At 44.5% G+C, this 71,526-nt stretch overlaps 3 non-coding genes and 6 pseudogenes across 3 annotated transcripts; all 9 read left to right on the top strand.

Moving 5' to 3' along the window:
* The first annotated feature begins 882 nt into the window (after positions 1–882).
* On the top strand, positions 883–2,693 carry LOC149573807 (18S ribosomal RNA; annotated as a pseudogene).
* Positions 2,694–3,400: 707 nt separating this feature from the next.
* Positions 3,401–3,554, top strand: LOC149573806 (5.8S ribosomal RNA). Its single transcript, XR_016361314.1, has one exon. It is a non-coding gene; the product is annotated as a 5.8S ribosomal RNA (ribosomal RNA).
* Positions 3,555–3,775: 221 nt separating this feature from the next.
* LOC149573805 (25S ribosomal RNA) lies at positions 3,776–6,827 on the top strand (annotated as a pseudogene).
* Positions 6,828–14,862: 8,035 nt separating this feature from the next.
* LOC149573804 (18S ribosomal RNA) lies at positions 14,863–16,101 on the top strand (annotated as a pseudogene).
* A 706-nt stretch (positions 16,102–16,807) lies between these two features.
* Positions 16,808–16,960, top strand: LOC149573803 (5.8S ribosomal RNA; annotated as a pseudogene).
* A 104-nt stretch (positions 16,961–17,064) lies between these two features.
* LOC149573802 (25S ribosomal RNA) lies at positions 17,065–18,887 on the top strand (annotated as a pseudogene).
* A 29,680-nt stretch (positions 18,888–48,567) lies between these two features.
* Positions 48,568–50,374, top strand: LOC149573801 (18S ribosomal RNA; annotated as a pseudogene).
* A 705-nt stretch (positions 50,375–51,079) lies between these two features.
* LOC149573800 (5.8S ribosomal RNA) lies at positions 51,080–51,233 on the top strand. Its single transcript, XR_016361284.1, has one exon. It is a non-coding gene; the product is annotated as a 5.8S ribosomal RNA (ribosomal RNA).
* Positions 51,234–51,456: 223 nt separating this feature from the next.
* Positions 51,457–54,863, top strand: LOC149573799 (25S ribosomal RNA). Its single transcript, XR_016361051.1, has one exon. It is a non-coding gene; the product is annotated as a 25S ribosomal RNA (ribosomal RNA).
* The last annotated feature ends 16,663 nt before the right edge of the window (positions 54,864–71,526 follow it).

Below are 71,526 nucleotides of genomic sequence, written 5' to 3'. Positions count from 1 at the left end.
TCATTCCAATGTGTCATTGGGATGTCTTCGAAAGTGGTCTTTCAAGGGTAGTTCTTTAGTATGTGCATGTGCATGATATTGAAGCTTGTTCGACAATGCTAGTGTGAGTGTTCACCCATAGGAACTTTTCTATACCTCTGCTGGCAGATCACATGTCATGGGAAATGGTTAGCGAGGTTGTGTTGGGAAAGGAGATATTTACCAGAGGTTAGACATGTCTGTGTATGCGGGTGGGCTCTCATCACCTATTAATGTGCATAGGGGGTGTTATACATGATGCCCTTGAGCGGCCTTATAATTGAGGTGGTCATGTGTATAGTGATACCCCTTCCAATCGTATAACTAGTCATGTTTTCGACTTGTACAGCCCTTTACCCTTCAACATGGTGGTCTCCATTGGCACTTCGATAACTAGCTCTTCGTCATGGGAAAGTGTTTATTGCAATCAAGAAGGATTTTGTCTATTTGGGTGCATCTCAACAGGCGTGTAGGAGGCATATTCCTAGGAAATGGATGTCTTTGAGTGTCCTTACAATTGAGGTGGCTATATGTGCGGTGCATCTCATAGAGACTTGAGGCTTCTTTTCAAGTAGTGGCGATAGCGAGTTTGAGGGTAAAGGGTTCCGTACAGGATGTTCTTCCCAGGTGCCTATGAACAGAGGCTCTGTATTCAGCCCTCTCTAGTCGACAATGGGACACTTTCCTCTTGTGTGAAATCTTTGAGCGTTGCGAGTCTTGAATGTGCTATGAACATCATTCTTGTTGTTTGTGTGGTAGATTATGTTTGGATGCATGACGGAGTGAATGCAAATTTTAGTTTCCCATCATGGAAGGCAACCCTTGGTTGTAGTAGGTCTTGGGGGTCCCCTCATTGTTAGAAGCTACCTGGTCAATCCTGCCAGTAGTCATATGCTTGTCTCAAAGATTAAGCCATGCATGTCTAAGTATGAACTATTTCAGACTGTGAAACTACTGATTGCTCATTAAATTAGTTATAGTTTCTTTGATGGTACTTTGCTAATCAGATAACCGTAGTAATTCTAGAGCTAATATGAGCACCAAATCTTGACTCTTGGAAGGAATGCATTTATTAGATAAAAGGTCGGCACGGGCTCGCCCGCTATTCTGGTGATTCATGATAAATCAATGGATCACATGGCCTTTGTGCTAGCGATGCTTCATTCAAATTTTTTCCCTATCAACTTTTGATGGTAGGATAGAGGCCTACCATGGTCATGATGGGTGACGAAGAATTAGGGTTTGATTTTAGAGAGGGAGCTTGAGAAATAGCTACCACATCCAAGGAAGGCAGTAGGCATGCAAATTACCCAATCCTGACATGGGGAGGTAGTGACAATAAATAACAATACTAGGCTCATCGAGTCTGGTAATTAGAATGAGTAAAATATAAATCCCTTAATGAGGATCCATTGGAGGGAAAGTATGGTGCTAGTAGCAGTGGTAATTCTAGCTCCAATAGCATATATTTAAGTTGTCACAGTTAAAAAGCTCGTAGTTGGACCTTGGGTCATCATGGTCGGTCTGCCTTCTGGGTGTGCACTGGCCCTCATGTCCCTTCTATCTGTGGCATGTTCCTAGCCTTAATTGGCTGGGTCACGGTTCTAGCACCGTTACTTTGAAAAAATTAGAGTGCTCAAAGAAAGCCTACACTCTGAATACATTAGCATGGAATAATGCGATAGGAGTCTGGTCTTGTTCCGTTGGCCTTCAGGACCGAACTAATGATTAATAGGGACTGTCAAGGGCATTCGTATTTCATTGTCAGAGGTGAAATTCTTGGATTTATGGAAGATGAACCACTGCAAAAGCATTTTCCAAGGATGTATTCATTAATGAAGAATGAAAGTTGGGGGCTCAAAGATGATTAGATACTGTCCTAGTCTCAACCATAAATGATGCCGACTAGGGATCAGCGGATGTTGCTTTAAGGACTTCGCCAACACCTTCTAAGAAATCAGAGTGTTTGGGTTCTAGGGGGAGTATGGTCACAAGGATAAAACTTAAAGGAATTGATGGAAGGGCACCACCAGGAGTGGAGCCTAGGGCTTAATTTGACTCAACAGGGGAAACTTACCAGGTCCAGACATAGTAAGGATTGATAGATTGAGAGCTCTTTATTGATTCTATGGGTGGTGGTGGATGGCCATTCTTAGTTGGTGGAGCAAATTTGTCTAGTTAATTCTATTAACGAATGAGACCTCATCTTGCTAACTAGCTATGTGGAGGTTCCCCTTTGCGGCCAGCTTCTTAGAGGGACTATGGCCTCCTAGGCCATGGAAGTTTGAGGTAATAATAGGTCTATAATGCCCTTAGATGTTATGGGCCGCACACATGCTACACTGATGCAACCAACGAGTTTCTCTCCCTGGCCCAAAAGGTTTGGGAAATCTTACCAAATTGCATCATGATGGGGATATACCATTGCAATTATTGATCTTCAACAAGGAATTCCTAGTAAGCACGAGTCATCAGCTCGCATTGACTATGTCCCTACCCTTTGTACACACCGCTCGTCACTCCTACCGATTGAATGATCCAGTGAAGTGTTCGGATCGTAGCGACGATGGCGGTTCCTATAAGTAATGTCATGAGAAGTTCATTATACCTTATCATTTGGAGGAAGAAGAAGTCATAACAAGGTTACCATAGGTGAACCTGCGGTAGGATCATTGTTGGTTTGAGACCCTAAATCATGTAGGGGATGGAGCTGGCCTCCTCCCCGCCCCAAAATCTCAATGACGTGTAGACACTTGGGCCCTACAGTGATGTGCTGGATGGCCAAGCTATGGGTCCAGTGCCCTTGAGGTTGAGGGTCACATCGAATGTTGTGATCAAAAGTGTGGATTCCCCGTGGGGTGAAGAAGAGACTCGAATGCAATCCAGATTAGGATCGGTGCCTTCGAACAACGTCTGCATCAGAGCAAGAGGTCTCTGCTTGATTTTAGTTAAGAGGGGGTCCAAGCCTCATCCCCTGTTGAGATTTTATTGTTTGATCATGTGTGCAGCATTGTGCCAAGGATCCGTCATTTTGACGGTGGCAAGTCGGGACTGCTGCAACCTCCTGTTGGCTTGCCCAGGTGTATTGACTCATCGCTTGGAGCATTCTGTGTTTAGGATGGGTGCACTAGCATGATTTTTAGGGTAGGGGCCCCATTCATTGACACTACTCTCCTATGCATCAACTCCCACCTTTGTGAGGTGATGGGGCAGGGACACACCACAATGTTCCTCGTCGCACCCATTGGGTGCTCAGGGTTTAGGATGTGTCAACACCCAACACACGGGTGCATCGCGCACCTTAGAAATCCAAAGAATGAAGCGTGCGATCTAGTGCCTTGCATGCTTGGGTCACTAAAAGACAAAAACATAACAAAATTATGACTCTTGGCAACGGGTTTCTCAGCTCTCGCCATGATGAAGAATGTAGCAAAATGTGATACTTAGTGTGAATTGCAGAATCCCGTGCATCATCAAGTCTTTGAACGCAAGTTGTGCCTAAGGCCTTGGCCAAGGGCACATCTACTTGGGCATCACACTACAAAATTTTGCCCTCCCCCGTGAGGAGTGGAGATGGCCATCTATGTCCGCAAGTGGCGCAGTTGGCTGAAATGAGTACAAGGTCCGTCGATCCGTCGCGACGAGTGGTGGATAACAAAGGCTGGCATTGGCTTGTGTTGATCGAACAATTCCTTGTGTGGAACTTTATTTTGGGCTCAGCGGCCAACCATAGTGTGAGCATGCTGCATCTCTACTGCGTCCCCAAGTCAGGTGTGAATACCCGCTGAGTTTAAGCATATCAATAAGTGAAGGAAAAGAAACTTACTAGGATTCCCCTAGTAACGACGAGTGAACCAAGAAGAGCCTAGCATGAAAATTGATGGCCATGGCTATTAAATTGTAGTTTGTAGAAGGATCCTCAGCAATGGACTAGGCCCAAGTCCCCTGGAAGGGTGCACCGAAGAGGGTGAGAGCCCTATCAGGCTCAGACCCTATCGCACTAGAAGGCACTATCGGTGAGTTGGGTTGTTTGGGAATGCAGCCCTAATTGGGTGGTGAATTCCGTCCAAGGCTAAATACGGGTGAGAGACCGATAGCGAACAAGTACCATGAGGGAAAGATGAAAAGTACTTTGAAAAGAGAGTTAAAGAGTGCTTGAAATTTCCAGGAGGGAAGTGGATGGAGGCCGGCGATGTGCCCCGGTTAGATGCAGAACAGTATGAGCCAATTTGCTGCTCAGTTTGGGGGACGTTCTAGTGTGGGCTATCACGGTAACATAAGCATGACCTTCTAGTCACACAAATACTTTCGTTGCGGCGGTCGAGGAGCAAAGCACGCACCTTTACGGCAGGCTCTCGGGCACCTGTGCACTCATGGAACTGGCCAACGAGCTTTCCATCTGACCTATCTTGAAACAGAAACTAAGGAGTCTAACATGTGTGTGGGTTGGTGAGTTGGGAAAACTTGTGAGGTGCAAGGAAGCTGACTGGTGAGATCCCCTCTCAGGGGGTGCATAACTAACCGACCTTGATCTTCTGTGAAGGGTTCGAGTGTGAGCACACCTGTTGGGACTCAAAAGATGGTGAACTATGCCTGAGTAGGGAAAAGCCAGAGAAAACTCTGGTGGAGGCCCACAATGATACTAATGTGCAAATCATTCATCTGACTTGGGTATAGGGGCAAAAGACTAATCAAACCGTCTAGTAGCTGGTTTCCTCCGAAGTTTCCCTCAAGATAGCTCAAGCTCACATGCGAGTTTTATCAAGTAAAGAAAATGATTAGAGGCATCGGGGGTGTAACATCCTTGACCTATTCTCAAACTTTAAATAGGTAAGTCGGTGCAGCTGCTTTGTTGAGCCGTGCCACAGAATCGTGAGTTCCAAGTGGGCCATTTTTGGTAAGCAGAACTGGTGATGCGGGATGAACCAAAAGTTGAGTTATAGTGCCAAATTACACGCTAACCCAGATCCCAAAAAGGGTTTTGGTTGATTAAGAAAGCAAGATGGTGGTCATGGAAGTTGAAATCCACTAAGGAGTGTGTAACAACTCACCTTCCAAATCAACTAGCCCCAAAAGTGGATGGCACTGAAGCGCACAACCTATACTCGGCCATCAGGGCAAGTGCTAGGCTCCGATGGGTAGGAGGATGTGGGGGTTATTGTGAAACCTTGGGCATGAGCCTGGGTGTCTGGTGCACCTTTGGCAACCCTTGAAAATCTAGAGGACTGTGTACCATTTATGCTCGATCGTACTCATAACCGCATCAAGTCTCCAAGGTGAATAGCCTCTAGTCAATAAAACAATATAGGTAAGGGAAGTTGGAAAAATGGATCCATAACTACAAGAAAAGGATTGGCTCTAAGGGTTGGGCCTAAGGGTCTATGCCCTAAACTCATGGGCTATTGGCAGCCTGCCCAAGCTACTCCCGTGGCGAGGGTGGGCTGTCGCATGCTGATCGGGCGATGGATGCAAGATGCCCCCTTTGGAGGGCTTTCCCTAGGCAGAAAATAATCGACTCAAAATTGGTATGGACAAGGGGAATCTGACTGTTTAATTAAAAAAAAGCATTGCAATGGTCCCTACGAATGCTGACGTAATGTGATTTCTACCCAGTGCTCTAAATGTCAAAGTGAAGAAATTCAACCAAGCGCGGGTAAACGGCAGGAGTAACTATGACTCTCTTATGGTAGCCAAATGTCTTGTCATCTAATTAGTGACATGCATGAATGGATTAACAAGATTCTCATTGTCCCTGTATACTATCTAGTGAAACCACAGCCAAGGGAATGGGCTTGGCAAAATCAGCAAGGAAAGAAGACCCTGTTGAGCTTGACTCTAGTTCGACTTTGTGAAATGACTTGAGAGGTGTAGAATAAGTGGGAGATTTTGGGTGCAAGTGAAATACCACTACTTTTAATGTTATTTTACTTATTCAGTGAGGCAAAGATAGGGCAATGCCCCTATTTTTGGCCTTAAGGTGCGTCTAGGCATGTCAATCTGAGTGGAAGACATTGTTAGGTGGGGAGTTTGGCTGGGATGGCACATCTGTTAAAAGATAACGCAGGTGTCCTAAGATAAGCTCAACGAGAACAGAAATCTCGTGTGGAACAAAAGGGTAAAAGCTCATTTGATTTTGATTTTGAGTATGAATACAAATCGTGAAAGCATGGCCTATCAATCCTTTAGACTTTCAAAATTTGAAGCTAGAGGTGTCAGAAAAGTTACCACAAGGATAACTGGCTTGTGGTAGCCAAGCGTTCATAGAAATGTTGCTTTTTCATCCTTTGATGTCGGCTCTTTCTATCATTGTGAAGCAGAATTCACCAAGTGTTGGATTGTTCACCCACCAATAGGGAACGTGAGCTCGGTTTAGACCATTGTGAGACAGGTTAGTTTTACCCTACTGATGATCTGTGCCACGATAGTAATTCAACTTAGTATAAGATGAACCATTGATTCACACATTTGGTCATTGCACTTGGTTGAAAAGCTAGTGGCGCAAAGCTACTGTGTGTCAAATTATGACTGAATGCCTCTAATTTAGAATCCACACTAGATGCGGTGCATATCTCTCTCCAGCTGCATCATGACCCGTAGTAGGGGTGCTCTTGAACTCCCAGGGGCCCATGTCATTGGCCATCTCTAATCGGCACATTAGCCCGTTGGAGCAAGCTTGGATATTAATTTCAAGTGGTTAGCGAGAAGAATCTTTTGCAGATGACTTAAATAAGCGAGGGGGTATTGTAAGTGGCAGAGTGGCCTTGTTTCCACGATCCACTGAGATTCAACTCTCTGTCGCCTCAATTCATAAAACCTTTTTTGAATCTGTGATAGGTTGGGTTTGTAATTTGCGCAATGGAGAGAAAATCTTCCAAGTGCCAAATTTCAGGTGGGTGGGGTTTGCAAATTTATTTATTTTTTGCGAGGTCGTAACAAATCATCTCTCAGGTGCCAAATTCTTGGTGAGTGGGGTTTTTAATTTGTGCAAGTGCGGGAAAATCTTCCAAGTGCCAAATTTCGGGTGGGTCGGGTTTGCAATTTTCATGAGGGCAAGAAACTCTCCCAAGTGCCAAATTCTCAGTGGGGGTTTGTAATTTCCACTAGGGTAGAAAAATCTCCCAAGAGCCAAATTTTGACCGCGTGGGGTTTTGTGAAAATTTTTGCGAGGGCAAAGAAATCTCCCAAGTGCTAAATTCTCGACAGGTGGGGTTTTGTAAAAATTTCTGCGAGGGCAACAAAATCTCCCAAGTGCGAAATTCCCAGTGGGTGGGCTTTGTAATTTGTGCGAGGGCGAGAAAATCTTCTAGGTGCCAAATTCTGAGTGGGTGGGGTTTGTAAATTTTTGTGAGGGCAGAAAAATCTTCCGACTGCAAATTCTAGGCAGGTCCCCAGGTTTTGTAATTTTCACAAGGGCAGATGACTCATGTACGTGATCCAAAATTGGTCAACTTATTTTTTAGGTTAACACCCAAAGTTTTGAACTCAAATCGAGTTGGCTACCCTAACTCGAATTGCCTTGAGCCTAATCGCCTCCAAATTTTTTGCACAACCCATGTTACCATGCTCGACTTGATTCTAAGTACCCTGAGTCATGTACGTGGTCTAAAAGAGGTCAACTTTTTTTTTTGGTTAATGCCCAAAGTTTTCAACTCGAACTGTGTCGGCAACCCCGACATGAATCACCCCAGCTACCCCAACCTTGACTCGAATCGTGTCAAGCCTTAACTACCTCCAATTTTTTTGCATGACTCATGTCACCATGCTTGACAAGATTCTAAGTGCGCTGAGTCATGTGCGTGATCCAAAGGCTGTCAACTTTTTTTTTGGGTTAACACCCAAAGTTTTCAACCCAAATTGTGTCGGCAACCCTGAATCGTATCGCCTGGAGCCTTAATCAACTCCAATTTTTTCGTAGGACTCATGTCACCGTACCCGACTTAGTGCCCCGAGTCATGTACGTGATCCAAAAGTGGTTAAATTCTTCCTTCTTGGTGCCCTAGAAAGTACTCTCACCAAGTCAACTCTTTTATTCCTTTCATCAAGTCACCCAACCAAGTCGAATCTTTGAGTCCGTTCATCAAGTCACCAGAACAAGTACTCTCACCAAGTCAACTCTTTATGTCCATTAATCGAGTCACCCCACCAGGTCGGCCAACCAAGTACTCCACCCATGTTGACTCTTTAAGTTTGTTCATTAGTTCACCCTGCCAAGTACTCTTACCAAGAGGACTCTTTAAGTATGCTCATCAAGTCAAGCCACCAAGTACTCTCACCAAGTCGACTCTTTGAGTCTGTTCATCAAGTTACACCACCAAGTACTCTAACCAAGTTGATTCTTCAAGTGCATTCATCAAGTCAACCCACCAAGTACTCTAACCAAATTGACTCTTTAAGTTTGTTCATCAAGTCACCCCACCAAGTCAACCCTTCAAGTGCGTTCATCAAGTCACCCGACCAAGTACTCTCACCAAGTCGACTCTTTAAGTTTGTTCATCAAGTCACCCCACCAAGTACTCTCACCAAGTCAACTCTTTAGGTCCGTTCACCAAGTCACCCCGCCAAGTCGACCCATTAAGTTTGTTCATCAAGTCACCCCACCAAGTACTCTCACCAAGTTAACTCTTTAAGTCCTTTCATCAAGTCAACCCACCAAGTCAACTCTTTAAGTCCGTTCATCAAGTCACTAGAATAAGTACTCTCACCAAGTCAATTCTTTAAGTTCGTTCATCAGCTCACCTTGTTAAGTATTGTCACCAAGTTGAATCTTTAGGTCTGTTCATCAAGTCACCTGACCAAGTACTCTCACCAAGTTGACTCTTTAAGTCCTTTCATCAAATCACCCCACCAAGTTGACTCTTTAAGTCCATTCATCAAGTCACCAGAATAGGTACTCTCACCAAGTCAACTCTTTATGTTCATTCGTCAAGTCACGCCACCAGGTTGGCCCACCAAGTACTCCCATCAAGCTGACACTTTAAGTCTGTTCATCAGTTCACTCCGCCAAGTACTCTCACCAAGTTTACTCTTTAATTTTTCTCATCAAGTCGAGCCACCAAGTCAACTCTTTGAGTTTGTTCATCAAGTCACCCCACCAAGTACTCTAACCAAGTCGATTCTTCAAGTGCATTCATCAAGTCACCCCACCAAGTACTCTCACCAAGTTGACTCTTTAACTCTTTTCATCAAGTCACCCCACCAAGTACTCTCACCAAGTCAACTCTTTAGGTACGTTCATAGAGTCACCCCGCCAAGTCAACCCTTCAAGTGTATTCATCAAGTCACCCCACCAAGTCGACTCTTTAAGTTCATTCATCAAGTCACCCTGCCAGGTCAGCCCACAAATTACTCTCACAAAGTCGACTCTTTATGTTCATTCATCAAGTCACCCTGCCAGGTTGGCCCACCAAGGTGACTCTTTAAGTTTGTTCATCAAGTTACTCTACCAAGTTGGCCCACCAAGTCGACTCTTTAAGTTCGTTCATCAAGTCACCTCGCCAAGTCAGCCCACCAAGTACTCTCACCAAGTTGACTCTTTAAGTTTGCTCATCAAGTCACCCCACCAGGTCGACCCACCAAGTACTCTCACCAAGTTGACTCTTTAGGTTTTTTCATCAAGTCACCCCACCAAGTACTCTCACCAAGTTGACTCTTTAAGTTCATTTATCAAGATGCTCTTCTAGGTTTGCCCACCAAGTACTCTCACCAAGTTGACCCTTTAAGTTCAGTCATCAAGTCACCTTGCTAGGTTGGCCCACCAAGTAGTCTCACAAAGTTGACTCTTTAGGTTCATTCATCAATTCACCCTGCCAACTTGGCCCACCATGTCGACTCTTTATGTTCGTTCATCAAGTCACCCCGCCAGTTTCACCCACCAAGTACTCTCACAAAGTCGACTCTCTAAGTTTGTTCATCAAGTCACCCTGCCAGGTCAGTCCACCAAGTACTCTCACCAAGTCACCCCACCAGTTCGACCCACCAAGTTGACTCTTTAAGTTCATTCATCAAGTCACCCCACCAATTTGGCCCACCAAGTACTCTCACCAAGTTGATTCTTTAAGCTTTTTCATCAAGTCACCTTGCCAGGTTGGCCCACAAAGTTGACTCTTTAAGTTTGTTCATCAAGTCACCCTACCAAGTCGGCCCACCAAGTCAACTCTTTAGGTTTTTTCATCAAGTCACCCCACCAATTACTCTCACCAAGTTGACTCTTTAAGTTCATTTATCAAATCACCCTGCTATGTCAGCCCACCAATTACTCTCACCAAGTCGACTCTTTAGGTTCATTCATCAAGTAGCCCTGCCAAGTTAGCCCACCAAGTGGACTCTTTAAGTTCGTTCATCACGTCACCCGGCTAGGTCAGCCCACCAAGTCACCAAGTACTGTTTCCAAGTCAAATCTCTAAGTTCATTCATCAAGTCACCCCACCAAGTCGGCCCACCAAGTTGAATGTTTAAGTTCATTCATCAAGTCACCCTGCTAGGTCGGCCCACCAAGTACCCTCACCAAGTCAACTCTTTATGTTCTTTTAGGCTAGCCAAGTCTACTGGCCAAGTCATCTCACCACCAGGCTAGCTAGCTCTGCTTGCCAAGGAATCTCACCATATGGGATCGCCAAGTTACTCCAGAAAGTCACCTTAACAAGTTGACTCTTTAAGTCTGCTCACCAAGTCAAGTCACCACATTGACTTGCCATGTCACCTTACCAACTTGCCCCACCCGGTCACGTCTCAAATTCTACTCACCATGTTAGATTTCTATCTTGATTCCCAAAGACAGCTTGCCATGGTGGCTCATGAGTCAAAAGTTTAAGTGTGTCCACCAAGTCAAGTCTTTAAGTTTGCTCACCAAGTCCGCTCGCTAGGTCGCCTCACCGAGTCAAGTCATCTGACCCAGTTGACTTGCCATCTTTCCTCACCGTCAATTTACTCCTGTGGCTCATGAAAACATGCCACCTAACCGATGTCAATTTTTGGCTCCGTTGCCAAATTCAGCCAAAACGGGGTCGTGGATGGCTATTCAGTTACATTTTTCAATGAATTGATTTTTTTAAGGCACTTGTCTACGTCAATGCATATTTTTGAATGTAGAGCAAGCCTTGCACTAATATCTTATATAGGAGAGGCAGTGTGCTCGAAATAAAGTTGAGTCATAATTTTCAAATCGGGTAGCCTTGGATATAAAATGGAAGTTGAGCCGTTCCAAGCCATAATTTTCAAATTGGGTTGCCTACGATACAAAATTCAAGCCGAGCCATAATTTTCAAATTTGGGTAACTTGTGATATAAAATGGGTACCTGAGCCATTCTACTTGAGTCATAATTCTCAAATTGGGTAGCTTCCAATATAAAATGGTCATCGAGCCATTCTATTATGTCTCCAAAAATTGAACAATTTACCCCCCTGACTGATGTAATCAAATCGCCTAACCAATGCCAATCTTTGTCTCCGTTGACAACTTCATCAAAAATGGGGTTGTTGATGGCTATTCAGTCACATTTTTCATTGAATTGGGTTTTAAGGTACTTGTCCACTGAATGTACATTTCTGATGTAGAGTAAGCCTTGCACTAATAGCTTATATAGGGGAGGTAGTGTTCTTGAAAAATGGTGGCCAATCCATGGAGGCCAATCCGATCTGGGTGAGCCATGCTGGCCGACCTGATCTAGCTGAGCCATTCTAGCCGAGCCATGCTGGCCGAGCCGATCTAGGCAAGCCATGCTTGCTGACCTAATCTGGGCAAGCCATTCTAGCTGATGTGATCTGGCTAAGCCATTCTGGTTGAGCCATGTTGGCCGACCCGATCTGGGCAAGCTATTCTGGCCGACCCGATCTGGGTGAGTCATGTTGGCTGACCCAATCTAGTTGAGCCATTCTGGCCAAGCCATGCTGGCCAACCTGATCTGGATGAGCCATTCTGGCTAACCCAATCTAGGTGAGCCATTCTGGCTGAGCTCCAAAAATGGTGTCGTGGATGGCTATTTGGTCACATTTTTCATTGAATTGGATTTTTAGGGGATTTTTCCATGCTATTGTAGATTTCAAATGTAGAAGGAGCCTTGCAGTAAAAGCTTATATAGGAGAGGTGGTTGCCATGAGCCTCTCCCATGCCTCTTTCATTGATTCAACATTGGTTTCTAGGTAGATCAGATTGTTGGGTTTTCAAACGATGTATGTTGATGTTAAATCAATGAAAGGGGCATGAAGCAATCTCTAAGTGCTTTTCCTCAGCTCTCCTTTAGATCATGTTTTCTGATGACTCAATTTTGGAAAAGGTGAGGCAGCGGTTACCGATCCATGGCATGTCTTTTTGGTGATTTTAAAACTTGATCTAAATGTGAGCCCTTGTCTAGCACTTTGACATTGCTTGGTATAATGGCAATTTTCTATGGGTGCTTGGCACTCTAGCAATTTGTCATGGTGTACTTATCTAGGCTACATGGGAGCTTTAATTCTGAAAGCTCTTAGCAAAAAATGGTGGCCGAGCCATGCTGGCTGACCCAATCTAGGCGAGCCATGCTGGCCAACCTGATCTGGGTGAGCCATTCTAGCCAACCTGATCTGGATGAGCCATTTTTGTTGACCCGATCTGGCCGAGCTCTAAAAATGATGTCGTGGATGGCTCTTTGGTCACATTTTTCATTGAATTGGATTTTTATGGAATTTTTCTGTGCTATCACAAATTTCTAATGTAGAAGGAGCCTCACACTAATAGCTTATATAGGAGAGGTGGTTGCCGCGAGCCTTTCCCATGCCCCTTTCATTGATTCAACATTGGTGTCTAGGCAGATCAAATTGTTGGATTTTCAAACGATGTATGCTTATGTTGAATCAATGAAAGGGGCATGAAGCAATCTCTGAATGTTTTTCCCTTTAGATCATGTTTTCCGATGACTAAATTTTGGAAAAGTTGAGGCAGTGGTTGCAGATCCATGGCGTGTCTTTTTGGTGATTTTAAAACCTGATCTAAACATGACCCCTTGTCTAGCACTCTGACATTGCTTAGTATAATGGCAATTTGCTATGGGTGCTTGGCACTCTAGAAATTTGTCATGGTGTACTTATCATAGCTACATGGGAGCTTTAATACCGAAAGCTCTTAGAAAAAAATGTTGGCCGAGCCATGCTGGCCAACTCGATCTAGGCGAGCCATTCTGGAAAACCTGATCTGGGCAAGCCATGCTGGCCGACCTGATTTGGTCGAGCCATTTTTGTTGACCCAATCTTGTCAAGCTCCAAAAATGGTGTCATGGATGGCTGTTTGGTCACATTTTCATTTAATTGGATTTTTAAGGGATTTGTCCGTGCTACCACAGATTTTGAATGTAGAAGGAGCCTTGCACAAATAGCTTATATAGGAGAGTTGGTTTCCGTGAGCCTCTCCCATGCCCCTTTCATTGATTCAACATTGGTGTCTATGCGGATCAGATTCTTGGATTTTCAAATGGTGTATCCTAATGTTGAATCAATGAAAGGGGCATGAAGCGATCTTTGAGTGCTTTTACTTGGCTCTCATTTAGATCATGTTTTCTGATGATTCAATTTTGGAAAAGGTGAGGCAACGGTTGCCGATCCATGGCATGTCTTTTTAGTGATTTTAAAACTTGATCTAAATGTGAGCCCTTGTCTAGCACTTCAATGTTGCTTGGTATAATGGCAATTTTCTATGGGTGCTTGGCGCTCTAGCAATTTTTCATGGTGTACTTATCGTGGCTACATGGGAGCTTTAATATTGAAAGCTCTAGGTGAAAAATGGTGGCCAAGCCATGCTGGCTGACCTGATCTAGCTTAGTCATTTTCGTTGACCCGATATGGCTCTTCTTTCTCACTCTATTGGCACAAATTTGAGAGTTGTTCAATAGTGGTTATCATTCCAATGTGTCATTGTGGTGATTTGGAGAGTGATGCTAAGGGTGGGAGCTTGTGTCTAGCATTTGGGATGTTTGTGCAAGCAAGCAAGGGAGCTTCTCTTATCGAAACCTCTCCATGGCCTTTGAAAATATAGACCTAGTCCTGACGATATCAATCGATACAAGCCTTGGATTCTAAATTTGTTCAGCTAACATTGGTTTTTGTGAGAGATGGGTACAAAAGCACATCCTGATTGCTACGCGGGACCTCCCTAAGGTCGCCTCTATGCAAACTTGATCGGCACAGCATTGGGAATGGTTCGATAGTTGTTGTCGTTCCAATGTGTCATCGAGATATCTTGGAAAGTGGCCTTTCAAGGGCGAGCTTGCATCTAGCACTTGGATTGTGCATCATCACAAGTGAATGGGGAGATCTCTCTGTGAATGGCGGCATGGTGATTGCAAGAGAAAATTGACTTAGTTGTCAGAGCATTGGCCTCGAGCCATTGTGGCAACCTTGCAATTTCTCTATAATTGCAACCTATGTTTGCACAATAGCAGAGTTTTCATGTAAGATTGGCCTTTGTTCTTGACAGTTCAAAGAGATGACCTCTAGAACTTTTGGATTGGGCCCCTTTAAGGTGAAATTCATCCAGTTGATCAGATGAGCTTGATGACCATTTCACTCCCTTGGCTCCATGAATTCAAATCCCATCTAGCTGCCATAGACACTCCAAATGCTGAGCCATTGTTACCATGCCATCCTACTCGAACTCCTAGATGATCAAGGTCGACATTGTGTCTGCTCCTCTCAAGTAAACCTCAAAAAAGGCACTGAGGCAGATGGTATTGTCAAGTCATCCTAACCAAGATGTTGCATCCAAGTCAAGTTGTTCTACCCAATCTCCAAAAGTTGGCCATTTCACTACCTTGGCTCCATGAATTCACATCTCCTAAATGATGACAATATTTTACTCCTCTACTGAACTCATAAAAAATGGGGCCGTGGATGGATGTTTGGTCACATTTTTCAATGATTTGGATTGTGTGTCGTGTCACAAGTGAATGGGTTGTCACGATCGGTCTACCTTCTGGGTGTGCACTGGCCCTCACGTCCCTTCTGCTGGTGGCGTGTTCTTGGCCTTAATTGGCTGTGTCATGGTCCTGGTGCCATTACTTTGAAAAAATTAGAGTGCTCAAAGCAAGCCTACACTCTGAATACATTAGCATGGAATAACACAATAGGAGTCTAGTCCTATTCCGTTGGCCTTAAGGACAAGAGTAATGATTAATAGGGACTGTCAGGGGCATTCGTATTTCATTTTCAGAGGTGAAATTCTTGGATTTATGGAAGATGAACCACTACAAAATCATTTTCCAAGGATGTTTTCATTAATCAAGAAAGAAATTTGGGGGCTCGAAGATGATCAGATACCATCCTAGTCTCAACCATAAACGATGCCGACCAAGGATCGGAGAATGTTGCTCTAAGGACTCTGCAAGCACCTTCTGAGAAATTAGAGTGTTTGGGTTCCAGGGGGAGTATGGTTGCAAGGCTGAAACTTAAAGGAATTGATGAAAGGGCACCACTAGGAGTGGAGCTTATGGCTTAATTTGACTCAACATGGGGAAACTTACCAGGTCCAAACATAGTAAGGATTGACAGATTGAGAGCTCTTTCTTGATTCTATGGGTGGTGGTGCATGGCTGTTATTAGTTGGTGAAGTGATTTGTCTAGTTAATTCTGTTAATGAATGAGAACTCAACCTACTAACTAGCTACATGGAGGTTCCCCTTCGTGGCCAGCTTCTTAGAGGGACTATGGCCTCCTAGGCCATGAGAGTTTGAGGCAATAACAGGTCTGTGATGCCCTTAGATGTTCTGGGCCGCACACACACTACACTGATATAGCTAATGAGTTTCTCTCCCTAGCCCAAAAGGTTTGGGAAATCTTGCCAAATTGCATCATGATGGGGATAGACCATTGCAATTATTGATCTTCAATGAGGAATTCCTAGTAAGCATGAGTCATCTGCTCATGTTGACTACATCCCTGCCCTTTATACACACTGCACATCGCTCCTACTGATTGAATGATCCGATGAAGTGTTCAGATTGTGGCGATGATGACAGTTCCTATCAGCATCATCACGATAAGTTCATTGAACCTTATCATTTAGAGGAAGGAGAAGTCATAACAAGGTTACTGTAGGTGAACCTGTAGTAGGATCATTGTCAGTTTGAGACCCTAAATCGTGTAGGGGATGGAGCTAGCCTCCTCCCTGCCCCCAAAATCTTAGCGACGTGCGGACACTTGGGCCTTGCAGCGATGTGCTAGATGGCCAAGCTATGGGTCCAGCACTGTCAAGGTCTAGGGTCACATCGAATGCTATGATCAAAAGCGTGGATTCCCCATGGGGCAAAGAAGAGACTCAGATGCAATCTAGATTAGGATCGGTGCCTTCGAATGATGTCTGTGTCAGAGCGAGAGGTCTTTGCTTGGTTGCAATTTAGAGGGGGTCTGGGCCTCATCCCCTATTGAGATTTTATGGTCTAATTGTGTGTGTGGCATTGTGCCAAGGATCCGTCATTTTGACGGTGACAAGTCAGGACTGACAAAATCCCCTGTTTCCTTGCCTAGGTGTGTTGACTCATCACTTGGAGCATTCTATGTTTAGGATGGGTGCACTCACATGATTTTTGAGGTAGGGCCTAGTCTGCTAACACAACTCTCCCATGCGTCGACTCCCACCTTTGCGAGGTGATGGGGTAGGGACACACCACAACGTTCCTCGTCGCACCCATTAGGTGCTTAGGGTTCGGGATGTGTCAACACCAACACATGATTGCATCAGGCACCTTAGAAATCCAAAGAATGAAGCATGTGATCCAGCGCCTTGCGTGCTTGGGTCGCTGAAAGACAAAAACATAACAAAATCATGACTCTCAGCAATGGATATCTCAGCTCTCACCACGATGAAGAATGTAGCAAAATGTGATACTTAGTGTGAATTGCAGAATCCCGTGAATCATGAAGTCTTTGAAAGATAAAATGAGCACGAGGTCCGTCAATCTGTCATGACAAACAGTGGCTCGCAAAGGTTGGCATTGGTTTGTGCTGATCGAACGATTCCTCACGAGGAACTTTATTCTAGGCTTAGTGGCCTACCGTAGTGCGGGCATACTACATCTCTACCGCATCCCCAAGTTAGGCATGAATACCTGCTAAGCTTAAGTATATCAATAAGTGGATGAAAAGAAGCTTAACAAGATTCCCCTAGTAACGGTGAGCGAACCGAGAAGAGCCCAGCATGAAAATTGATGACTGTGCCTATCAAATTGTAGTTTGTAGAAGTGTCCTCAGTGATGGACCAGGACCAAGTCCCCTGGAAGGGGGCGTCAGAGAGGGTGAGAGCCCCGTCAAGCCTAGACCCTGTCGCACCATGAGGTGCTGTCGACGAGTCAGGTTGTTTGGGAATGCAGCCCTAATCAAGTGGTAAATTCTGTCCAAGGCTAAATATGAGTGAGAGACCGATAGAGAACAAGTACTGTGAGGGAAAGATGAAAAGGACTTTGAAAAGAGAGTTAAAGAGTGCTTGAAATTGCCAGGAGGGAAGCGAATGGAGGCCAGTGATGTGCCCTAGTCGGATGCAAAATGGTGTGAGCTGGTTCGCCGCTCAGTTTGGGGGACATTCCAGCACGGGTTGTCATGGTGGCACAAGCGTGACATTCTGGTCACACAAATACTTCCATCACGGTGGTTGAGGAGTGAAGTGCACACCTTTACTGTGGGCTCTCAGGGACTTGTGTGCTCGTGGCGCTAGCCAGTGAGCTGTCCATTTGACCCATCTTGAAACATGGACCAAGGAGTCTAACATGTGTACGAGTTGGCGGGTTGGGAAAATCCGCGAGGCATAAGGAAGCTGACTGGCAAGATCCCCTCTCAGGGGGTGCACCACCAACCAACCCTGATCTTCTGTGAAGGGTTCGAGTGCGAGCACACTTGTTGGGACCTGAAAGATGGTGAACTATGCCTAAGCAGAGCAAAGCTAGAGGAAACTCTAGTGGAGGCCTGCAGTGATACTAACATGCAAATCATTCATCTGACTTGGGTATAGGGGCGAAAGACTAATTAAATCGTCTAGTAGTTGGTTTCCTCCGAAGTTTCCCTCAGGATAGCTAGAGCTCACGTGCGAGTTTTATTGAGTAAAGAAAATGATTAGAGGCATCAGGGGTGTAACGTCCTCGACCTATTCTCAAAATTTAAATAGGTAAGTTGCTGCAGCTGCTCTATTGAGCTGCACCACAAAATCATGAGCTCTAAGTGGGCCATTTTACGTAAGAAAAACTAGCGATGCAGGATGAACTGAAAGCTAAGTTATGGTGCCAAATTGCATGCTAACCTAGATCCCACAAAGGGTGTTAGTTGATTAAGATAGCAAGACGGTGGTCATGGAAGTCAAAATATGCTAAGGAGTGTGTAACAACTCACCTGCTGAATCAACTAGCCCCAAAAATGGATGGCACTAAAGTGCACAACCTATACTGAGCCATCAGGGAAAGTGCTTGGCTCCGATGAGTAGGAGGATGTGGGGGTTGTTGCGAAACCTTGGGCATGAGCCTGGGTGGACCGGCCCCCGGTGCAGATCTTAGTGGTAGTAACAAATATTCAAATGAGAACTTTGAAGACTGAAGTGGGGAAAGGTTCCATGTGAACAACACTTGGACATGGGTTAGTTGATCCTAAGAGATGGGGAAACCATGCTAGATGGGGTGCATATCTCTCTCTAGCTGCATCGCGACCTGCAGTAGGGGTACTCTTGCACTCCCAGGGGCTTGTGTCATTGGCCATCTCTGATCAGTGCATTAGCCATTTGGAGAAACCTTGGATATTAATTTCAAGAAATTGGCGAGAAGAATCTTTTACAGATGACTTAAATAAGTGATGAGGTATTGTAAGTGGCAGAGTGGCCTTGCTGCCATGATCCACTGAGATTTAGCCCTCTGTCACCTCGATTCGTAAAACCTTTTTTGACTCTGAGGCAGGTGGGGTTTGTAATTTGCGTGAGGGCAAGAAAATCTTCCAAGTGCCAAATTCTGGGTGGGTGGGGTTTGCAATTTTATTTATTTTTTGCAAGGTAGTAACAAATCATCTCTTAGGTGGCAAATTCCCTACGGGTGGGGTTTGTAATTTGTGCGAGTGCGGGAAAATCTTCCAAGTCCCAAATTTTGGGCAGGTGGGATTTGCAATTTTCGCGAGGGCAGGAAACTCTCCCAAGTGCCAAATTCTTGATGGGGGTTTGTAATTTTTGCCAGGGTGCAAAAATCTCCCAAGTGCCAAATTTTGAGCAAGTGGGGTTTTGTGATAATTTTCGCGAGGGCAAAGAAATCTCCCGAGTGCCAAATTCTTGGCGGATGGAGTTTTCTAAAAATTTCCGTGAGAGCAAAAAAATATCCCAAGTGCCAAATTCTTGGTGAGTGGGGTTTGTAATTTGTGTGAGGGTGAGAAAATCTTCCAAGTGCCAAATTTTGAGTGTGTGGGGTTTGCAATTTTGACAAGGGCGAAAAAATCTCCCAAGTACCAAATTCCCAGCGGGTGGGGTTTGTAATTTCTGTCAGGGCAGAAAAATCTCCCATGTGCCACATTTTGGGTAGGTGGGGTTTTGTAAAACTTTTCACGAGGGCAAAAAATCTCCCAAGTGCCAAATTTTGGGCGAGAGGGGTTTGCAATTTCTGTGAGGGCGAAAAAAATCTCCCAAGTGCCAAATTCTCGGCGGGTAGGGTTTGCAATTTTCACGAGGGCATAAAAATCTCCCAGGTGTTAAATTCTTGGTAGGTGGGGGTTGTAATTTCTGCCAGGGTGGAAAAATCTCCCGAGTGCCAAATTTTGGGTGGGAGGGAGGGGTTTTGTAGAAATTTTTGCTAGGGTAGAAAAATCTCTCGAGTGACAAATTTCGGGCAAGTGAGGTTTTGTAAAATTTCCACGAGGGGGAAAAAAATCTCTCGAGTCTGAAATTTCAAGCTGGTGGGGTTTGCGATTTTTGAAAGGGCAAAAAAATCTCCCAAGTCCCAAATTCCCGGTGGGTGGGGTTTTGTGATTTTCGCAAGTGCAAAAAAATCTCTTGAGTGCCAAACTTTCCTTGAGGGTGAAAATGTCTTCAAAGTGCAATTTCCATGTGGGTCGGGTTCGTAATCAGTGCAATTTTGGGCAGGTCGTGTTTGCAATTTTTGTGAGGGTAGAAAAATCTTCCAAGTCCAAATTCTGGGTGGGTGGGGTTTCATAATTTCCAAGTGCCAAATTTCGAGCAGGTGGGGTTTGTAAATTTTTGTGAGGGCAAAAAAATCTTTCGACTGCAAATTCTAGGTGGGTCCTCGGGTTTTGTAATTTTTGCGAGGGTAGACGACTCATGTACGTGATCTGAATTTTTTACACAACCCATGTCATTGTGCTTGACTTGATTCTAAGTTCCCTGAGTCATGTACGTGGTCCAAAAGAGGTCAACTTTTTTTTTGGTTAATGCCCAAAGCTTTCAACTCGAACCGTGTTGACAACCCCAACACGAATCGCCCTAACTACTCGAACCCTGACTCAAATTGTGTCGAGGCTTAACTACCTCCATTTTTTTCACATGACTCATGTCATCGTGCTCGACATGATTCTAAGTGTGCTGAGTCATGTGCATGATCCAAAGGCGGTCAACTTTTTTTTTGGATTAACGCCCAAAGTTTTCCACCCAAATTGTGTCGGCAACCCCGACTCGTATCGCCTCAAGCCTTAACCGCCTCCAATTTTTTTTCAAGACTCATGTCACTGTGCTCGACTTGGTGCCTCGAGTCATGTATGTGATCCAAAAGTGTTAACTTCTTCCTTCTTTGGTTAACACCCAAATATTTCAACCTAAATCGTGTTAGCAACCCCGACTCAAATCGCCTCGAGCTTTAATCACCTGCAATTTTTTCAAACCACTCATGTCACCATGCTTGACTTGATTCTATGTGCCTCTAGTCATGTATGTGATCCAAAAGCAATTAAATCTTTTTTTGGCTAACGGCCAAAGTTTTCAAATTGATTCAGCTACCCTGACTCGAGTTGCCTCTAGCCTTAACCAACTCCATTTTTTTTTCACACGACTCATGTAACTACACTCGCCTTGATTCTGAGTGGCCCGAGTCACTTACATGATCCAAAATTGAGTAACTTTTTCTTTTTTTTTTGTCATGTCCCAAAGTTTTGAACTCTAATAGAGTTAGGTACCCCGACTCTAGTCGTCTCCAATTTTTTTGCACGACTCATGTCACTGTGCTCGACTTGATTCTAAGTGCCTTGAGCCATGTACGTGATCCAAAAGTAGTTAACTTTTTCTTTTTGGTTAACGCCCAAAGTTTTCAACCCAACCTGCCTTGGCAACCTCGACTCAAAGTGCCTCAAGCCTTAATGGCCTCCAATGTTTTTGCACAACTCATGCCACCGTCGACTTTTCCCTCGAATCATGTCACCTAGGGGACCTCAATGCTATGTGACCCGAGCCCTATGCGCGATCCAAAACTGGTTAACATTTTTTTTGAACTCCCAAAATTTAATTCTTTTTTTTCCTTATGGGGCCTACCATGATCTCTTTTTATAAAGAAAATTCTCAAATTAGATTGTTTCGGCTACCCTACCTCAAATCTGGCTAGCTAGGCGTAACACCTCGAGTCGGCTCAACAATATGTGAATTGAAACCTGCGCGTGATCCAAAAGTAGGTAACTTGTTTTTTTTTTTTGTAATTCCCAAAATTTAGCACTTTTCACTATACAGGGCCTCCCATGATTTTTTTTCCCTTGTCGACCCACTGTGGTGACCTAGTCGGGTCAGCTGAGGCTGAGGTGACAAAGATGGGTTGACCCAAGTTGGGTCAACCTAGGCGTGCGATCCTAGTTGGGGATAGCAAGTCGATTCTATAAGTTTGCTTGCCAATTTTTCTAGCTAGGTCAGCTCACCAAGTCATCTGACCATGTGGTCTTTGCCAAATCAAGAATTGACTCTTTAAGTTTTCTCATAGCTCGTCAAGCTAGCTCACCAAGATGACTTATCATCTCGCCTCACCAGGTTGCCCCACCAGGTAGCCTCTTCTTTAAGACCGCTCACCATGTTAGCTCCCCAAGTCAGCTCACCAAGTCAACTATTCAGGTTGCCTCACAAAGTTGACTCATCAAGTTTGCTCACCAAGTTAGCTCCCTAAGTCGGCTCACCAAGTTGACTCACCTAGTCATTTTACCACATTGCCCTAGCAAGTGTGCTCACCAAGTTTCCCCACTGAGTTGCTTCTCTAAGCCCACTCACCATGTTAGCTCACCAAGTCAGTTGTTCAAGTACGTTGCCAAGTCAACTCTTTAAGTTTGCTCACTAGGTCAGCCCACCCAAGTCGGCTCTTTAAGTTCACTCACTAGGTCAGCCTGCCCAAGTTGCATCAGTGAGCTAACTCGTTGAGTCACCTTGTGAAGTTGACTCTTTAAGTGTGCTCACCAAGTCAGCTCACCAAGTTGACTCACCATCTCACCTCAATAAGTTGGCTTGTTGAGTTACCCCACCAAGTCACCTCTTTAAGCTCGCTCACCATGTTAGCTTGTCAGGTCGGCTCACCAATTTGACTAATCAAGTAGGCCCACTAAGCTGCCTCAAGGAGCTAACTCAATGAGTCACCTCACCATGTTGACTCTTTGAGCCTGCTCACCAGGTCCCCTCACCAAGTCGACTCAAGTACATTGCCAAGTTGACTCTTTAAGTTTGCTCGCCAGGTGGACTCACCAAGTTAGCTCACCATGTCATCTCAACAAACCAACTTGTCGAGTCGCCTCACCATGTTGGCTCTCTAATTCCACTCACCAAGTTGTCCCACCAACTCACCATATTAGGCCCACTCACTACGTTGGTTCACTAGGTTGGCTCCCCATGTCAGCTCGCCAAGCCAACAATTCAAGCACGCTCACCAAGTCTACCCCTAGGTCATCTCCCCAGGTCAACTCACAAGGTGTACTTGCAAAGTTTCCTTAATGAGTTTACTATTCAAGTTTTCTCACCAAGTTGACTCCCTAATTTGGCTCGCCAAGTCAGCTCACCAAGTTTTCTTGCCAGGTCACCTCCCCAATTCAGCTCACCATGTCATCTAAATGAACAAACTCACTAAGTCACCTCACCAAGTTGGCTCTTTAATTCCACTCGCCAAGTTGCCCCACCAACTCACCTCGTTAAGCCCACTCGCCATGTTAGCTTGCCAAGTCGATAATTCCAGCGTACTCACCAAGCTGACTCTTGCATTTTTCTCACCAAGTGGGTTTCACCTTGCCAGGTCAACCCCACCAAGTCACCTCAATGAGTTGACTTTCTAAGTCTACTCACCAAGTTAGCTCAAGCATAAGTGTTGAGAAGTTATTGCAGATTTTCGATGGAAAAATATGCTAAAAAACTTCAGGCTGACCATTGGAGGCCTTAGAGTGCCCGAATGAGGTTCAAAAAATTGAGGGAAGGGTTATAGTAGCATTCCTGAGCCTATAGATCAGGAGCTAGCATTTCTGAAAAGTGGTTATAATAGCCAATTAGAGCAACGATTTGTGAGGTATGGCCTTCGGAAGTTGGGCTACCAAAATTTCTAAAATAAATTGTCAAAGATGTATTAGGCAGACTTATGTGTATTGTCAAGGTCTTCCAGCCATAGGTATTTAAGTCCGAGCATCTAGAACCTTCCCGATCGGCATACAATTGCCTATTTAAGAAAGGCTTGAACATTGTCTAAGACAACTCTGGGTGATAGTTGGCATCTTGCCTTGCAGACTATTGCAGTGAAGGTGCCCGTGTGGGTTAGCATTTTGTGTTTATGAATTATGCAATTCCACTTTTGTGGTCCAAATTACAAGACCACATTTTGTTCTCACATTTTCTATTATTTCTATGGTTCTATTATAAGTTTATGGTATTAACGAGACCTTCCTGTATCACCTCACCAAGTCACATCTTAAGCCTTGCTCACAATGTCAGCTTTCCAAGTCAGCTCAACAAGTCGACTGTTCAAGCACGCTCACCAAGTCAACACTTTTAGTTCACTCACAAGGTCTTCTCACATGGTAAGCTCATTGAGTCACCCCACCAAGTTGCCTCAATGACCCAACTCATCTAGTTGCCTCACCAAGTTGACTCTTTAAGTCTGCTCACCAAGTCAGCTCGTCAAGTTGCCTCTCCTAAGGGCTGGCGACCAAGGGTTGGATAGCTTTTCTCACTGGGTTACCTCACCAAGTGGGGTCACCAGGTCACCCCACCAAGTAGTGTCAACAAGTTGACTCTTTCAGTTTTCTCGAAAAGTTGGCTCACCAAGTCGGCCTACCATCTTGCCTCGCCAACTTTCCCAACCAAGTTGCCTTTTTAAGCTCGCTCACCAATTTGACTCACCAGCTCGGCTCCCCAGGTCGGCGCACCAAGTGCTCTCACCAAGAAAAAATCTTTAAGTTCGATCATCAAGTCACCACATGAGGTTGGCGCACAAAGTTGACTCTTTAAGTTCATTCATTAAGCCACCCCACAAGGTCGACACACCAAGTACTCTCACCAAGTCAAATCTTTAAGTTCGTTCATGAAGTCACCCAACCAGGTCCGCCCACCAAGTACTCTCACCAAGTTGACTCTCTAAGTCTATTCATCAAGTTACCCAACCAAGTACTCTCACCAAGTCAACTCTTTAGGTCCATTCATCAAGTCACCCCGCCAAGTCGACCCTTTAAGTTCGTTCATCAAGTCACCCCACCAAGTACTCTCACCAAGTCGACTCTTTAAGTCCTTTCATCAAGTCACCCTACTCAGTTGACTCTTTAAGTCTGTTCATCAAGTCACCAAAACAAGTACTCTTAGTAAGTCAACTCTTTAAGTCCCTTCATCAAGTCACCACACCAGGTCGGCCCACCAAGTCAACTCTTTAAGTTCGTTCATCAATTCACCCCGCCAAGTACTCTCACCAAGTTGACTCTTTAAGTCTGCTCATTAAGTTGAGCCACCAAGTACTCTCACCAAGTTGACTCTTTGAGTCTGTTCATCAAGTCACCCCACCAAGTACTCTGACCAAGTTGATTCTTCAAGTGCATTCATCAAGTCACCCCACCAAGTACTCTCACCAAGTTGACTCTTTAAGTCTGTTCATCAAGTCACCCCACTAAGTACTCTCACCAAGTCAACTCTTTAGGTCCATTCACCAAGTCACCCTACCAAGTCGACCCCTTAAGTCCATTCATCAAGTCACCCCACCAAGTACTCTCTCCAATTTGACTCTTTAAGTCCTTTCGTCAACTCACCACACCAAGTCGACTCTTTAAGTACGTTCATCAAGTCTCCAAAACAAGTAGTCTCACCAAGTTGATTGTTTATGTCCATTCATCAAGTCACTCCACCAGGTCAACCCACAAAGTCAAATCTTTAAGTCCGTTCATCAGTTCACCCTACCAAGTACTCTCACCAAGTCAACTTTTTAGGTCCATTCATCAAGTAACCCCGCCAAGTCGACCCTTTAAGTCTGTTCATCAAGTCGCCCCACCAAGTACTCTCACCAAGTTGACTCTTTAAGTCCTTTCATCAAGTCACCCCAACAAGTTGACTCTTCAAGTCCATTCATCAAGTCACTAGAACAAGTACTCTAACCAAGTTGAATCTTTAACTCTGTTCATCAAGTCACCCCAGTAGGTCAGCCCACCAAGTACTCCCACCAAGCTGACTCTTTAAGTCCATTCATCAGTTCACCCCACCAAGTACTCTCACCAAGTTGACTATTTAAGTCTGCTCATCAAGTCAAGCCACCAAATACTCTAACCAAGTCGACTCTTTGAGTCCGTTCATCAGGTCACTCCACCAAGTACTCTAACCAAGTCAATTCTTCAAGTGTGTTCATAAATTCACCCCACCAAGTACTCTCACCAAGTCGACTCTTTAAGTCTGTTCATCAAGTCACCCCACCAAGTACTCTCACCAAGTCAACTCTTTAGGTCTGTTCAGCAAGTCACCCCCCCAAGTCAACCCTTTAAGTCCATTCATCAAGTCACCCCACCAAGTACTCTCACCAAGTTGACTCTTTAAGTCCTTTAATCAACTCACCCCACCAAGTTGACTCTTTAAGTCCATTCATCAAGTCTCTAGAATAAGTACTCTCACCAAGTCAACTGTTTATGTCCATTCATCAAGTCACCCCATTAGGTTGGCCCACCAAGTCGACTAAGTCAACTCTTTAAGTCCGTTCATCAGTTCACCCTGCCAAGTACTCTCACCAAGTGGACTCTTTAAGTCTGCTCATCAAGTCGAGGCACCAAGTACTCTCACCAAGTTGAATCTTTGAGTTCGTTCATCAAGTCACCCTACCAAGTACTCTAACCAAGTCGATTCTTTAAGTGCATTCATCAAGTTACCCCAACAAGTACTCTCACCAAGTCGACTCTTTAAGTCCATTCATCAAGTCACCCCACCATATCGGCCCACCAAGTACTCCCACAAAGTTGACTCTTTAAGTCCGTTCATCAGTTCAACCCACCAAGTTCTCTCACCAAGTTGACTCTTTAAGTCTTCTCATCAAGTCAAGCCACCGAGTACTCTCACCAAGTTGACTCTTTGAGTCCGTTCATCAAGTCACCCTACCAAGTACTCTAACCAAGTCGATTCTTCAAGTGCGTTCATCAAGTCACCGCACCAAGTACTCTCACCAAGTCAACTCTTTAAGTTTGTTCATCAAGTCACCCAACCAAGTACTCTCACCAAGTCAACTCTTTAGGTCCGTTCACCAAGTCACCCTTCCAAGTCGACCCTTTAAGTCCATTCATCAAGTCACCCCAACAAGTACTCTCACCAATTTGAGACTTTAAGTCCTTTCATCAACTCACCCCACCAAGTCGACTCTTTAAGTCCGTTCATCAAGTCTCCAGAACAAGTACTCTCACCAAGTTGACTCTTTAAGTCTGTTCATCAAGTCACCCCACCAAGTAGTCTCACCAAGTCAACTCTTTAGGTCTTTTTAGAAAGTCACCCCCCCAAGTCAACCCTTTAATTCCATTCATCAAGTCACCCCACCAAGTACTCTCACCAAGTTGACTCTTTAAGTCCTTTAATCAACTCACCCCACCAAGTCGACTCTTTAAGTTTGGTCATTAGTTCACCCTGCCAAGTACTCTCACCAAGTGGACTCTTTGAGTCCTCTCATCAAGTTGAGCCACCAAGTACTCTCACCAAGTTGACTCTTTGGGTTCGTTCATCAAGTCACCCCACCAATTACTCTAACCAAGTCAATTCTTCAAGTCCATTCATCAAGTCACCCCAACAAGTACTCTCACCAAGTCGACTCTTTAAGTCCATTCATCAAGTCACCCCACCAGGTCAGCCCACCAAGTACTCCCACCAAGTCAACTCTTTAAGTCCATTAATTAGTTCACCCCACCAAGTACTCTCACCAAGTTGACTCTTTAAGTCTACTCATCAAGTCAAGCCACCAAGTACTCTCACCAAGTTGACTCTTTGAGTCTGTTCATCAAGTCACCCCACCAAGTACTCTAACCAAGTTGATTCTTCAAGTGCATTCATCAAGTCACCCCACCAAGTACTCTCACCAAGTTGACTCTTTAAGTCTATTCATCAAGTCACCCCACCAAGTACTCTCACTAAGTCAACTCTTTAGGTTCGTTCATCAAGTCAACCCACCAAGTTGACCCTTTAAGTTTGTTCATCAAGTCGCCCCACCAAGTACTCTCACCAAGTTGACTCTTTATGTCCTTTCATCAAGTCACCCCACCAAGTTGACTCTTTAAGTCTATTCATCAAGTCACCAGAACAAGTACTCTAACCAAGTTAACTCTTTATGTCCCTTCATCAAGTCACCCCGCTAGGTCGACCCACCAAGTACTCCCACCAAGTCGACTCTTTAAGTTTGTTCATCAGTTCACCCTGCCAAGTACTCTCACCAAGTTGACTCTTTAAGTCTTCTCATCAAGTCGAGCCACCAAATACTCTCACCAAGTGGACTCTTTGAGTTCGTTCATGAAGTCACCCCACAAAGTACTCTTACCAAGTCGATTCTTCAAGTGCGTTCATCAAGTCAGCCCACCAAGTACTCTCACCAAGTTGACTCTTTAAGTTTGTTCATCATGTCACACCACCAAGTACTCTCACCAAGTCAACTCTTTATGTCCATTCAGCAAGTCACCCCGCCAAGTCGACCCTTTAAGTCTATTCATCAAGTCACCCAACCAAGTACTCTCACCAAGTTGACTCTTTAAGTCCTTTCATCAACTCACCCCACCAAGTTGACTCTTTAAGTCCATTCATAAGTTCACCCTACCAACTACTCTCACCAAGTGGACTCCTTAAGTCTACTCATCAAGTCGAGCCACCAAGTACTCTCACCAAGTCGACTCTTTGATTCCATTCATCAAGTCACCCCACCAAGTACTCTAACCAAGTCGATTCTTCAAGTGCATTCATCAAGTCACCCCAATAAGTACTCTCATCAAGTCGACTCTTTAAGTCTATTCATCAAGTCACCCCACCAGGTCAACTCTTTAGGTTTGTTCAATAAGTCACCCCACCAAGTCGACCCTTCAAGTGCATTCATCAAGTCACCCCACCAAGTACTCTCACCAAGTCAACTCTTTAGGTCCATTCATCATGTCACCCCACCAAGTACTCTCACCAAGTCGACTCTTTAAGTCTGTTTATAAGGTCACCCCACCAAGTCAACTCTTTGGGTACGTTCATCAAGTCACCTTGGCAAGTCGACCCTTTAAGTTTGTTCATCAAGTCACCCTGTAAAGTACTCTCACCAAGTTGACTCTTTAGGTCATTTCATCAAGTCACCCCACCAAGTCGAATCTTTAAGTCCGTTCATCAAGTCACCCCACCAGGTCGGCCCACCAAGTACTCCCACCAAGTTGACTCTTTAAGTCTTTTCATTAGTTCACCCTGCCAAGTACTCTCACCAAGTTGACTATTTAGGTCTGCTCATCAAGTCACACCTCCAAGTACTCTCACCAAGTTGACTCTTTAAGTCTGTTCATCAAGTCACCCCACCAAGTACTCTGACCAAGTCGATGCTTCAAGTGCGTTCATCAAGTCACCCTACCAAGTACTCTCACCAAGTTGACTTTTTAAGTCTATTCATCAAGTCACCCCATAAAGTACTCTCACCAAGTCAACTATTTAGGTCTGTTCATCAAGTCACCCCTCCAAGTCAACCCTTTAATTCCATCCATCAAGTCACCCCACAAAGTACTCTCACCAAGTCAACTCTGTAAGTCCTTTCATTGAGTCACCCCACCAAGTCGACTCTTTAAGTCTGTTCATCAAGTCACAAGAATAAGTACTCTCACCAAGTTGACTATTTATGGCCCTTCATCAAGTCACCCCACTAGGTTGGCCAACCAAGTACTCCCACCAAGTCGACTCTTTAAGTCTGTTTATCAGTTCACCCCACCAAGTACTCTCACCAAGTTGACTCTTTACTTCTGCTCATCAAGTCGAGCCACCAAGCGCTCTCACCAAGTTGACTCTCTAAGTTTGTTCATTAAGTCACCCCACCAAGTACTCTCACCAAGTCAACTCTTTAGGTCCGTTCATCAAGTACCAAGTCGACCCTTCAAGTGCGTTCATCAAGTCACCCCACCAAGTACTCTCACCAAGTTGACTCTTTAAGTTTGTTCATCAAGTCATCCCACCATGTACTCTCACCAAGTCAAACTTTAGGTCTGTTAATCAAGTCACCCCACCAAGTCGACCCTTTAAGTCCATTAATCAAGTCAACCCACCATGTCGACTCTTTAAGTTTGTTCATCAAGTCACCCCACCAAGTAAACTCACAAAGTCAACTCTTTAGGTCCATTCATCAAGTCACCCTGCCAAGTCAACCATTTAAGCCTGTTCATCAAGTCTCCCCACCAAGTAATCTCACCAAGCTGAATCTTTAAGTCCTTTCATCAAGTCACCCCACCAAATTAACTCTTTAAGTTCGTTCATCAAGTCACCAGAACAAGTACTCTCACCAAGTTGACTCTTTATGTCCGTTCGTCAAGTTACCCCACCAGGTCGGCCCACCAAGTACTCCCATCGATTCGACTCTTTAAGTCTGTTCATCAGTTCACCCTACCAATTACTATCACCAAGTTTACTCTTTAATTCTACTCATCAAGTCAAGTCACCAAGTTGACTCTTTGAGTCTATTCATCAAGTCACCCCACCAAGTTGACTCTTTAAGTCTATTCATCAAGTCACCCTACCAAATACTCTAACCAAGTCAACTCTTTAGGACTGTTCATGAAGTCACCCCGCCAAGTCAACCCTTTAAGTCCGTTCATCATGTCACCCTGCCAATTACTCTCATCAAGTCGACTCTTTAAGTGCTTTCATCAAGGCACCCCACCAAGTTGACTCTTTAGGTCCGTTCATCAAGTCACCAGAACAAGTACTCTCACCAAGTCGACTATTTAAGTCCGTTCATCAAGTCACCCCACTAGGTTGGCCCACCAAGTACTCCCACCAAGTCAACTCTTTAAGTTCATTCATCAGTTCACCCCGCCAAGTACTCTCACCAAGTCGACTCTTTATGTCCGCTCATCAAGTCACACCACCAACTACTCTCACCAAGTTGACTCTTTGAGTCCGTTCATCATGTCACCCCACCAAGTACTCTAATCAAGTTGATTCTTCAAGTGCATTCATCATGTCACCCCACCAAGTACTCTCACCAAGTCGACTCTGTAAGTTTGTTTATCAAGTCACCCCACCAAGTACTCTCACCAAGTAAACTCTTTAGGTCTATTCATCAAGTCACCCTGCCAAGTCGACCCTTTAAGTCCATTCATCAAGTCACCCCACAAAGTTGACCCTTTAAGTTTGTTCATCAGGTCACCCCACCAAGTACTCTCACCAAGTCAACTCTTCAAGTGGTTTCATCAAGTCACCCAACCAAGTTGACTCTTTAAGTCCATTCATCAAGTCACTAGAACAAGTACTCTCACCAAGTTGACTCTTTCTGTCTATTCATCAAGTCACCCCACAAGGTCAGCCCACCAATTACTCCCACCAAGTTGACTCTTTAAGTCTATTCATTAGTTCACCTTGCCAAGTACTCTCACCAAGTAGACTCTTTAAGTCTGCTCATCAAGTCGAGCCACCAAGTACTCTCACCAAGTTGACTCTTTTAGTTTTTTCATCAAGTCACCCCATCCAGTGCTCTAACCAACTCGGTTCTTCAAGTGCGTTCATCAAGTCACCCCACCAAGTACTCTCACCAAGTCGACTCTTTAAGTTTGTTCATCAAGTCACCCCACCAAGTACTCTCACCAAGTCAACTTTTTAGGTCCATTCATCAAGTCACCCCACCAAGTCAACCGTTCAAGTGCATTCATCAAGTCACCCCACCAAGTACTCTCACCATGTCGACTCTTTAAGTCTATTCATTAAGACACCCCACAAAGTACTCTCACCAAGTCAACTCTTTAGGTTTTTTCATCAAGTCACCTTGCCAAGTCGACCCTTTAAGTCCATTCATCAAGTCACCCCACCAAGTATTCTCACCAAGTTGGCTCCTTAAGTCCTTTCATCAAGTCACCCCACCAAGTCAACTCTTTAAGTCCATTCATCAAGTCACTAGAACAAGTACTCTCACCAAGTTGTATCTTTAAGTCTGTTCATCAAGTCACCCCACTAGGTCGGCCCACCAAGTACTCTCACCTAGTTGACTTTTTAAGTTCGTTCATCAGTTCACCATGCCAAGTAATCTCACCAAGTTGACTACTTAAGTCTACTCATCAAGTCATGCCACCAAGTAATCTCACCAAGTCAACTCTTTACATCTGTTCATCAAGTCACCAAAACAAGTACTCTCACCAATTTGACTCTTTAAGCCCATTCATCTAGTCACCTAACCAAGTCAGCCCGCCAAGTACTCCCACCAAGTAGACTCTTTAAGTTTGTTCATTAGTTCACCCTGCCAAGTACTCTCACCAAGTTGACTCTTTAAGTCCGCTCATCAAGTCACACCACTAAGTACTCTCACCAAGTTACTAGAACAAGTACTCTCACCAAGTCGACTCTTTATGTCTGTTCATCAAGTCACTAGAACAAGTACTCTCACCAAGTCGACTCTTTATGTCCGTTCATCAAGTCATCCCACTAGGTCAGCCCACCAAGTACTCCAGCCAAGTTGACTCTTTAAGTTCGTTCATTAGTTCACCCTGCCAAGTACTCTCACCAAGTGGACTCTTTAAGTCTACTCATCAAGTTGAGCCACCAAGTACTCTCACCAAGTCAACTCTTTGAGTCCATTCATCAACTCACCCCACCAAGTACTCTCATCAGGTCAACTCTTTATGTTCGTTCACCAAGTCACCCCACCAAGTCAAACCTTTAAGTCTGTTCATCAAGTCACCCCACCAAGTACACTCACCAAGTCAACTCTTTAAGTCCTTTCATCAAGTCACCCAACCAAGTTGACCCTTTGAGTCCGTTCAGTCACCGGAACAAGTACTCTCACCAAGTTGACTCTTTATGTCCGTTCATTGAGTCACCCCACCAGTTCGGCCAACCAAGTACTCGCACCATGTCGACTCTTTAAGTCTATTCATTAGTTCACCCTTCCAAGTACTCTCACCAAGTGGACTCTTTAAGTCTGCTCATCAAGTCGAGCCACCAAGTACTCTCACCAAGTCGACTCTTTAAGTTTTTTCATCAAGTCACCCTGCCAGGTCGGCTCACCAAGTCAAGTCTTTAAGTTCGTTCATCAAGTCACCCTGCTAGGTTGGCCCACCAAGTTGATTCTTTCATTTCATTCATCAAGTCACTCCATCAAGTACTCTCACCAAGTTGACTCTTTAAGTTCATTCATCAAATCACCCCGCTATGTCTACCCACTAAGTACTCTCACCAAGTCGACTCTTTAGGTTCATTCATCAAGTCACCCCGCCAAGTCGGCCCACCAAGTGGACTCTTTAAGTTCATTCATCAAGTCACCTAGCCAGGTCAGCTAACCAAGTCACCAAGTACTCTCACCAAGTCGACTCTCTAAGTTTGTTCATGAAGTCACCCTGCCAAGTCGGCCCACCAAGTCAAATCTTTAAGTTCGTTCATCAAGTCACCCCACCAGGGCGACCCACAAGTACTCTTGCCAAGTTGACTCTTTAAGTTTGTTTAGGCTAGCCAAGTCAGCTGACCAAGTCATCTCACCACTAGGCTAGCCAGATCTGCTCACTAATGTATCTCACCATGTGGGCTCACCAAGTCACTCCAAAAAGTTACCTTAATAAGTTGACTCTTTAAGTTTGCTCACCAAGTCAAGTCACCACATCGACCTACCATGTCACCTTACCAAATTGCCCCACCTGATCACATCTTAAATTCTACTCACCATGTCAAATTTCTAGCTTGATTCCCCTAGTCAGCTCGCCAAGGTGGCTCAAGAGTATAAAGTTCAAGTGCACCCACCAAGTCGAGTCTTTAAGTTCTCTCACCAAGTCTGCTCGCTAGGTTGGCTCAATGAGTCAAGTTGTCTCACCCAGTTGACTTACCATATTTTCTCACCGTCAATTTACTCCCATGGCTCATGAAATCATGCCACCTAACCGATGTCAATTTTTGGCTCCGTTGCCAAATTCAGCAAAAATAGGGTCGTGGATGGCTATTCGGTTACATTTTTCAATGAATTGATTTTTTTAAGGCACTTGTCTATGTGAATGCATATTTTTGAATGTAGAGCAAGCCTTGCACTAATATCTTATATAGGAGAGGCAGTGTGCTCGAAATAAAGTTGCGTCATAATTTTCAAATTGGGTATCCTTGGATATAAAATGGAAGTTGAGCCGTTCTAGCTGAGCAATAATTTTCAAATTGGGTTGCCTACGATACAAAGTTTAAGGTAAGCCATAATTTTCAAATTTGGGTAACTTGTGATATAAAATGCATACCCAAGCCATTCTACTTGAGTCATAATTCTCAAATCGGGCAGCTTCCAATATAAAATGGTCATCAAGCCATTCTAGTCGCTCTCCAAAAGTTGAACAATTTACCCCCTTGACTGATGCAATCAAATCACCTAACCAATGCCAATCTTTGTCTCTGTTGACAACCTCATCAAAAATGGGGTTTTGGATGGCTATTCGGTCACATTTTTCATTGAATAGGGTTTTAAGGTACTTGTCCACTGAATGTACATTTCTGATGTAGAGTAAGCCTTGCACTAATAGCTTATATAGGGGAGGTAGTGTGCTTGAGAAATTGTGGTTGAGCCATGCTAGCTGACCCAATCTGTTCGAGCTGTTCTGGCTGAGGCATGCTGGTCGAGCTAATCTGGGAAAGCCATGCTGGCCGACCTGATCTGGGTGAGCCATTCTAGCCGACCTGATCTGGCCAAGCCATTCTGGCTGAGCCATGCTGGCCAACTCGATCTAGGCAAGCCATTCTGGCTGACCCGATCTGGGTGAGCCATGCTGGCCGACCCGATCTGGCTGAGCCATGCTGGCTGACCTGATCTAGGTGAGCCATTCTAGCCAACCTGATCTGGTCAAGCCATTCTGGCCGAGCTCCAAAAATGGTGTTGTGGATGGCTGTTTGGTCACATTTTTCATTGAATTGAATTTTTAAGGGAGTTGTCTGTGCTACTACAGATTTTGAATGCAAAAGGATCCTTGCACTAATATCTTATATAGGAGAGGTGGTTGCTGCAAGCCTCTCCCATGCCCCTTTCATTGATTCAACATTGGTGTCTAGGCAGATTAGATTGTTGGGTTTTCAAATGGTGTATGTTGATGTTCAATCAATGAAAGGGGCATGAAGCGATCTCTGAGTGCTTTTCCTCAGCTCTCCTTTAGATCATGTTTTCTAATGACTCAATTTTGGAAAAGGTGAGGCAGTGATTGCCAATCCATGGCATGTCTTTTTGGTGATTTTAAAACTTGACCTAAAGGTGAGCCCTTATCTAGCACTCTGACGTTGCTTGGTATAATGGTAATTTGCTATGGGTGCTTGGTGCTCTAGCAATTTGTCACAGTGTACTTATCGTGGCTACATGGGAGATTTAATACCGAAAGCTCTCGATAAAAAATGGTGGTCGAGCCATGCTGGCCGACCTGATCTAGGCAAGCCATGCTGGCCGACCCGATTTGGGTGAGCCATTCTAGCGGACCTGATCTGGACGAGCCATTTTCGTCGACCCGATCTGGCCAAGCTCCAAAAATGGTGTCGTGGATGGCTGTTTGGTCACATTTTTCATTGAAATGGACTTTTAAGGGATTTGTTCATGCTATCATAGATTTCTAATGCAGAAGGAGGCTCACACTAACAACTTATATAGGAGAGGTGGTTGCCACGAGCCTCTCCCATGCCCCTTTCATTGATTCAACATTGGTGTCTAGGTGGATCAGATTGTTGGATTTTCCAATGGTGTATGCTTATTTTGAATCAATGAAAGGGGCATGAAGAAATCTCTGAGTGCTTTTCCCTTTAGATCATGTTTTCTAATGACTCAATTTTGGAAAAGGTGAGGCAGCGGTTGCAGATCCATGGCATGTCTTTTTGGTGATTTTAAAACTTGATCTAAATGTGAGACCTTGTCTAGCTCTCTAGCGTTGCTTGGTATAATGGCAATTTGCTATGGGTGCTTGGCACTCTAGCAATTGGTCATGGTGTACTTCTTGTGGCTACATGGGAGCTTTAATACTAAAAGCTCTTGATGAAAAATGGTGGCCAAGCCATGTTGGCTGACTCGATCTGGGCGAGCCATTCTGGCCGACCTAATCTAGGCGAGCCATGCTAGCTGACCCGATCTAGCCGAGCTGTTTTCATTGAACCGATCTTGCCGAGCTCCAAAAATGGTGTCATGGATGGCTGTTTGGTCACATTTTTCATTGAATTGGATTTTTAAGGGATTGATTCAACATTGGTGTCTAGGCAGATCGGATTGTTGGATTTTAAAATGGTGTATGCTGATGTTGAAATAATGAAAGGGGCATGAAGCGATCTCTGAGTGCTTTTCCTCAACTCTCCTTTAGATCATGTTTTTTGATGACTCAATTCTGGAAAAGGTGAGGCAGCGGTTGCTGATCCATGATGTGTCTTTTTGGTGATTTTAAAACTTGATCTAAATGTGAGCCCTTGTCTAGCACTCTGATGTTGCTTGGTATAATGGAAATTTTCTATGGGTGCTTGGTGCTCTACCAATTTGTCATGGTGTACTTATCGCACCTACATGGGAGCTTTAATATCGAAAGCTCTCAGTGAAAAATGGTGGCCAAGCCATGCTGGCCAACCCAATCTGGCTTAGCCATTTTCATCAACCTAATCTAGCTCTTCTTTCTCATTCCATAGGCACAAATTTGAGAGTTGTTTGATAGCGGTTGTCATTCCAATGTGTCATTGCGGTGATCTGGAGAGCAATGCTCAGGGCGGGAGATTGTGTCTACCATTTGGGTTGTTTGTGCAAGCGAGCAGGGGAGCTTCTCTTATTGTAAGCTCTTCATGGCCTTTGAAAATATAGACCCAGTACCGATCATATCGATGGATATGAGCCTTGGATTCTAAATTTGTTTAGCTAACATTGGTTTTTGTGAGAGATGGGTACAAAAGCACATCCCAATTTCTATGTGGGAGCTCCCTAAGGTCGCCTCTATGCCAACTCAATTGGCACAACATTGGGAATGGTTTGACAGTGGTTGTCATTCCAATGTGTCATCGGGATGTCTTGGAAAGTGGCCTTTCAAGGGCAAGCTCGCATCTAGCACTTGGATTATGCATCATCACAAGTGAATGGGGAGATCTCTCTATGAATGGTGGCATGGTGATTGCAAGAGAAAATTGACTTATTAGTCGAAGCATTGGCCTTAGGCCATTGTGATGGCCTTACAATTTCTCAATAATTGCAACCTATGTTTGCGCAGTAGCAGAGTTTGCATGTAAGATTGGCCTTTGTTCTTGATAGTTCTAGGAGATGACCTCCAAAACTTTTGGATTGGGCCCCTTAAAGGTGAAATTCATGCAGTTGATCAGATGAAATTGATGACCATTTCACTCCCTTGGCTCCATGATTTCAAATCCCATCTAGCTGCCATAGACACTCCAAATGCTGAGCCGTTGTTACCATGCCATCCTACTCAGACTCTTAGAGGATCAAGGCTGACATTTTGTCTACTCCTCTCAAGTAAACCTCAAAAAAGGCACTGAGGCAAATAGTATTGTCGAGTCATCCTACCCGAGTTGTTCCATCTGAGCCGAGCTATTTCACCCGATATCCAAAAGTTGGCCATTTTACTACCTTGACTCCATGAATTCACATCTCCTAACCGATGACAATCTTTTGCTTCTCTGTCGACCTCATAAAAAATGGGGTCGTGGATGGCTGTTTGGTCACATTTTTCAATGATTTGGATTTTTAAGGCAGTTTTCGATGTGTTTGCTAATTTCTAATGCAAAGTGAGCCTCGCATTAATAGCTTATATAGGAGAGGTGGTTGCCGCGAGCCTCTCTCATGCCCCTCTCTTTGATTCAACACTGGTGTCAAGGCGGATGAATATGTCAAATTTTGAAATGGTGGACGCCGATGTTGAATCAATTAAAAGGGCATGAAGCCCACCCTCAAGGTGCTATTCCTCGACTCTCCTTTAGATCATGTTTTCTTGTCACTCAGCCAGTGCAATTTTGGAAAAAGGTTTGGCAATGGTTGCAAGCCCTCACCGCATCTAGTTGGTGATTTCAAAACTTGATCTAAAATGGGAGCCCTCGTCTAGCACCTTCGTCTGGTGTTGCTCGGGTATTGCATAAATATTTGGTATCGGCATGAATCCCCCAATGAATGCCTACCCTTGGACTATCTCTTCGATCACATTCTTTGATCACTCAAGTGAGGCAATTATGGAAGAGACTTGGCAGCGGTTGCCATTCTACAGCACGTCTGTTTAGCGATATTGAAGTTGATCTAATGGTGAGCCCTTGTCTAGCCATGAGGTGGGTGCTTGGCGCTCTAGCAATTTTTTGTGTGCCTATCATGGCTACAATGGGAGCTTTGATAATAAAAGCTCTCGACGACCCTCCCCAATAGAATCAGTGCTGGTGTTCGAGAAAGACACGTTATTTAGATTTGGAATATTGGCACTAGTATCATTTCCATTGGGAGGGTCGTGAAGCCATCCTAATTTTTCTATGCGAGGACTCTCTCCCCAGAGTAATTCTCTTTGCAACAACTTCTTTGGCACAAAATTTTTGAAATAGTTTGTCAGCGGTTGTCGTTCCAATGGTACCATTGTGGTGGTTGCCTGGGCAGCGATCTGAAGGGTGAGCCATTGTCTAGCAGTTGGGCTGCACATCATGAGTGATAAGGGAGCCTTTGTAATCAGAAGCTCCCTGTGGCCATTCGATGAGAAGAGCCATTGCTTGTGTGAGCAAGGACGAATGTAGCCTCAGATTCCAAATGAAATCAATGACATCGGATCTATATAAGAGTAGAATGAAGTAGCAGCCTATTTTCTATGCATGGCTCCCCAAAGTTGCTCTTCTTTCTCACTCCATCGGCACAAATTTGGGAGTTGTTCAATAGCGGTTGTCATTCCAATGTGTCATTGCGGTGATTTGGAGAGCAATGCTAAGGGCGAGAGCTTGTGTCTAGCACTTGGGATGTTTGTGTAAGTGAGCAAGGGAGCTTCTCTTATCGGAACCTCTCCATGTCCTTTGAAAATAGACCCAGTGCCGACGACATCGATGGATACGAGCCCTGGATTCTAAACTTGTTCATAGCTAACATTGGTTTTTGTGAGAGATGGGTATGAAAGCACATCCCAATTGCTACGTAGGAGCTCCCTAAGGTCACCTCTATGCCAAATTGATCAGAAAAAAATTGGGAATGGTTTAACAGTGGCTGTCCTTCCAATGTGTCATTGGGGGATGTCCTGGAAAGTGGTCTTTCAAGGGTGAGCTCGCGTCTAGCACTAGGATTGTGCTTCATGTCACAAGTGAATGGGGTGATCTCTCTATGAATGGTGGCATGGTGATTGCAATAGAAAATTGACTTAGTTGGAGCATTGGCCTCGGGCCATTGTGACGGCCTTGTAATTTCTCTTTAATTGCAACCTATGTTTGTGCAGTAGCAGAGTTTGCATGTAAGATTGGCCTTGTTCTTGACAGTTCATAGAGATGACCTCTAGAACTTTTGGATTGGGCCCCTTCAAGGTGAAATTCATCCAGTTGATTGGATGAGCTCGATGACCATTTCACTCCCTTGGCTCCATGAATTCACATCTCCTAACGATGGATGGCTGTTTGGTCAAAATTTTCAACGATTTAGATTTTTAAGGAAGTTTTTGATGTGTTCGCTAATTTCTAATGCAGAGAGAGCCTCGCACTAATAGCTTATATAGGAGAGGTGGTTTTTGCGAGCCTCTCCCATGCCCCTCTCATTGATTCAACACTGGTGTTAGGGCAGATGGATATGTTAGATTTTGAAATGGTGGACACCGATGTTGAATCAATTAGAGGGGCATAAAGCCCACCCTCGAGGTGCTATTCCTTGAATCTCCTTTAGATCATGTTTTCTTGTCACTCAGGTAGCGCAATTTCGGAAAAAGGTTTGGAAGCGGTTAGCAGCCCTCACCGCATCTACTTGGTGATTTTAAAACTTGATCTAAAATGGGAGCCCTTGTCTAGCACCTCCGTCCGGTGTTGCTCAAGTATTGAATAAATTTTTGCTAAGGCATAGCCTTGAACTCTCTCTTAGATCACCTTCTTCAATCACTCGACCGACACAATTTTGGAAGAGACTTGGCAGCAATTTCCATTCTACAGTGCGTCTATTCAATGATTTTGAAGTTGATCTAATGGCGAGCCCTTGTCTAGCCATGAGGTGGGTGCTTGGCACTCTAGCAATTTTTTGTGTGCCTATCACAGCTACAATGGGAGCTTTGATAAAAAAGGCTCTTGGCGACCCTCCCTAATAGAATCAATGATGGTGTTCGAGAAAGACACATTATTCAGATTTGGAATATTGGCACTAGCATCATTTCCATTTGGAGGGCCGTGAAGCCATCCTGATTTTGCTATGCGAGGGCTCTCTCCCTAGAGTCATTCTCTTTGCAACAACTTCTTTGGAACAAAACTTTTAGAATGGTTTAGCAGTAGTTGTCATTCCAATGGTTCCATTGTGGTGGTTGCCTGGGTAGCGATCTAAAGGGCGAGCTGTTGTCTAGCAGTTGGGCTGTGCATCATGACTGACAAGGGAGCCTTTGTTATTGGAAGCTCCTCGTGGCCATTCGATTACAAGAGCCATTGCTTGTGTGAGCAAGGATGAATATAGCCTTGGATTCCAAATGCAATCAATGATGTTGGATCTATATAAGAGTGGAATGAAGTAGTAGCAGCCCATTTGCTATGCATGGCTCCCCAAACTTTCTCTTCTTTCACACTCCATCAACACAAATTCGAGAGTTGTTCGACAGTGGTTGTCATTCCAATGTGTCATTGCAGTGATCTAGAGAGCAATTCCAAGGGCGAGAGCTTGTGTCAAGCATTTGCGATGTTTGTGCGAGTGAGTAGAGGAGCTTCTCTTATCAGAACCTCTCTGTGGCCTTTGAAAATAGACCCAGTGCTGACGATATTGATGGATACGAGCCTTGGATTCTAAATTTGTTCACAACTAACATTGGTTTTTGTGAGACATGGGTAAGAAAGCACATCCCAATTTCTATGCAGGATCTCCCTAGGGTTTCCTCTGTGCCAACTTGATTGGCACAACATTGGGAATGGTTTGACAGTGGTTGTCATTCTAATGTGTCATTGAGGGATGTCTTGGAAAGTGGTCTTTCAAGGGTGAGCTCGCGTCTAGCACTTGGATTGTGTGTCGCATCACAAGTGAATGGGGAGATCTCTCTATGAATCGTGGCATGGTGATTACAAGAGAAAATTGACTTAGTTAGAGCATTGGCCTTGGGCCATTATGACGGCCTTGCAATTTCTCTTTAATTGCAACCTATGTTTGCACAGTAGTAGAGTTTGCATGTAAGATTGGCCTTGTTCTTGACAGTTCTAGGAGATGACCTCCAAAACTTTTGGATTGGGCCCCTTCAAGGTGAAATTCATCTAGTTGATCGGATGAGCTCGATGACCATTTCACTCCCTTGGCTCCATGAATTCACATCTCCTAATCGATGACAATCTTTTGCTCCTCTGCCAACCTTAGAAAAAATTGGGTCGTGGATGGCTATTTGGTCAAAATTTTCAACGATTTGGATTTTTAAGGTAGTTGTCGGTGTGTTTGCTAATTTCTAATGTAGAGCAAGCCTCACACTAATAGCTTATATAGGAGAGGTGGTTTTCATGAGCCTCTCCCATGCCCCTCTCACTGATTCAATGCCAGTGTCAGGGCAGATGGATATGTCAGATTTTGAAATGGTGGATGCCGACATTGAATCAATTAGACGGGCATGAAGCCCACCCTCAAGGTGCTATTCCTTGACTCTCCTTTAGATCATGTTTTCTTGTCACTCACGTGGTGCAATTTCAAAAAAAGGTTTGGCAGCAGTTACCAGCCCTCACCGCGTCTACTTGGTGATTTTAAAACATCATCTAAAATGGGAGCCCTCGTCTAGCACCTCCATTCGGTGTTGCTTGGGTATTGCATAAATTTTTTCTATTGGCACGAATCCCCCAAAAAATTCTTAGCCTTGAACTCTCTCTTAGATCACCTTCTTTGATCACTTGGCCAATGCAATTACAGAAGAGACTCGGTAGTGGTTGCCATTCTACAGTGTGTCTATTTAGCGATTTCAAAGTTGATCTAATATCGAGCCCTTGTCTAGCCATGAGGTGGGTGCTTGGCGCTCTAGCAATTTTTTGTGTGCCTATCACGGCTACAATGGGGGCTTTGATAACAAAAGCTCTCAGCGACCCTCCCCAATAGAATCAGTGTTGGTGTCCAAGTAAGACAGGTTATTTGGATTTGGAATATTGGCACCAACATCGTTCCTATTGGGAGGGCCATGAAGCCATCTCGATTTTGCTATGCGAGGGCTCTCTCCCCAGAGTCATTATATTTGTAACAACTTCTTTGGCACAAAAGTTTTGGAATGGTTTAGCAGTGGTTGTTGTTCCAATGGTGCCATTGTGGTGGTTTCCTAGGGAGCAATTTGAAGGGCGAGCCGTCGTCTAGCAGTTGGCCTGTGCATCATGAGTGACAAGGGAGCCTTTGTTATCGAAAGCTCCCCATGGCCATTTTATTTGAAGATGCATTACTTGTGTGAGCAAGGACGAATGCAGCCTTGGATTCCAAACAAAAGAAATGACGTCAGATCTATATAAGAGCAGAATGAATATAGACCCAGTACCGATGATATCGATGGATACGAGCCTTGGATTCTAAATTTGTTCATAGATAACATTCATTTTTGTGAGAGATGGGTATGAAAGCACATCCTGATTGCTACATGGGGGCTCCCTAAGGTCCCCTCTGTGCCAACTCAATCGGCACAACATTGGGAATGGTTCGACAGTGATTGTCATTCCAATGTGTCATCGGGGGATGTCTTGGAAAGTGGTCTTTCAAGGGTGAGCTCAGCTCTAGCATGTGGATTGTGCATCGAGTCACAAGTGAATGGGGAGATCTCTCTGTGAACGGCGGCATGGTGATTGCAAGAGAAAATTAACTTAGTCAGAGCATTGGCCTCGGGCCATTGCGACAGCCTTGCAATTTCTCTTTAATTGCAACCTATGTTTGCGTAGTAGCAGAGTTTGCATGTAAGATTGGCCTTGTTCTTGACAATTCCAGGAGATGACCTCCGAAACTTTTGGATTGGGCCCCTTCAAGGTGAAATTCATCCTATTGATCAGATGAGCTCGATGACCATTTCACTCCCTTGGCTCCATGAATTCACATCTCCTAACCGATGACATTCTTTAGCTCCTCTTTCGACCTCATAAAAAATGGGGTCGTTGATGGTTGTTTGGTCACATTTTTCAAGAATTTGGATTTTTAAGGTAGTTGCCAGTGTGTTTGCTAATTTCTAATGCAGAGTGAGCCTCACACTAAAAGCTTATATAGGAGAGGTGGTTTTTGCAAGCCTCTCCCATGTCCCTCTCATTGATTCAATGTCGGTGTCAAGGCGGATGGATATGTCAGATTTTGAAATGGTGGATGCCAATGTTGAATCAATTACAGGGGCATGAAGCCCACCCTCAAGGTGTTATTCCTCAACTCTCCTTTAGATCATGTTTTCTTATCACTTAGTTAGCACAATTTTAGAAAAAGGTTTGGCAGTGGTTGCCTGCCCTCAGCACATCTACTTGGTGATTTTAAAAGTTGATCTAAAATGGGAGCCCTCATCTAGCACCTTCGTCCGGTGTGGCTTGGGTATTGCATAAATTTTTGCTATCGAAAAGAATCCCCCAACAAATGCCTACCCTTGGACTCTCTCTTAGATCATTGACTGAGATAATTATGAAAGAGACTTGGCAGCGGTTGCCATTCTACAGTGTGTTTGTTCAGCGATTTCAAAGTTGATCTAATGGCAAGCCCTTGTCTAGCCATGAAGTGGGTGCTTGGTGCTCTAGCAATTTTTTGTGTTCCTATTGTGGCTACAATTGGAGAGGTGGTTACCGTGAGCCTCTCCCATGCCCCTCTCATTGATTCAAAGCTGGTGTCAAGGCAGATGGATATGTAAGATTTTGAAATGGTGGACACCGATGTTGAATAATTAGAGGGGCATGAATCCCACCCTCAAGGTGCTATTCCTCGACTCTCCTTTAGATCAAGTTTTCTTGACACTGAACTGGCACAATTTAAGAAAAAGGTTTGGCAGTGGTTGCCAGCCCTCACCGCGTCTACTTGGTGATTTTAAAACTTGATCTAAAATGGGAGCCCTCGTCTAGCACCTCCGTCTGGTGTTGCTCGGGTATTGCATAAATTTTTGCTATTGGCACGAATCCCCCAATGAATGCCTACCCTTGGACTCTCTCTTAGATCACCTTCTTCAATCACTCAACCAATGCAATTACAAAAGAGACTTGGCAATGGTTGACATTCTATAGTGCGTCTGTTCAGCGATTTTAGAGTTAATCTAATGGCGAGCCCTTGTCTAGCCATGAGGTGGGTGATGCGCGCTCTAGCAATTTTTTGTGTGCCTATCGTGGCTACAAAGGGAGAGGTGGTTGTCGCAAGCCTCTCCCGTGCCCCCCTCATTGATTCAATGCCATTGTCAAGGCGGATGGATATGTCAGATTTTGAAATGGTGGAAGTCGATGTTGAATCAATTAGAGGGGCATGAAGCCCACCCTTGAGGTGCTATTCCTCGACTCTCCTTTAGATCATGTTTTACTTGTCACTCAGTTGGCACAATTTCAGAAAAAGGTTTGGCAGCGGTTTACATCCCTCACTGCGTCTACTTGGTGATTTTAAAACTTGATCTAAAACGGGAGCCCTTGTCTAGCACATCCGTCCAGTGTTGCTCGGGTATTGCATAAATTTTTGCCATTAGCGCAAATCCCCCAACAAATGCCTACACTTGGACACTCTCTTGGATCACCTTCTTCAATCACTCGACCGACGCAATTACGGAAGAGACTTGGCAACGGTTGCCATTCTATAGTGCGTATGTTCAGTGATTTCAAAGTTGATCTAATGGTGAGCCCTTGTCTAGCCATGGGGTGGGTTCTGGGCGCTCTAGCAATTTTTTGTGTGCCTATCATGGCTACAATGGGAGAGGTGGTTGCTGTGAGCCTCTCCCGTGCCCCCCTCATTGATTCAACACCGGTGTCAAGGAAGATGGATATGTAAGATTTTGAAATGGTGGACGCCAACGTTGAGTCAATTAGAGGGGCATGAAGCCCACCCTCGAGGTGTTATTCTTGGACTCTCCTTTAGATCATGTTTTCTTGACACTCAGCTGGCACAATTTTGGAAAAAGGTTTGGCAGCGGTTACCAGTCCTCACCGCGTTTACTTGCTGATTTTAAAGCTTGATCTAAAATGGGAGCCCTCATCTGGCATGTCCGTCCGATGTTGCTCAGGTATTGAATAAATTTTTTCCATCAGCGTGAATCCCCCAATGAATGCCTACCCTTGGACTCTCTCTTAGATCACCTTCTTCGATCACTCAACTGACGCAATTACAGAAGAGACTTGGCAGCGGTTGCCATTCTACAGTACGTCTATTCAGAAATTTTGTAGTTGATCTAATGGCGAGCCCTTGTCTAGCCATGAGGTGGGTGCTTAGTGCTCTAGAAATTTTTTGTGTGCTTATTGCGGCTACAATGGGAGAGGTTGTTGCCATGAGCCTCTCTCGTGCCCCCCTCATTGATTCAATGCCAATGTCAAGGTAGATGGATATGTCAGATTTTGAAACGGTGGACATCGATGTTGATTCAATTAGAGGGGCATGAAGCCCACCCTCGAGGTGTTGTTCTTGGTCTCTCCTTTAGATCATGCTTTCTTGTCAGTCAGCTGGTGCAATTTCAAAAAAAGGTTTGGAAGAAGTTGCTAGCCCTCATCATGTCTACTTGGTGATTTTAAAACTTGATCTAAAATGGGAGCCTTCATCTAGCATGTCCATCCGGTGTTGCTCGGGTATTGCATAAATTTTTGCTATCGGCGCAAATCCCCCAATGAATGCCTACCCTTGGACTCTCTCTTAGATCACCTTCTTTGATCTCTCGATCGACGCAATTACGGAAGAGACTTGGTAGTAGTTGCCATTCTACAGCGCGTCTGTTCAACAATTTTGAAGTTGATCTAATGGTGAGCCCTTGTCTAGCCATGAGGTGGGTGCTCGACACTCTAGCAATTTTTTGTGTTCCTATTGTCACTCAACTAGCACAATTTTAGAGAAAGGTTTGGTAGCAGTGATATTCCATGACTCTCCTTTAGATCATGTTTTCTTGTCACTCAACTAGCACAATTTCAGAGAAAGGTTTGGCAACGGTTGCTAGCCCTCACCGTTTCTACATGGTGATTTTAAAACTTGATCTAAAATGGGAGCCCTCATCTAGCACGTCCATCCGATGTTGCTCGAGTATTGCATAAATTTTTTCTATTGATGCAAATCCCCCAACGAATGCCTAAGCTTGGACCCTCTCTTAGATCACCTTCTTTGATCACTCAACCGATGTAATTACGAAAGAGACTTGGTAGTGGTTGCCATTCTATAGCACATCTGTTCAGCAATTTCAAAGTTGATCTAATGGTGAGCCCTTGTCTAGAAATGAGGTGGGTGCTTGGCGCTCTAGCAATTTTTTGTGACACTATCATAGCTACAATGGGAGAGGTGGTTGCCGTGAGCCTCTCCCGTGCCCCTCTCATTGATTCAACACCAGTGTCAAGGCAGATGGATATGTAAGATTTTGAAATGGTGGAAGTCAATGTTGGATCAATTAGAGGGGCATGAAGCCCACCCTCGAGGTGCTATTCCTGGACTCTCCTTTAGATTATGTTTTCTTGTCAATCAGCTGGTGTAATTTTGGAAAAAGGTTTGGGCAGCGGTTGCCCTCTTCTAGCACCTCCATCCAGTGTTGCTCGGGTATTGCATAAATTTTTTCTATTAGCACGAATCCCCTAACGAATGCCTACCCTTGGACTGTCTCTTAGATCACCTTCTTTGATCACTTGATCGATGCAATTATGGAAGAGACTTGGCAGCAGTTGCTAGTCTACAACATGTCTCTTTAATGATTTCGAACTTGATCTAATGGCAAGCCCTTTTCTAGCCATGAGGTGGGTATTTGGCACTCTAGCAAATGTTTGTGTGCCTATCGTGGCTACAATGGGAGCTTTGATAACAAAAGCTCTTGGCGACCCTCCCCAATAGAATCAGTGCTGGTGTTGGAGAAAGATAGGTTATTCAGATTTTGAATATTGGCACCAACATCGTTTCTATTAGAAGGGCTGTGAAGCCATCTCAATTTTGCTATGCGAATGCTCTCTCCCCAGAGTCGTTCTCTTTGCAACAACTTCTTTGGTACAAAATTTTTAGAATGGTTCGGCAGCAGTTATTGTTCCAATGGTGCCGTTGTGGTGGTTGCCTGGGCAGCGATCTGATGGGCGAGCCATCATCTAGTAGTTGGGCTGCACATCATGAGTGACAAGGGAGCCTTTGTTATCAGAAGCTCCCCATGGCCATTCGGTCAAAAGAGTCATTGCTTGTGTGAGCAAGGAGGAATGCAACCTCAGATTCCAAATGAAATCAATGACATCAGATCTATATAAGAGCGGAATGAAGCAGCAGCTCGTTTGCTATGCGCAGCCCCCCAAAGTTGCTCTTCTTTCTCACTCCATCGGCAAAAATTTAGGAGTTGTTCGGTAGAGGTTGCCATTCTAATGTGTCATTGTGGTGATCTGGAGAGCGATGCTAAGGGCAAGAGCTTATGTCTAGCATTTGGGATGTTTGTGCGAGTGAGAAGGGGAGGTTTTCTTATCAAAACTTCTCTGTGGCCTTTAAATATAGACCCAGTGCCGACGATATCAATGGATACGAGCCTTGGATTCTAAATTTGTTCACATCTAATATTGGTTTTTATGAGAGATGGGTACGAAAGCACATCTCGATTGCTATGCGAGAGCTCCCTAAGGTCACCTCTATGTAACTCGATCGGCACAACATAGGAATGGTTTGACAGTGGTTGTCATTCTAATGTGTCATTGGGATGTCTTGGAAAGTGGTCTTTCAAGGGTGTGCTCACATCTAGCACTTGGATTATGCGTCATCACTAGAGAAAATTGACTTAGTCAGAGCATTGGCCTCGGGCCATTGTGACGGCCTTGCAATTTCTCTTTAATTGCAACCTATGTTTGCGCATTAGTAGAGTTTGCATGTAAGATAGGCCTTGTTCTTGACAGTTCCAGGAGATGACCTCAAAAACTTTTGGATTGTGCCCCTTCAAGGTGAAATTCATCCAGTTGATTGGATGAGCTCGATGTGCTTGTATCTATTCCAAGATGGTAATGATGGTCATTAATTTTTTGTGCTGAGTATATCTCATTCGATAATCACAATGGCAGAGCTGGTGGGAAGTACTTGTCACTTTGTTTTGTTTGATACCCTATATGTACGTGTCTGCATGGCTTGCAAAACACTACATGTTTGGTGTTCGATTCTAAGATGTGCTTGTTGTTGAGTGTATGGAGTTGTATCTTTTAGCTAAGGGCTCTGTCTCTTGGCACGTTCTATCATTGCATTTTTATCCTACCCAGAAAGTAAGAAGGAAAGAGATGGTTGCATAGGTGCATTGTTCGACATCCTTAATTTCATCAAGGGTCCGCTCTCCACCCTAAGTTTTTGCCAATTGTTAGGGCCTTGGGATTGAGAGGGGGCCTCGTGAAAGGTTTTGATGCTGCATAATTTATTCCCTAGTGCATTCTCGGTGCATGTGCGGTGCATCTCAAACAGACTTGAAGCTTCTTTTTGAGTAGTGGTGACAGTGAGTACAAGGGTAAAGGGTTTCCTACGAGATGTTCTTCCCAGGTGCCTATGAACTAAGGCTCCTTGTTTGGTCCTCTCTAGTTGATGATGGGACACTTTCCTCTTGTGTGAAATCTTTGAGCATTGCAAGTCCTGCATGTGTTGTGAACATCATTCTTGTTGCTTGTGCGGCAGATTATGTTTAGATGCATGACAGAGCGAATGCAAATTTTTGTTTCCCATCATGGTGGGCATCCCTTGGCTGTAGAAGGCCTTAGGGGTCCCCTTGTTGTGAGAAGCTACCTAGTCAATCTTGCTAGTAGTCATATGCTTGTCTCAAAGATTAAGCCATGCATGTCTAAGTATGAACTATTTCAAACTATGAAACTACGGATGGCTCATTAATTCAGTTATAGTTTCTTTGATGGTACTTTGCTACTCGGATAACTGTAGTAATTATAGATCTAATATGTGCACCAAATCATAATTCTTGGAAGGGATGCATTTATTAGATAAAAGGTCGGCACAGGCTCGCCCGCTATTCCAATGATTCATGATAACTCGACGGATCGCACCGCCTTTGTGCTGGCGATGCTTCAAATTTTTGCCCTATCAACTTTCTATGGTAGGATAGAGGCCTACCATGGTGGTGATGGGTGATGGAGAATTAGGGTTCAATTCTGGAGAGGGAGCCTAAGAAAAGACTACCACATCTAAGGAAGGAAGAAAGCGCACAAATTACCCAATCCTGACATGGGGAGGTAGTGACAATAAATAACAATACTGGGCTCATCGAGTCTGGTAATTGGAATGAGTACAATCTAAATCCCTTAACGAGGATCCATTGGAGGGAAAGTTTGGTGCTAGCAGCTATGGTAATTCCAGCTCCAATAGTGAATATTTAAGTTGTTGCAGTTAAAAAGCTCATAGTTAGACCTTGGGTCATCACGGTTGGTTTGCCTTCTAGGTGTGCACTAGCCCTCACATCCCTTCTGCCGACAGCATGTTCCTGGCCTTAATTGGCTGGGTCGTGGTTCCAGTGCCGTTACTTTGAAAAAATTAGAGTTCTCAAAGCAAGGCTATGCTCTGAATACATTAGCATGGAATAACATGATAGGAGTCTGGTCCTATTTTGTTGGCCTTCGGGACCGGAGTAATGATTAATAGGGACTGTTAGGGGCATTCGTATTTCATTGTCAGAGGTGAAATTCTTGGATTTATGGAAGACAAACCACTACAAAAGAATTTTCCAAGGATGTTTTCATTAATCAAGAATGAAAGTTGGGGGCTTGAAGATGATCAGATACCTTCCTAGTCTCAACCATAAATGATGCCGACTAGGGATTGGCGGATGTTGCTCTAAGGACACCGCTAGTACCTTCTGAGAAATCAGAGTGTTTGGGTTCTGGGGGGAGTATGGTCACAAGGCTAAAACTTAAAGGAATTGATGGAAGGGCACCACTAGGAGTGGAGCCTGCAGCTTAATTTGACTCAACACGGGGAAACTTACCAAGTCCAGATATAGTAAGGATTGATAGATTGAGAACTCTTTCTTGATTCTATGGGTGGTGGTGCATGGCTGTTCTTATTTGGTGGAGCGATTTGTCTGGTTAATTCCATTAATGAACAAGACCTCAACCTGCTAACTAGCTATGCAGAGGTTCCCCTTCACAACTAGTTTCTTAGAGGGACTATGGCCTCCTAGGCCATGGAAGTTTGAGGAAATAACAGGGCTATAATGCCCTTAGATGTTTTGGGCCACACGCACGCTACACTGATGCAACTAACAAGTTTCTCTCCCTGGACTAAAAGGTTTGGGAAATCTTGCCAAATTGCATCGTGATGGGGATAGACCATTTCAATTATTGATCTTCAATGAGGAATTCCTAGTAGGCATGAGTCATCATCTCGTGTTGACTACGTCCCTACCCTTTGTACACACCGCCCATCGCTCCTACCAATTGAATGATCCAGTGAAGTGTTCAAATTGTGACGATGATGACGTTTCCTATCGACGATGTCACAAGAAGTTCATTGAACCTTATCATTTAGAGGAAGGAGAAGTCGTAACAAAGTTACCATAGGTGAACCTACGATAGGATCATTGTTGGTTCGAGACCTTGAATCATGTAGGGGATAGAGTTGGCCTCCTCCCCACCCCCAAAATCTTGGCAAAGTGCGGACACTTGGCCCTACAGCAATATGCTAGATGGCCAAGCTATGGGTCTAGTACCATTGAGGTTGAGGGTCACATCGAATGCCGTGATCAAAATCATGGATTCCTCGCAGGGCGAAGAAGAGACTCAGATGCAATCTAGATTAGGATCGGTGCCTTCGAACTACATCTGCATCAGAGCGAGAGGTCTCTACTCAGTTGTAGTTTAGAGGGGGTCTAGGCCTCATCCCTCATTGAGATTTCATGGTTCGATTACATGCATGGTGTTGTTCCAAGGATCCATAATTTTGACGGTGGCAAGTCGGGACTACCGCCACCCCCCATTGCCTTGCCCAGGTGTGTTGACTTGTCGCTTGGAGCATTTTGTATTGAGGATGGGTGCACTCGCATGATTTGCAAGGCAGGGGCCCCATCCGCTGACACGGCTCTCCCATGCATTGACTCCCACCTTTGCGATGTGATGGGGCAGGGACACACCATAGCATTCCTCGGTGCACCCATTGGGTGCTCGGGGTTCAAGATGTGTCAACACCCAACACACGAGTGCATCGCGCACCTTAGAAATCCAAAGAATGAAGCATGATCCAGTGCCTTGCGTGCTTGGGTCACCAAAAGACAAAAACATAACAAAATCATGACTCTCAAAAATGGATATCTCGGCTCTCACCACAATGAAGAATGTAGCGAAATGTGATACTTAGTGTGAATTGCAGAATCCTGTGAATCATCAAGTCTTTGAATGCAAGTTGCACCTGAGGCCTCGGCCAAGGGCACATCTGCTTGGGTGTTGCACTACAAAATTTTGCCCTCCCCATCGAGGAGTGGAGATGGCCATCTATGTCTGCAAGTGGCACGTGGTCAGCTGAAATGAGCATGAGGTCCGTTGATCCATTGCGACGAGAGGTGGCTTGCAAAGGCCGACGTTTGTTTGCGCTGATCGAATGATTCCTCACGAGGAACTTTATTCTGGGCTCAGCGGGCCACTACAGTGTGGGCATGCTGGATCTCTACCGTGTCCCCAAGTTAGGCATGAATACCTATTGAGTTTAAGCATATCAATAAGTAGAGGAAAACAAACTTACCAGGATTCCCCTAGTAATGGCAAGCGAGCCAGGAAGAGCCCAACATGAAAATCGATGACCGCGCCTATCGAATTGTAGTCTTTAGAAGTGTCCTTAGCAATGAACTAGGCCCAAGTCCCTTGGAAGGGGGTGCCAAAGAGGGTGAGAACCCCATCAAGCCCAGACCATATTGCACCATGAGGCACTATCGGTGAGTCGAGTTGTTTGGGAATGCAACCCTAATCGGGTGGTAAATTCTATCCAAGGATAAATATAGGTGAGAGACTGATAGAAAACAAGTACCACGAGGGAAAGATGAAAAGGACTTTGAAAAGAGAGTTAAAGAGTACTTAAAATTGCCAAGAGGGAAGTGGATGGAGGCCGGCAATGTACCTCGGTCGGATGCGAAATAGTGTGAGCCGATCTGCTGCTCAGTTCGGGGGACATGCCAGCACGGGCTGTCGCGATGACACAAGCTTGAACTTTTGGTAACATAAATACTTATGTCATGGTGGTCGAGGAGTGAAGCATGCACCTTTACGATGGGCTCTCGAGCACCTATGCACTCGTGGCACTGGCCAGCGGGCTTTCCATCTGATCCATCTTGAAACACAGACCAAGGAGTCTAACTTGTGTGCGAGTTTGTGGGTTGGGAAAACCCGCGAGGCGCAAGGAAGCTAACTGGTGAGATCCCCTCTCAAGGGGTGCATCGATGATTGACCCTAATCTTCTGCGAAGGGTTCGAGTGTGAGCACACCTATTGGGACCCAAAAGATGGTGAACTATGCCTGAGCAGGAAAAAGCTAGAGGAAACTCTGGTGGAGGCCTGCAGCAATACTGAAGTGCAAATTGTTCATCTGACTTGGGTATAGGGGTGAAATACTAATCGAATTTTCTAGTAGCTAGTTTACTCCAAAGTTTCCCTCAGGATAGCTAGAGCTCACATGCAAGTTTTATCAGTTAAAGCAAATGATTAGAGGCATCAAGGGCGTAATGAACTTGACCTATTCTCAAACTTTAAATAGGTAAGTTGGCATGGCTGCTCTATTGAGCCGCACCACGGAATCGTGAGCTCCAAGTGGGCCATTTTTGGTAAGAAAAACTGGCGATATAGGATGAATTGAAAGCTGAGTTACGGTGCCAAATTGCATGCTAACCCAGATCCCACAAAGGGTGTTGGTTGATTAAGACAGCAGGACAGTGGTCATGGAAGTCGAAATCCACTAAGGAGTGTGTAACAACTCACTTGCCAAATCAACTAGCCCAAAAAATGGATGGCACAAAAGCATGCAACCTATACTCAGCCATCAAGGCAAGTGCCAGGCTCTGATGAGTAGGAGGACATGGGGGTTGTTGTGAAACCTTGGGCATGAGCCTGGGTCGATCAACCCCTGGTGCAGATCTTGGTGGTAGTAGCAAATATTCAAATGAGAACTTTGAAGATTGAAGTGGGTAAAGATTCCATGTGAACAACACTTGGACATGGGTTAGTCAATCCTAAAAGATGGGGAAACCCTATTTTAAGGGCACACTTTGCACGATCATCGAAAGGGAATCGGGTTAATATTCCTGAATTGGGATGTGGCAACGGATGGCAACTTTAGGAAATCTAGAGACGTCAGTGGGGGCCTTGAGAAGAATTATCTTTTCTTTCTAATAGCCTACCCACCCCGAAATTGGTTCAACCAGAGATAGGGTCCAGTGGTTGGAAGAGCATCACATGTCCCGTGGTGTCTAGTGTGCCTTCGGCAGCCCTTGAAAATCTAGAGTAATGAGTATTGTTTATGCTCAATCGTACTCATAACCGCATCAGGTCTCCATGGTGAACAACCTCAGGTCAATAGAATAATGTAGTCAAGGGAAGTCGAAAAAATGGATCCGTAACTTTAGGAAAAGGATTGGCTCTGAGGGCTGGGCCTAGGGGTCTGCACCCTGAAGTCATGGGCTGTTGGCGGCCTACTTGAGCTACTCCCGCGTCAAGGGCGAGCTGTCACGTGCTGATTGGGCGATGGACGCAGGACACCCCCTTCATAGGGCTTTCCCTAGGTAGCAAACAATCGACTCAGAACTGCTACGAACAAGGGGATTCTGACTATTTAATTAAAACAAAGTATTGCAATGGTCCTTGCGGATGCTGATACAATGTGATTTATGCCCAGTTCTCTGAATGTCAAAGTGAAGAAATTCAACCAAGCGCGGGTAAATGGCGGTAGTAACTATGACTCTCTTAAGGTAGCCAAATGCCTCGTCATCTAATTAGTGATGTGCATGAATGGATTAACAAGATTCCCACTGTCCCTATCTACTATCTAGTGAAACCACAGCCAAGGGAATAGGTTTGGCAGAATCAGTAGGGAAAGAAGACCCTGTTGAGCTTGACTCTAGTCTGACTTTGTGAAATGACTTGAGAGGTGTAGAATAAGTGGAAGCTTTTGGGCGCAAGTGAAATACCACTACTTTTAACATTATTTTACTTATTCTGTGAGGCAGAGATGGGGTAATGCCCCTGTTTTTGGCCTTGAGGTACATCTAGGTGCACCGATCTAGGTGAAAGACATTGGTAGGTGGGGAGTTTGGCTGGGGTAGCACATCTATTAAAAGATAATGTAGGTATCCTAAGATAAGCTCAATGAGAATAGAAATCTCGTGTGGAACAAAAGTGTAAAAGCTCATTTGATTTTGATTTTCAGTACGAATACAAATCGTGAAAGCGTGGCCTATCGATCCTTTAGACTTTCATAATTTGAAGCTAGAGGAGTCAAAAAAGTTACCACAGGGATAACTGGCTTGTGGCAGCCAAGTGTTCATAGCGACATTGCTTTTTGATCCTTCAATGTTCGCTCTTCCTATTATTGTGAAATAGAATTCACCAAGTGTTGGATTGTTCACCCACCAATAGGGAACGTGAGCTGGGTTTAGACCTTCATGAGACAGGTTTGTTTTACCCTACTAATGATTTGCGCCATGATAGTAATTCAACTTATTACAAGAGGAACCATTGATTCACACATTTGGTCATCACACTTGGTTGAAAAGCTAGTGGCGCAAAGCTACCGTGTGTCAGATTATGACTGAACGCCTCTAAGTCAGAATCCATGCTAGATGGGGCACATATCTCTCTCTGACTGCATCACAACCCGCAGTAGGGGTGCTCTTGCACTCCTTGGGGCCTGTGTCATTGGCCATCTTTGATCGGTGCATTAGCTCGTTGGAGCAACCTTGGATATTAATTTCAAGTGGTCGGCGAGAAGAATCTTTTGCAGACGACTTAAATAAGTGACAGGGTATTGTAAGTGGTAGAGTGGCCTTGCTAGCTACCACGATCCATTGAGATTCAACCCTCTATCACCTCGATTCATAAAACCTTTTTCAACTCTGAGGCGGGTGGGGTTTGTAATTTGTGCGAGGGCAAGAAAATCTTCCAAGTGCCAAATTTTGGGTGGGTGGGGTTTGCAAATTTATTTATTTTTTGCGAGGTCATAACAAATCATCTCTTAGGTGCCAAATTCCCAGTGGGTGGGGTTTGTAATTTGTGCGAGTGCGGAAAAATCTTCCAAGTGCCAAATTCTGGGCGGGTGGGGTTTGCAATTTTTGCGAGGGTGGAAACTCTCCCAAGTGCCAAATTCTAAATGGGGGTTTGTAATTTCCACCAGGGTGGAAAAAATTTCCCAAGTGCCAAATTTCAAGTAGGTGGGGTTTTGTGAAAAATTTTGCGAGGGCAAAGAAATATCCCAAGTGACAAATTCCTAGCGGGCAGGGTTTTGTAAAAAGTTCCATGAGGGTGAAAAAACTCCCAAGTGCCAAATTCCCAATGGTTGGGGTTTGTAATTTGCGCAAGGGCTGAAAAATATTCCAAGTGACAAATTCTGAGCGGGTGGGGTTTGCAATTTTCACAAGGGCAAAAAAATCTCCTAGGTGCCAAATTCCCGACGGGTGGGGTTTGTAATTTCTGCCGGGGCAAAAAGATCTCCCAAGTGCCACATTTCGGGCAGGTGGGGTTTTGTAAAAAAATTTGCGAGGGCGAAAAAATCTCCCAAGTGCCAAATTTCGAGCGGGTGGGGTTTCCAATTTCTGCGAGGGTGAAAAAAATCTCTCAAGTGCCAAATTCTGGGTGAGTGGGGTTTGCAATTTTTGCGAGGGCATAAAAATCTCCCAGGTGCCAAATTCCTGGTGGGTGGGGTTTCTAATTTTTGCCAGGGTGGAAAAATCTCCCGAGTGCCAAATTCTAGGCAAGAGGGAGGGGTTTTGTAGAAATTTTTGCCAGGGCGAAAAAATCTCCCGAGTGCCAAATTTTAGGTGAGTGGGGTTTTGTAAAATTTCCACGAGGGTGAAAAAAAATATCCCAAGTCCCAAATTCTAAGCTGGTGGGGTTTGCGATTTTCGAAAGGGCGAAAAAATCTCCCAAGTCCCAAATTCCCGACGGGTGGGGTTTTGTGATTTTCACGAGTGCAAAAAAATCTCTCAAGTGCCAAAGTTTCCTCGAGGGCAAAAAAGTTTTCCAAGTGCAATTTCCATGTGGGTTGGGTTCGTAATTAGTGCAATTTCAGGCAGGTCGGGTTTGCAATTTCTGTGAGGGCAAAAAAATCTTCCAAGTCAAAATTCTGGGTGGGTGGGGTTTCATAATTTCCAAGTGCCAAATTTTGAGCAGGTGGGGTTTATAAATTCTGCGAGGGCAGAAAAATCTTCCAAGTCCAAATTTCAAGCGGGTGGGGTTTGTAAATTTTTGTAAGGGTAGAAAAATCTTCCGACTGCAAATTCCAGGCGAGTCCCCGAGTTTTTTAATTTTTGCAAGGGTAGACGACTCATGTACGTGATCAAAAATTAGTCAACTTTTTTTTTTGGGGTTAATGCCCAAAGTTTTCAACTTGGCAACCCCGACACAAATCGCCCCAACTACCCCATCCTCGACTCGAATCGTGTCGAGCCTTAACTACCTCCAATTTTTTTGCACGACTCATGTCACCGTGCTGGACATGATTCTAAGTGTGCTGAGTCATGTGCATGATCCAGAGGCAGTCAAATTTTTTTTTAGGTTAACGCCCAAAGCTTTCAACCCAAATTATGTCGACAACCCTAACTCGTATTGCCTCGAGCCTTAACTGCCTCCAGTTTTTTCGCAGGACTCATGTCACCGTGCTTGACTTGATACCTTGAGTCATGTATGTGATCCAAAAGTTGTTAAATTCTTCCTTTTTTGGTTAACACCCAAAGATTTCAACCCAAATCATGTCAGCAACCTCGAATCAAATCGCCTATAGCCTTAATCACCTGCAATTTTTTTAAACTCATGTCACCATGCTTGACTTGATTCTATGTGCCCCAAGTCATGTACGTGATCCAAAAGTGATTAAATCTTTTTTTGGCTAATGACCAAAGTTTTCAAATCTACTTAGCTACCTCGAATCGAGTTGCCTTGACCCTTAACCACCTCCATTTTTTTTTTCACTCGACTCATGTAACTGTACTCGCCTTGATTCTGAGTGGCCTGAGTCACTTACGTGATCCAAAACTGGGTAACTTTTTCTTTTTTCTTTTTTTTGTCAAGTCCCAATGTTTTGAACTCAAATAGAGCCAGATACCCCAACTTGAGTCGTCTCCAATTTTTTCTTACGACTCATGTCACCATGCTCGAATTGATTCTAAGTGCCCCAAGTCGTGTACATGATCCAAACGTGTTTAACTTTTTCCTTTCGGTTAGCGCCCAAAGTTTTCAACCTGACCTGCCTCTGCAACCTTGACTTGAAGTGCCTCGAGCCTTAATGGCCTCCAATGTTTTTGCATGACTCATGCCAGTGTCAACTTTTCGCTCGAATCATGACACCCAAGGCACCTCGATGCTACGTGACTCGAGTCTTGTGTGTGATCCAAAACTGGGTAACATTTTTTTTGAACTCCCAAAATTTCATTCTTTTTTGCCTTATGGGGCCTATCATGATCTCTTTTTATAAAGAAAATTCTCAAATTGGATCGTTTCAGCTACCCTACCTTGAATCTGGCTAGCTAGGCATAATGCCTCAAGTCAGCTCGGCAATACATGAACTGAAACTTGTGCATGATCCAAAAGCGGGTAACTTGTTTTTTTTTTTTTAATGCCCAAAATTTAGCACTTTTTGCTGTACAGGGCCTCCCATGATTTTTTTTCCCTTGTCGACCCACTCTGGCAACCCAATTAGGTTGTCAGAGGCTAGGGCGATGGAGATGGGTTGACCCAAGTTGGGTCAAACTAGGCATGTGATCCTGGCTGGGGATAGCAAGTCAATTCTATAAGTTTGCTTGCCAATTTTGCTAGCCAGGTCAGCTCACCAAGTCATCTGACCATGTGGTCTTTGCCAAATCAAGAATTGACTCTTTAAGTTCACTCATAGCTTGTCAAGTCGACTCACCAAGATGACTTACCATCTCACCTCACTATGTTGCCCCACCAGGTTGCCTCTTCTTTAAAACTGCTCACCATTTCCGCTCCCCAAGTTAGCTCACCAAGTCGACTATTCAGGTTACCTCACCAAGTTGACACCTCAAGTTTGCTCACCAAGTTAGCTCCCTAAGTCAGCTCACCAAGTCGACTCACCTAGTCATTTTACCACCTTGTCCTAGCAAGTGTGCTCACCAAGTTGCCCGATCGAGTTACTTTTCTAAGCCCACTCACCATGTCAGCTCACCAAGTCAATTGTTAAAGTACATTGCCAAGTCAACTCTTTAAGTTTGTTCACCAGGTCAGCCCGCCCAAGTCGGCTCTTTAAGTTCGCTCGCCAGGTCAGCCTGCCCAAGTCACATCAGTGAGCTAACTCATTGAGTCACCTCACAAAGTTGACTCTTTAAGTTCGCTCTTTAACTCCACTCGCCAAGTTGGCTCTTTAATTCCACTCGCCAAGTTGCCCCACCAACTCACCTTGTTAAGCCCACTCGCCATGTTAGCTCACCAAGTTGGCAATTCCAGTGTGCTCACCAAGCTGACTCTTGCCATTTTCTCACCAAGTGGGTTTCACCTTGCTAGGTCAACCCCACTAAGTCACCTCAATGAGTTGACTCTCTAAGTCTGCTCACCAAGTTAGCTCAAGCATAAGTGTCGAGAAGTTATTGCAGATTTTCGATGGAAAAATATGCTAAAAATCTTTAGGCTCACCATTGGAGGCCTTAGAGTGCCTGAATGAGGTTCAAAAAATTGAGGGAAGGGTTATAGTAGCATTCCTAAGCCTGTAGATCAGGAGCTGGCATTTCTGAAAAGTGGTTATAATAGCCAATCGAAGCAACAATTCGTGAGTTATGGCCTTCGAAAGTTGGGCTACCAAAATTTCTAAAATAATTTGTCAAAGATGTATTAGGGAGACTTATGTGTATTGTCAAGGTCTTCCAGCCATAGGTATTTAAGTTTGAGCACCTAGAACCTTCCCGGTTGGCATACAATTGCCTATTTAAGAAAGGCTTGAACATTGTCTAGGACAACTATAGGTGATAGCTAACAGCTTGTCTTGCAAACTGTTGCAATGAAGGCAGCCATGTGGGTTAGCATATTGTGCTTATGAATTATGCAATTCCACTTTTGTGGTCCAAATGACAAGACCACATTTTGTTCTCACATTTTCTATTATTTTTATAGTTCTGTTATAAGTTTATGGTATTAACAAGACCTTCCTACATCACCTCACCAAGTCACATCTTAAGCCCTGCCCATAATGTCAACTTTCTAAGTCAGCTCAACAAGTTGACTATTCAAGCATGCTTGCCAAGTCAACACTTATAGTTCACTCACAAGGTCTTCTCGCATGGTCAGCTCATTGAGTCACCCCACCAAGTCACCTCAATGACCCAACTCATCTAGTTGCCTCACCATGTTGCCTCTTTAAGTCTTCTCACCAAGTCAGCTCATCAAGTTGCCTCTCCTCAGGGCTGGCGACCAAGGGTTGGATAGCTTTGCTCACCAAGTGGAGTCACCAGGTCACCCCACCAAGTAGCCTCAACAAGTTGACTCTTTCAATTTGCTCAACAAGTTGGCTCACCAAGTCGGCCTACCATCTCGCCTCGCCAACTTTCCCAACCAAGTTGCCTTTTTAAGCTTGCTCACCAATTTGACTCACTAGCTCAGCTCCCCAGATCGGTGTAACAAGTGCTCTAACCAAGTCAAATCTTTAAGTTTGATCATCAAGTCACCACACGAGGTTGATGCACCAAGTTGACTCTTTAAGTCCTTTCATCAAGCCACCCCACAAGGTCGGCACACCAAGTACTCTCACAAAGTTGACTCTTTAAGTCCGTTCATGAAGACACCCAACTAGGTTGGCCCACCAAGTAATCTCACAAAGTCAACTCTCTAAGTCTGTTCATCAATAAACCCCACCAAGTACTCCCACCAAGTCAACTCTTTAGGTCTGTTCATCAAGTCACCCCGCCAAATTGACCCTTTAAGTTTGTTCATCAAGTCACCCCACCAAGTACTCTCACCAAGTCGATTCTTTAAGTCCTTTCATCAAGTCACCCAACCAAGCTGACTGTTTAAGTTCGTTCATCAAGTCACCAAAACAAGTACTCTCACCAAGTCGACTCTTTATGTCCCTTCATCAAGTCACCCCACCAGGTTGGCCCACCAAGTACTCCCACCAAGTCGACTCTTTAAGTTCATTCATCAGTTCACCCCACCAAGTACTCTCACCAAGTTGACTTTTTAAGTCTGCTCATCAAGTCGAGCCACCAAGTACTCTCACCAAGTCGACTCTTTGAGTTCTGTCATCAAGTCATCCCACCAAGTACTCTAACCAAGTTGATTCTTCAAGAATGTTCATCAAGTCACCCCACCAAGTACTCTCACCAAGTCGACTCTTTAAGTCTACTCATCAAGTCACCCCACCAAGTACTCTCACCAAGTCAACTCTTTAGGTCCGTTCACCAAGTCACCCCACCAAGTCGACCCCTTAAGTCTGTTCATCAAGTCACCCCACCAAGTACTCTCACCAAGTCAACTTTATAAGTCCTTTCATCAACTCACCCCACCAAGTTGACTCTTTAAGTCCATTCATCAAGTTTCCAAAACAAGTACTCTCACCAAGTCGACTATTTATGTTTGTTCATCAAGTCACCCCACCAGGTCAGCCCACCAAGTTGACTCTTTAAGTCTGTTCATTAGTTCACCCCGCCAAGTACTCTCACCAAGTTAACTCTTTAGGTTCGTTCATCAAGTCACTCCGCCAAGTTGACCCTTTAAGTCTGTTCGTTAAGTCGCCCCACCAAGTACTCTCACCAAGTTGACTCTTTAAGTCCTTTCATCAAGTCACCCCACCAAGTCAACTCTTCAAGTCCGTTCATCAAGTCACCAGAACAAGTACTCTAACCAAGTTGACTCTTTAAGTCTGTTCATCAAGTCACCCCACCAAGTCGGCCCACCAAGTACTCGAACCAAGTTGACTCTTTAAGTCAATTCATTAGTTCACCCCACCAAGTACTCTCACCAAGTTGACTCTTTAAGTCTGCTCATCAAGTCAAGCCACCAAGTACTCTCAACAAGTCGACTCTTTGAGTCTGTTCATCAAGTCACCCCACCAAGTACTCTAGCCAAGTCAATTCTTCAAGTGCATTCATCAAGTCACCCCACCAAGTACTCTCACCAAGTTGACTCTTTAAGTCTGTTCATCAAGTCAGCCCACTAAGTACTCTCACCAAGTCACCTCTTTAGGTCCATTCACCAAGTCACCCGCCAAGTCAACCTTTTAAGAAAGTTCATCAAGTCACCCCACCAAGTACTCTCACCAAGTTGACTCTTTAAGTCCTTTCATCAACTCACCCCACCAAGTTGACTCTTTAAGTCCATTCATCAAGTCTCCAGAACAAGTACTCCCACCAAGTTGACCCTTCAAATGTGTTCATCAAGTCACCCCACCAAGTACTCTCACCAATTTGATTCTTTAAGTCTATTCATCAAGTCACCCCACCAAGTCAACTCTTTAGGTACATTCATCAAGTCACCCTGCTAGGTCGACCCTTTAAGTCCATTCATCAAGTCACCCTACCAAGTACTCTCACCAAATCGACTCTTTAAGTCATTTCATCAAGTCACCCCACCAAGTCGACTCTTTAAGTTCATTGACCAAGTCACAAGAACAAGTACTCTCACCAAGTTGACTCTCTAAGTCCGTTCATCAAGTCAGCCCAACAAGTCAGCCCACCAAGTACTCCCACCAATTTGACTCTTTAAGTTCATTCATCAGTTCACCCCACCAAGTACTCTCACCAAGTTGATTCTTTAAGTCTGCTCATCAAGTTGCGCCACCAAGTACTCTCACCAAGTCGACTCTTTAAGTCCGTTCATCAAGTCACCCCACCAAGTACTCTGACCAAGTTGATTCTTCAAGTACACTCATCAAGTCACCCTACCAAGTACTCTCACCAAGTCAACTCTTTAGGTCTATTCATCAAGTCACCCCACCAAGTACTCTCACCAAGTCAACTCTTTAGGTCTGTTCATCAAGTCACCCCTCCATGTCAACCCTTTAAGTTCATCTATCAAGTCACCCCACCAAGTACTCTCACCAAGTTGACTCTTTAAGTCCTTTCATCGAGTCACCCCACCAAGTCGACTCTTTAAGTCCGTTCATCAAGTCACAAGAAAAAGTACTCTCACCAAGTTGACTCTTTATGTCCCTTCATCAAGTCACCCCACTAGGTCAGCCCACCAAGAACTCCCACCAAGTCGACTATTTAAGTCCGTTGATTAGTTCACCCCACCAAGTACTCTCACCAAGTTGACTCTTTACTTTTTCTCATTAATTCAAGCCACCAAGTGCTCTCACCAAGTTGACTCTTTAAGTTTGTTTATTAAGTCACCCCACCAAGTACTCTCACCAAGTCAACTTTTTATGTCCGTTCCTCAAGTACCAAGTTGACCCTTCAAGTGTGTTCATCAAGTCACCCCACCAAGTACTCTCACCAAGTTGACTCTTTAAGTCTGTTCATCAAGTCACCCCACCAAGTACTCTCACCAAGTCAACTCTTTAGGTCCGTTCATCAAGTCACCCTACCAAGTCAACCCTTTAAGTTTGTTCATCAAGCCAACCCACCAAGTCGACTCTTTAAGTCCTTTCATCAAGTCAACCCACCAAGTTGACTCTTTAAGTCTGTTCATCAAGTCATGCCACCAACTACTCTCACCAAGTCAACTCTTTAGGTCTGTTCATCAAGTCAACCTACAAAGTTGACCATTTAAGTCTGTTCATCAAGTCACCCCACCAAGTACTTTGACCAAGTCGACTCTTTAAGTCCTTTCATCAAGTCACCCCACCAAGTTGACTCTTTAAGTTCGTTCATCAAGTCACCATAATAAGTACTCTCACCAAGTCGACTCTTTATGTTCGTTCGTAAGGTCACCCCACCAGGTTGGCCGACCAAGTACTCCCATCAAGTCAACTCTTTAAGTCCGTTCAAGAGTTCAGCCCACCAAGTACTGTCACCAAGTTTACTCTTTAATTCTCCTTATCAAGTCAAGACACCAAGTAAACTCTTTGAGTCTGTTAATCAAGTCACCCCACCAAGTACTCTAACCAAGTTGATTCTTCAAGTGCATTGATTAAGTCACCCCACCAAGTCGACTCTTTAAGTTCATTCATCAAGTCACTCTGCCAGGTCAGCCCACAAATTACTCTCACCAAGTCAACTCTTTAAGTCCGTTCATCAACTCACCCTGCTAGGTTAGCCCACCAAGTACTCTCACCAAGTCGACTTTGTAATTTTGTTCATCAAGTCACCCCACCAGGTCAGCCCACCAAGTACTCTCACCAAGTTGATTCTTTAGGTTTGTTCATCAAGTCACCCCACCAAGTACTCTCACCAAGTCAACTCTTTAAGTTCATTCATCAAATCACTCTACCAGGTCGGCCCACCAAGAACTCTCACCAAGTTGACCCTTTAAGTTCATTCATCAACTGACCCTACTAGGTCGACCCACCAAGTACTCTCACAAAGTCAACTCTTTAGGTTCGTTCATCAATTCACCTTGCTAGCTCGGCCCACCAAGTTCTCTCACCAAGTCGACTCTTTAAGTTTGTTCATCAAGTCACCCTACCAATTTGACCCACCAAGTACTCTCACAAAGTCGACTCTCTAAGTTCATTCATCAAGTCACCCTACCAGGTTAGTCCACCAAGTACTCTCACCAAGTCACCCCCTCAGTTCGACCCACCAAGTCGACTCTTTAGGTTTGTTCATCAAGTCACCCGACCAAGTTGGCCCACCAAGTTGACTCTTTAAGTTCATTCATCAAGTCATATGATGAGGTCACCCCATCGAGTACTCTCACCAAGTCGACTCTTTAAGTTTGTTCATCAAGTCACCCCGCTAGGTCGGCCCACCAAGTACTCTCACCAAGTCGACTCTTTAAGTTTTTTCATCAAATCACCCTACCAGGTCAGCCCACCAAGTTGACTATTTAAGTTCATTCATCAAGTCATGCTGCCAGGTCAGCCCACCAAGTTGACTCTTTAGGTTTTTTCATCAAGTCACCCCACCAAGTACTCTCACCAAGTCAACTCTCTAAGTTTTTTCATCAAATCACCCCGCTATGTCTGCCCACCAAGTACTCTCACCAAGTCAACTCTTTAGGTTCATTAATTATGTCACCCCGCTAGGTCGGCCCACCAAGTGGACTCTTTAAGTTCATTCATCAAGTCACCCGGCCAAGTCGGCCCACCAAGTCACCAAGTACTCTCACCAAGTCGACTCTCTAAGTTCGTTCATCAAGTCACCTCACCAGGTCAGCCCACCAAGTTGAATCTTTAAGTTTTTTCATGAAGTTACCCCACCAGGTCGACGCACCAAGTACTCTCACCAAGTTGACTCTTTAAGTTCGTTTAGGCTAGCCAAGTCTGTTGGCCAAGTCATCTCGCCACCAGGATAGCCAGCTCTTCTTGTCGAGGCATCTCACCATGTGGGCTCACCAAGTCACCCCAAAAAGTCACCTTAATGAGTTGACTCTTTAAGTTTTCTCACCAAGTCAAGTCACTACATTGAATTACCATGTCACCTTACAAAGTTGCCCCACTCGGTCACATCTTAAAGTCTACTCACCATGTGAGATTTCTAGCTCGATTCCCCAAGTCAGCTCACCAAGGTGGCTCGCGAGTCAAAAGTTCAAGTGCACCCACCAAGTTGAGTCTTTAAGTTCGCTCATGAAGTTCGCTTGCTAGGTCGGCTCACCAAGTCAAGTTGTCTTACCCAGTTGACTTACCATCTTTCCTCACCATCAATTTACCCCCATGGCTCATGAAATCATGCCACCTAACTGATGTTAGTTTTTGGCTCCGTTGCCAAATTCAGCAAAAATGGGGTCGTGGATGGCTATTCGGTTACATTTTTCAATGAATTGATTTTTTTAAGGCACTTGTTTGCATGAATGCATATTTTCAAATGTAGAGCAAGCCTTGCACTAATATCTTATATAGGAGAGGCAGTGTGCTCAAAATAAAGTTGAGTCATAATTTTCAAATTGGGTAGCCTTGGATATAAAATGGAAGTTGAGCCATTCTAGCCGAGCCATAATTTTCAAATTTGGGTAACTTGCGATATAAAATGGGTACCTGAGCCATTCTACTTGAGTCATAATTCTTAAATCGGGTAGCTTCCAATATAAAATAGTCGTCGATCCATTCTAGTCAGTCTTCAAAAATTGAACAATTTACCTCCCTGACTGATGCAATCAAATTGCCTAACCAATGCCAATCTTTTTCTCCATTGACAACCTCATCAAAAATGGTGTCATGGATGGCTATTTGGTCACATTTTTCATTGAATTGGGTTTTAAGGTACTTGTCCACTGAATGTACATTTTTGATGTAGAGTAAGCCTTGCACTAATAGCTTATATAGGGGAGGTAGTGTGCTTGAAAAATGGTGGCCGAGCCATGCTGGCCGACTCGATCTGGGTGAGCCATGCTGGCTGACTCGATCTGGCCGAGCCCTTCTGGCCGAGCCATGCTGGCCGAGCCGATCTGGGCAAGCCATGCTGGCCAACTCGATCTGGGTGAGCCATTCTGGCCAATCTGATCTGGCTGAGCCATGCTGGTCGACCTGATCTAGGCGAGCCGTGCTGGGTGACCCGATTTGGCTGAGCCATGCTGGCCGACCCGATCTAGGCGAGCCATTCTGGCTGACTCGATTTGGGTGAGCCATTCTGGCCGACCCAATTTGGGTGAGCCATACTGGTCGAGCTCCAAAAATGGTGTCATGGATGGCTATTTGGTCACATTTTTCATTGAATTGGAATTTTAAGGGATTTGTCCGTGCTATCGCAGATTTAAAATCTAGAAGGAGCCTCACACTAATAGCTTATATAGGAGAGGTGTTTTCCTCGAGCCTCTCCCATGCCCCTTTCATTGATTCAACATTGGTGTTTAGGTGGATCGGATTGTTGGGTTTTCAAATGGTGTATACTAATGTTGAATCAATGAAAGGGGCATGAAGCGATCTTTGAGAGTTTTTCCTCGGCTCTCCTTTAGATCATGTTTTTTGATGACTCAATTTTGGAAAAGGTGAGGTAGTGGTTGCCGATCCATGGCATGTCTTTTTGGTGATTTCAAAACTTGATCTAAACATGAGCCCTTGTCTAGCACTCCGAAGTTGCTTGGTATAGTGGCAATTTGCTATGGGTGCTTGGCGATCTAGCAATTTGTCACGGTGTAATTATCATGGCTACATGGGAACTTTAATACCGAAAGCTCTCAGCAAAAAATGGTGGTTGAGCCATGCTGGCCGACTCGATCTGGTGAGCCATGTTTGCTGACCTGATCTGGGTGAGCCATTCTAGCCAACCTGATCTGGACAAGCCATTTTCCTCGACCTGATCTGGTCGAGCTCCAAAAATAGTGTTGTGGATGGCTGTTTGGTCACATTTTTCATTAATTTAATTTTTAAGGGATTTGTCCATGCTATCACAGATTTCTAATGCATAAGGAGCCTCGCACTAATAGCTTATATATGAGAGGTGGTTGTCATGAGCCTCTCCCATGCCCCTTTCATTGATTCAACATTGGTGTCTAGGCGGATCGGATTGTTGGATTTTCAAATGGTGTATGCTTATGTTGAATCAATGAAAGGGGCATGAAGCGATCTTTGAGTGCTTTTCCCTTTAGATCATGTTTTTCGATGACTCAATTTTGGAAAAGGTGAGGCAGCGATTGTGGATCCATGGTGTTTCCTTTTGGTGATTTTAAAACTTGATCTAAATGTGAGCCCTTGTCTAGCACTCTGACATTGCTTGGTATAATGGCAATTTGTTATGGGTGCTTGGCACTCTAGCAATTTGTCATGGTGTACTTATCACAACTACATGGGAGCTTTAATATCGAAAGCCCTCCATGAAAAATGGTGGCCAAGCCATGCTGGCCGACCCGATCTGGGCGAACCATTCTAGCTAACCAAATCTGGGTGAGCCATGCTGGCCGACCCGATCTGGCCGAGCCATTTTCGTCGACCCAATCTTGCCGAGCTTCAAAAATGGTGTCGTGGATGGTTGTTTGGTCACATTTTTCATTGAATTGGATTTTTAAGGGATTTGTTCGTGCTACCACAAATTTTGAATGCAGAAGGAGCGTCGCACTAATAGCTTATATAGGAGAGGTGGTTGCCGCGAGCCGCTCCCATGCCCCTTTCATTAATTCAACATTGGTGTCTAGGCGGATCGAATTGTTTGATTTTCAAATGGTGTATGCTACTGTTGAATCAATGAAAGGGGCATGAAGCGATCTCTGAGTGCTTTTCCTTGGCTCTCCTTTAGATCATGTTTTTTGATGACTCAATTTTGGAAAAGGTGAGGCAGCGGTTGCTGATCCATGGCGTGTCTTTTTGGTTATTTTAAAACTTGATCTAAACATGAGCCCTTGTCTAGCACTCCGACATTGCTTGGTATAATGGAAATTTTCTATGGGTGCTCGACGCTCTAGATATTTGTCATGGTTTACTTATTGCGGCTACATGGGAGCTTTAATATCAAAAGCTCTCGACAAAAAATGGTGGCCGAGCCATGCTGGCCGACCCGATCTGGCATAGCCATTTTTGTCGACCCGACCTGGCTCTTCTTTCTCACTCCATCGGCACAAATTTGGGAGTTGTTTGAAAATGGTTGTCATTCCAATGTGTCATTGCGGTGATTTGGAGAGCAATGCTAAGTGCAGGAGCTTGTGTCTAGCATTTGGGATGTTTGTGCAAGCGAGGAGGGGAGTTTCTCTTATCAGAACCTCTCTGTGGCTTTTGAAAATATAGACCCAGTGCAGACGATATCGATGGATACGAGCCTTGGATTCTAAATTTTTTCAGCTAACATTGGTTTTTGTGAGAGATGGGTACGAAAGCACATCCCAATTGCTATGCAGGAGCTCCCTAAGGTCACCTCTGTGCCAACTCAATCGGCACAACATTGGGAATGGTTCGACAAAATTCATTGTTCCAATGTTTCATCGAGATGTCTTGGAAAGTGGCCTTTCAAGGGCGAGCTCATGTCTAGCACTTGGATTGTGCATCATCACAAGTGAATGGGGAGATCTCTCTGTGAATGGTAGCATGGTGATTGCAAGAGAAAACTAACTTAGTAGTTAGAGCATTGGCCTCAGGCCATTGTGACGGCCTTGCAATTTCTCTATAATTGCACCTTATTTTTGCGCAGTAGCAGAGTCTGCATATAAGATTGGCCTTTGTTCTTGACAATTCCAGGAGATGACCTCCAAAACTTTTGGATTGGGCCCCTTCAAGGTGAAATTCATGCAGTTGATTGGATGAGCTCAATGACCATTTCACTGCCTTGGCTCCATGAATTCAAATCCCATCTAGCTGCCATAGACACTCCAAATGTCGAGCCATTGTTATGATGCCATCCTACTCAGACTTCTAGATGATCAATTTTGACATTGTGTCCACTCCTCTCAAGTAAACCTCAAAAAAGGCACCGAGGCAAATGGTATTATCGATTCATCCTACCTGAGTTGTTCCATCCGAGCCGAGCTGTTCTACTAGATCTCCAAAAGTTGGCCATTTCACTACCTTGGCTCCATGAATTCACATCTTCTAACCGATGACAATCTTTTGCTCCTCTGCCAACCTCATTAAAAATGGGGTCGTGGATGGCTATTTTGTCACATTTTTCAACGATTTGGAATTTTAAGGTAGTTTTCGATGTATTCCCTAATTTATAATGCAGAGCAAGCCTCACACTAATAGCTTATATAGGAGAGGTGGTTTCTGTGAGCCTCTCCCATGCCCCTCTCATTGATTCAATGCCGGTGTCAAGGTGGATGGATATGTTGGATTTTGAAACAATGGATGTTGATGTTGAATCAATTAAAGGGGCATGAAGCCCACCCTCGAGGTGCTATTCCTCGACTCTCCTTTAGATCATGTTTTCTTGTCACTCAGCTGGCACAATTTTAGAAAAAGGTTTGGCAGTGGTTGCCAGCTCTCACCATCTCTACTTGGTCATTTTAAAACTTGATCTAAAATGGGATCCCTCGTCTAGCACCTCCGTCCGATGTTGCTCGGGTATTGCGTAAAATTTTTCTATCGGCATGAATCCCCCAACGAATGCCTACCCTTGAACTGTCTCTTAGATCACCTTCTTCGATCACTCAACCGATGCAATTATGGAAGAGACTTGGTAGCGGTTGCCATTCTATAGCACGTCTGTTCTACGATCTCAAAGTTGATCAAATGGCAAGCCCTTGTCTATCCATGAGGTGGGTTCTTGGTGCTCTAGCAATTTTTTGTGTTCCTATCGTGGCTACAATGGGAGCTTTGATAACAAAAGCTCTCTACAACCCTCCCCAATAGAATCAATGCTGGTGTTCAAGAAAGACATTTTATTCAGATTTGGAATATTGGCACCAACATTGTTTCCATTGGGAGGGTCGTGAAGCCATCCTGATTTTTCTATGCGAGGACTCTCTCCCTAGAGTCATTCTCTTTGCAACAACTTTGTTCTCTTGTGGTGGTTGCTTGGGCAGCGATATGAAGGGGGAGTCGTCATCTAGTAGTTGGGCTGCGCATCATGAGTGATAAGGGAGCCTTTGTAATCAAAAGCTCCCCATGGCCATTCGATGAGAAGAGCCATTTCTTGTGTGAGAAAGGATGAATGTAGCCTCAGATTCCAAATGAAATCAACGACATCAGATCTATATAATAGCGAAATGAAGTAGCAACCCATTTTTTATGCACGGCTCCCCAAAGTTGCTCTTCTTTCTCACTCCATCGGCACAAATTCAAGAGTTGTTCGATAGTGGTTGTCATTAAAATGTGTAATTGTAGTGATCTAGAGAGCAATGCTAAGGGCGGGAGCTTGTGTCTAAAATTTGGGATGTTTGTGAGAGCGAGCAGGGGAGCTTCTCTTATCAGAACCTCTTTGTGGCCTTTGAAAATAGACCCAGTGCTGACGATATCAATGCATACGAGCCTTGGATTCCAAATTTGTTCATAGATAACATTGGTTTTTGTGAGAGATGGGTATGAAAGAACATCCCAATTGCTATGCAGAATCTCCCTAAGGTTGCCTTTGTGCCAACTCGATCGGCACAACATTGGGAATGGTTCAACAGTGGTTGTCCTTCTAATGTGTCATCGGGGGATGTCTTGGAAAGTGGTCTTTCAAGGGCAAGCTCGTGTCTAGTATTTGGATTGTGCGTCATGTCACAAGTGAATGGGGAGATCTCTATGTGAACGGTGGCATGGTGATTGCAAGAGAAAATTGACTTATTCAGAGCATTGGCCTTGGGCCATTGTGACGGCCTTGCAATTTCTCTTTAATTGCAACCTATGTTTGTGCAGTAGTAGAGTTTGCATGTAAGATTGGCCTTGTTCTTGACAGTTCCAGGAGATGACCTCTAGAACTTTTGGATTGGGCCCCTTCAAGGTGAAATTCATCTAGCTGATCGGATGAGCTCGATGAGCATTTCACTCCCTTGGCTCCATGAATTAACATCTCCTAACTGATGACAATCTTTTTCTCCTTTGTCGACCTCATAAAAAATTGGGTCGTGGATGGCTGTTTGGTCAGAATTTTCAATGATTTGGATTTTTAAGGTAGTTTTTGGTGTGTTCACTAATTTCTAATGCAAAGTGAGCCTCACACTAATAGATTATATAGGATAGGTGGTTGTCACAAGCCTCTCTAATGCCCCTCTCATTGATTCAATGTTAGTGTTAGGGCAGATGGATATGTCAAATTTTGAAATGGTGGATGTCGACGTTGAATCAATTAGAGGGGCATGAAGCCCGCCCTCGAGGTGCTATTCCTCGACTCTCCTTTAGATCATGTTTTCTTGTCACTCAGGTGACACAATTTTGGAAAAAGGTTTGGCAGTAGTTGCCAGCCCTCACCGCGTCTACTTGGTGATTTTAAAACTTGATCTAAAATGGGAGCCCTCGTCTAGCACCTCCGTCCGGTGTTGCTCGGGTATTGCATAAATTTTAGCTAAGGCCTAGCCTTGAAATCTCTCTTAGATCACCTTCTTTGATCACTCAAATGATGCAATTTTGAAAGAGACTTGGCAATGTTTTCAATTCTACAACGCATCTGTTTAGTGATTTTGAAGTTGATCTGATGCCGAGCCCTTGTCTAGCCATGAGGTGGGTGGTTGGCACTCTAGCAATTTTTTGTGTGCCTATCGTGGATACAATGGGAGCTTTGATAACAAAAGCTCTTGGCAACCCTTCCCAATAGAATCAGTGCTGGTGTTCGAGAAAGACATGTTATTCAGATTTGGAATATTGGCACTAGCATCATTTCAATTGGGAGGGCCATGAAGCCATCCTGATTTTGCTATTTGAGGGCTCTCTCCCTAGAGTCATTCTCTTTGCAACAACTTCTTTGGCACAAAAATTTTAGAATGTTTCGATAGTGGTTTTCATTCCAATGGGGCCATTTTGGTGGTTGCCTGGGGAGCGATCTAAAGGGGGAGCCATCGTCTAGCAGTTGGGTTGCACATCACGAGTGATAAGGGAGCCTTTGTTATCAGAAGCTCCTCGTGGCCATTTGATTAGAAGAGCCATTTCTAGTGTGAGCAAG

The sequence above is a fragment of the Cupressus sempervirens genome, chromosome 2 (assembly GCF_028749045.1).
Source record: "Cupressus sempervirens isolate cs-2001-9-10 chromosome 2, ASM2874904v1, whole genome shotgun sequence".
Lineage (NCBI taxonomy): Eukaryota > Viridiplantae > Streptophyta > Pinopsida > Cupressales > Cupressaceae > Cupressus > Cupressus sempervirens.
The sequence above is the reverse complement of the archived record's forward strand: the minus strand, read 5'-3'. Positions and strand labels throughout refer to the sequence as shown.